Genomic DNA, 67,481 nt, shown 5'->3' on the forward strand with positions numbered 1-67,481 from the left:
GACATGTGATGTGATATGGCCAAAGTTGTGATGTTGCATGTATGATGTATGAGATGATCATGTTATTGTAATAGGTTTCACGACTTGCATGTCGATGAGTATGACAACCGGCAGGAGCCATAGGAGTTGTCTTAATTTATTGTATGAGATGCAACGCCATGTGCTTACTACTTTTACTTCATTGCTAACGATTAGCCATAGTAGTAGTGATAGTAGTAGTTGGCGTGGCGACTTCACGGAGACACGATGATGGAGATCATGGTGTCACGCCGGTGACGATGATGATCATGCGATGCCTGAAGATGGAGATCGAAAGAGCAAAGATGATAATGGCCATATCATGTCACTATATGATTGCATTGTGATGTTTATCATGTTTTACATCTTATTGCTTAAAACGACGGTAGCATAATAAGATGATCCCTCTTAAAATTTCGAGAACGTATTCCCCTAAGTGTGCACCGTTGCGAAGGTTCGTTGTCTCGAAGCACCACGTGATGATCGGGTGTGATAGATTCTAACGTTCGCATACAACGGGTGTAAGCCAGATTTACACACACGAAACACTTAGGTTGACTCGACGAGCTTAGCATGTACAGACATGACCTCGAATACAAGAGACCGAAAGGTCGAACATGAGTCGTATGGTTGAATACGATCAGCATGAAGTTGCTCACCATGGTGACTAGTCCGTCTCACGTGATGATCGGACACGGGTTAGTCAACATGGATCATGTTTCACTTAGATGACTAGAGGGATGTCGATTTAAGTGGGAGTTCATACTTAATTTGATTAAATGAACTTAATTGTCATGAACTTAGTCTAAAAGTTGTCTTTACAAATATTGTAGATGTCCAACGTCAACCTCAACTTCAACGCATTCCTAGAGAAAAAGAAGCTGAAAGATGATGGTAGCAACTATGCGGACTGGGTTCGCAACCTGAAGCTCATCCTTCAAGCAGCCAAAAAGGCTTATGTCCTTAAGGCGCCGCTAGGTGACCCTCCCGCTCCCGCAGCAGCCCAGGACATTCTAAACGTCTGGCAAGCGCGGAGTGATGACTACTCTCTGGTCAGGTGTGGCATGTTATACAGTTTAGAAACGGGGCTCCAAAGACGTTTTGAGCAACACGGGGCATATGAGATGTTCCAAGAGCTGAAGCTAGTTTTTAAAGCTCATGCCCGTGTCGAGAGATATGAAGTCTCCGACAAGTTCTTCAGCTGTAAGATGGAGGAGAACAGTTCTGTCAGTGAGCACATACTCAAAATGTCTGGGTTACACGGTCGTCTGACTTCACTTGGAGTCGAACTTCCGGATGATGCTATCATTGACAGAATCCTCCAGTCTCTCCCACCAAGCTACAAAGGCTTTATGCTTAACTACAACATGCAAGGGATGGAGAAAACCATTCCCGAATTGTACTCGATGCTCAAGTCTGCAGAAGTAGAAATCAAGAAGGAGCATCAAGTGTTGATGGTCAACAAGACCACTAGTTTCAAGAAAGGCAGGGGTAAGAAGAACTTCAAGAAAGACAGCAAAGCTGTTGCCGCGCCCGGTAAGCCAGATGCCGGGAAGAAGAAAAAGAACGGACCCAAGCCTGAGACTGAGTGCTTCTACTGCAAGGGAAAAGGTCACTGGAAGCGGAACTGCCCCAAATACTTAGCGGACAAGAAGGCCGGCAACGTTAAAGGTATATGTGATATACATGTTATTGATGTGTACCTTACCAGCGCTCGTAGTAGCTCCTGGGTATTTGATACCGGTGTTGTTGCTCACATTTGCAACTCAAAGCAGGAACTGCGAAATAAGCGGAGACTGGCCAAGGACGAGGTGACGATGCGCGTCGGGAATGGTTCAAAGGTCGATGTGATCGCCGTGGGCACGCTACCTCTACAAATACCGTCGGGATTAGTTTTAAACCTTAATAATTGTTATTTAGTACCAGCTTTAAGCATGAACATTGTATCAGAGTCTTGCTTAATGCGAGACGGCTACTCATTTAAGTCAGAGAATAATGGTTGTTCTATTTATATGAGTGATATGTTTTATGGTCATGCTCCGCTGGTAAATGGTTTATTCTTGATGAATCTCGATCGTGATGTTACACATATTCATAGTGTGAGTACCAAAAGATGCAAAGTTGATAATGATAGTCCCACATACTTGTGGCACTGCCGCCTTGGTCATATCGGCGTTAAGCGCATGAAGAAGCTCCATACTGATGGGCTATTAGAGTCTCTTGACTTTGAATCATTTGACACATGCGAACCGTGCCTCATGGGCAAGATCACTAAGACTCCATTCTCAGGAATAATGGAGAGAGCAACCGACTTATTGGAAATAATACATACTGATGTGTGTGGTCCAATGAACGTTGAAGCTCGCGGTGGTTATCGTTATGTTCTCACTCTCACCGATGATTTGAGTAGGTATGGGTATATCTACTTGATGAAGCACAAATCTGAGACGTTTGAAAAGTTCAAGGAATTTCAGAGTGAGGTTGAGAATCAACGTGACAGAAAAATTAAATGTCTACGATCTGATCGTGGAGGAGAATATTTGAGTCACGAGTTTGGCACACACCTAAGGAAGTGTGGAATCGTTTCACAACTGACACCGCCTGGCACACCGCAGCGCAACGGAGTGTCTGAACGTCGTAATCACACTTTATTAGATATGGTACGATCTATGATGTCTCTCACCGACTTACCACTATCATTTTGGGGATACGCATTAGAAACTGCAGCATTCACTTTAAATAGGGCACCGTCTAAATCCGTTGAGATGACACCGTATGAACTGTGGTTTGGCAAGAAACCTAAGTTGTCGTTTCTTAAAGTTTGGGGCTGCGATGCTTATGTGAAGAAACTTCAACCAGAAAAGCTCGAACCCAAAGTGGAGAAATGCGTATTCATAGGATACCCTAAGGAAACTATTGGGTATACCTTCTATCTTAGATCTGAAGGTAAATCCTTTGTTGCCAAGAACGGATCCTTTCTATAGAAAGAGTTTCTCTCGAAAGAAGTAAGTGGGAGGAAGGTAGAACTTGATGAGGTAATTACACCCCCTCTCGAACAGGAAAGTAGCGCAGCGCAAGAAGTTGTTCCTATGGTGCCTACACCGACTGAAGAGGAAGTTAATGATGATGATCATGAAGCTTCGGATCAAGTTACTACTGAACCGCGAAGGTCCACAAGGGTACGCTCCTCACCAGAGTGGTACGGCAACCCTGTGATGGAAATCATGTTGTTAGACAAAGGTGAACCTTCGAACTATGAAGAAGCGATGGCGGGCCCGGATTCCAACAAATGGCTTGAGGCTATGAAATCCGAGATAGGATCCATGTATGAGAACAAAGTATGGACTTTGGTGGACTTGCCCGATGACCGGCGAGCCATAGAAAATAAATGGATCTTCAAGAAGAAGACTGATGCAAACGGTAATGTAACCGTTTACAAAGCTCAACTTGTCGCAAAGGGTTTTCGACAAATTCAAGGAGTTGACTACGAAGAGACTTTCTCTCCCGTAGCGAAGCTGAAATCAGTCCGAATCATGTTAGCAATTGCCGCCTTTTATGATTATGAAATTTGGCAAATGGACGTCAAAACAGCGTTCCTTAACGGGAACCTTAAGGAAGAGTTGTATATGATGCACCCAGAAGGTTTTGTCGACCCTAAGGGTGCTAACAAAGTGTGCAAGCTCCAGCGCTCCATCTATGGGCTGGTTCAAGCATCTCGGAGTTGGAACATTCGCTTTAATGAGGTGATTAAAGCGTTTGGGTTCATACAGGTTTACGGAGAAGCCTGTCTGTACAAGAAAGTGAGTGGGAGCTCTGTAGCTTTCCTCGTACTATATGTGGATGACATATTATTGATGGGGAATGATATAGAGATGTTGGAGAGCATAAAGGCCTATTTGAACAAGAGTTTTTCAATGAAGGACCTTGGAGAAGCTGCATACATATTAGGCATCAAGATCTATAGAGATAGATCGAGACGCCTCATAGGTCTTTCGCAAAGTACATACCTTGACAAGATATTGAAGAAGTTCAATATGGAAAACTCAAAGAAAGGGTTCTTGCCAGTTTTGCAAGGTATGAGATTGAGTAAGACTCAGTCGCCGACCACGGCAGCAGATAGAGAGAAGATGGGTTTTGTCCCCTACGCTTCAGCCGTGGGCTCTCTAATGTATGCCATGCTGTGTACCAGACCTGATATAAACCTTGCGATAAGCTTGGTAGGGAGGTACCAAAGTAATCCCGGTGCAGAACACTGGACAGCGGTCAAGAATATCCTTAGGTACCTGAAAAGGACTAAGGAAATGTTTCTCGTTTATGGAGGTGACGAAGAGCTCGTCGTAAAGGGTTACGTCGATGCTAGCTTCGACACAGATCCGGATGACTCTAAGTCACAAACCGGATACGTATATGTGTTGAATGGTGGGGCAGTGAGCTGGTGCAGCAGCAAGCAAGAAGTCGTGGCAGCATCTACATGTGAAGCGGAGTACATAGCTGCTTCTGAAGAGGCTCATGAAGGAATTTGGATGAAGGAGCTCATCACCGACCTTGGAGTGGTTCCAAGCGCGTCGGGTCCTATGACACTCTTCTGTGATAACACTCGAGCCATTGCCATAGCCAAGGAGCCCAGGTTTCACCGGAAGACGAAGCACATCAAGCGCCGCTACAACTCCATCCAGGACCATGTCCAGAGTGGAGTGATAGATATTTGTAAAGTACACACGGATCTGAATATTGCAGACCCGTTGACTAAACCTCTTCCACGAGCAAAACATGATCAACACCATAATGCTATGGGTGTTCGATACATCACAATGTAACTAGATTATTGACTCTAGTGCAAGTGGGAGACTGTTGGAAATATGCCCTAGAGGCAATAATAAAATGGTTATTATCATATTTCCCTGTTCATGATAATCGTCTATTGTTCATGCTATAATTTTATTAACAGGAAACAATAATACATGTGTGAATGAATAGATCACAATGTGTCCCTAGCAAGCCTCTAGTTGGCTAGCTCGTTAGTCAATAGATGATCATGGTTTCCTGATCATGGGCATTAGATGTCGTTGATAACGGGATCACATCATTGGGAGAATGATGTGATGGAGAAGACCCAATCCTAAGCCTAGCACTAGATCGTATTGTTCGTATGCTAATGCTTTTCTAATGTCAAGTATCTTTTCCTTCGACCGTGAGATTGTGCAACTCCCGGATACCGTAGGAGTGCTTTGGGTGTATCAAACGTCACAACGTAACTGAGTGACTATAAAGGTGCACTACGGGTACCTCCGAAAGTGTCTGTTGGGTTGGCACGAATCGAGATCGGGATTTGTTACTCCGTTTGACGGAGAGGTATCTCTGGGCCCACTCGGTAGAACATCTTCATGAGCTCAATGTGACTAAGGAGTTAGTCACACGATGACGTGCTACGGAACGAGTAAAGAGACTTACCGGTAACGAGATTGAACAAGGTATAGGTATACCGACGATCGAATCTCGGGCAAGTTCTATACCGACAGACAAAGGGAATCGTATACGGGATTGATTGAATGCTTGACATCGTGGTTCATTCGATGAGATCATCGTGGAGCTAGTGGGAGCCACCATGGGTATCCAGACCCCGCTGATGGTTATTGTCCAGAGAGGTGTCTCGGTCATGTCTGCCTGTCTCCCGAACCCGTAGGGTCTACACACTTAAGGTTCGATGACGCTAGGGTTATAGGGAATTGTTGTACGAGGTACCGAAAGTTGTTCGGAGTCCCGGATGAGATCCCGGACGTCATGAGGAGCTCCGGAATGGTCCGAAGGTAAAGATTGATATATAGGACGGATGGTTTTGGATACCGGAAGTGTTTCGGGCGTCACCGGTAATGTACCGGGACCACCGGGACCACCGGAGGTGGCCCCGGGGGACCATCGAAGGGGGGCAACGACCCAGGGAGGCTAGATGGGCTAAGTGGGGAAGGGAACCAGCCCCTAGGTGGGCTGGTGCCCCCCCACCCAGCCCATGCGCACCAGAGAAGGGGGGAGGGGAAACCCTAGGCGCAGATGAGGCCCAAGGCCCACCTAGGGCGCGCCCCCCCCCTCTTTCCCTGCCCTGGCCGCCGCCCCCCACCCATCTGGTGGCTGCCACACTCCCTAGGGGGGGAACCCTAGGGGTGGCGCACCCCCTCCCCCTCCTCCTATAAATATAGAGGGGTTTTGGCCTTTGGAGAACACACTTTTCCCTCTCCCTCGACGCAGCCCTGCTCTTCTTCCTCCTCCTCTCCGCCGGTGCTTGGCGAAGCCCTGCCGGGAGACCTCGTCTCTCCACCGACACCACGCCGTCGTGTTGCTGGACTTCTTCCCCAACCTCTCCCTCCTCCTTGCTGGATCAAGGTGCGGGAGACGTCACCGGGCTGCACGTGTGTTGAACGCGGAGGTGCCGTTGTTCGACACTAGATCGGAATCGCCGCGAGTACGACTCCATCAACCCGTTCTAGCAACGCTTCCGCTTAGCGATCTTCAAAGGTATGAAGATGCTCTTACCCTCTCTCGTTGCTGGTCTCTCCATAGGAAGATCTGAACATGCGTAGGAAAAAATTTGAATTTATGCTACGTTACCCAACAGTTTCTGCTGAATCTAACTGGATGAACTTCAAAAATTGTGCAATTCTGAAGGTGTTGAAAGGAGAAGTTTCTGCTTCTGATCTGATTATTCAACTGAATGGGATCTTCTGCAAAGGTAAGGAATGGCCATGGCAAATCAGGGAGTTGGAAGAGAAGAAGTTTTTGCTGAGATTTCCTCCTTGGAAAAAAGTTGAGGATTTAATTGAATTTCCAGCATTTGATCTCCCAATTGATGGAGTTTCTATGAATATCTGTGAATGGGCTGGGATGATTGAATCTTATGGAGAACTAAAAGAGGCCTGGATTCAAGTGGAAGGGATACCTCCTAAATGGTGTGCTTGGAAAGTATTTGCTCAAGTTGCTTCATGTTTTGGAATACTGGTGGATGTGGATTGGAATGGGATATTTAAGAGTTTCTATGAAAAGATTAGAATTAAGGTGGCTTGTAGAGATCCCACCAAAATTCCATTTGAAAGGCTGGTGGAGATGAAAAAGAAGATGTATATTCTGGCCTTTACTGTGGAGGGTTTTGATCAGATTGGTGATGATCTTGATGAGGATGGTGATGACCCAGATCTAGACATTGAGGATGATGACAAACCTGAGGATGATATTGATGTGAACAAAGATTTCCTAGATGGAGATTGTGAACCTATTGATGAGTTAGATGAGGCTAATTTCTCTAAAACTCAGAAATCTGGATCTGGAAATGGGAAAGATGAAACATCTGTTTCTGCAACTATGTTTCATCCCAGGCTGCTGGTGGATGAGGTGCATGAACAGTTTATCAGAGAAGCTGGAATTAATAAGTCCTATGTCCAGATAGAGGAAACAAAAGATGGAATGATCCCACACAAAGATGATTTTGACATCCAATCTCATATGGAATATTGCTCTGCTCAACTTAAGAACTTTGAGATGGATGTTGATGGAGAGGAAGAGGAGATGGACCTGCCTGAAATGGTGTGCCTACCTTTGGAGGTGGCTACAAAGATTGGCTCTGTTAAGAGATCTCTGATTGAAACAATGGAAGAAGCTGAAAAAAGCAATGTTAAGAAGGGAGATCCTACCTTGAACAAGAAATGGGGTCCTGTGCTAGCTACTAGACCAGGTACAAGACAGCATGGGAATGTGAAGATCATGGAAAAAGCTACTGCCTACCTGAAAAAGAAGAACCTGGAGATTCCTGCTTCTTTCCAAGGTAAATCTTTTGTTAGCATTGATACTGATCTGCTTGCTGCACAAGTTTCCAGTATTGATATTATCATAGGAGATAATTGTGATGAACAGGAAGATATAGTCCAAGATTTAATACTGAGAGAAAACATTAGATGTTTAGATTTTGCTGATTCCAACCCAGAAACTGTTTTACCAGAAAATTTAGATACTCCTCCGCATGGGATTGAGAATGTGTGCTCTGATTTTGGTGCTAGAGTTAATCTCAAACTAGGTGACGGTGCTAGTTTGGATAATTCTTGCCCAGACATTAAGCAAACCAAGAGGCTTTGTAGCCTGTCTCACCCCTTTAAAATATCATGATAGGTTCCTTTTGGAACATTCGGGGGCTTGGTCAACCTGGAAAGATTCAGCGTGTGCAGGAATTTATTAGAGATAACGCAGTGGATTTTGTTGGTGTCTTTGAAACCAAGAAAGAAGCTATAGATGAGAATAGTTTAAAAAGAATTGCGGGTAATAGAAATATGATGTGGCATCACTTACCTGCGCATGGCTCACCTGGTGGTGTCCTTGTGGGCATTGATGGTGATATATTTGAGATTATTGGTTTTATTGATAAAGAATTTTGTGTGCTGACTACTATTAGGAACAAAACTGATAACTGTGTGTGGCAATTTGTTGTTGTGTATGGGACTGCCTATAATGATAGGAAAACTGCATTTATTGATGAACTTCATGAAGTTCTTGGCATCATTTCTTATCCTGTTATTGTGGGAGGAGATTTTAATCTCATCAGATTTGCTGCTGATAAGAGCAGTGGCAATATTAACCAATCTATTGCTTTTCTTTTCAATGATTGGGTCAATAAATGGAGTCTGATGGAGATTAGTATTGCTAATAGGAAATTTACCTGGAGCAACAACCAGGAGGATCCCATTTATGCTGCTATTGATAAAGTCTTTGTGTCCCCTTCCTGGGATGCTCTTTTTCCTTTATCGACTTTGAAAACTCTTCCGAGAATTGGTAGTGACCACACTCCCCTTCTGATTGATACACTGGCGAGGAGAATTACATCTCCAAAATTATTCAGAATTGAGAAGTGGTGGTTGGATCAACCTGATTTTAAGAACATAGTTGAGAATTCGTGGAGATCCCCAGTTTTTGTGAGAGGTGCTATAGATGTTTGGATGTGTAAATCTAAATGTCTTAGAAAAAAGATTAAAGGTTGGAGTGTCAATATCGATTCTGCCATTAAGAGAACAAAGAAAGACCTGATTCAAGAGTTTGACATCTTAGATGTGTTTAATGAGAATGATCGCACTTCCGCGGAGGACAAGAATAGGATGAAAGAAATCAAGTTGGAATTAGAAAGTATTATGAGGAAAGAGGAGACTGCCTTGTGGCAGAGATCTAGAGATCGTAGAATTAAAGATGGGGACAAGAGTAATGTGTATTTCCATGCTCTAGCTAATCATAGACATCGTAAGAATCACCTAACGGAGTTAGTTGGAGAACGTGGGGCTGTGCACACCACGGGGGAGATGTTAGACGTGGCAACTTCTTTTTATAAAGATTTATTTAGCCACGAAGAAAGACATGACATTCGTCTGGGACCTTCCTTTTGGAGGGAGGAGGAGTTGATTTCTGAAGAAGAAAATGAGAATCTTCAGAAAAACATCTCAGAGATGGAAGTAAAAGAGGCCATTTTTGGCTCTTATAGTAATGGTGCTCCTCGTCCTGATGGGTATTCCTTTCTATTTTATCAAACTTTTTGGGAACTTTTAAAAAATGACTTTATGGCTATGGTTAAAGAGTTTGAGGAGGGTAGGTTATATATTCATAGACTCAATTTTGCGTTGATTGTTTTGATTCCTAAAGAGCCTGGAGCCAATACTATGAAGAAATTTAGACCAATCAGCTTGAGTAACTGTGCGGTTAAAATTTTCTCTAAGATTCTTACCAACAGATTGTCCCCCATTGGTGATAGGTTAATCTCTCCTAATCAAACTACTTTTATTAAAGGGAGATATATCCTTGAAAGTGTGGTGTTAGCTCATGAAGTGATTCACGAGGTTAAAAAATCTAAGATGCCTGGGCTTGTGCTCAAATTGGATTATGAGAAAGCTTATGATAGAGTTAACTGGGAATTTCTGTTTGAGATGCTGGAATCCCGTGGTTTTGGGGCTAAGTGGATCTCTTGGATTAAATGCTTGCTATTACAGAGCACCTTTAGTGTGCGGATCAATGATACTACTGGTCCTTACTTTGTTGGCAGTAAAGGGCTTAAACAAGGTGACCCTTTCTCCCCTATACTATTCAATCTGGTTGCTGATGTATTTCCTAAAATGCTCATTAAAGCTTCCTCGTGTGGATTGATCTCGGGCCTATTAGATAATATCATTCCTGGGGGAGTTGTTAGTCTCCAATATGCAGATGATACTCTCCTCTTTTTAGAGGATTCATATGATAAAGCTAGGAATTTTAAATGGATCTTATCCTGTTTTGAAAATTTGTCGGGGATGAAAATCAATTTTCATAAAAGTGATCTTATTACTATTAACGTGGCTGAGGATAGAGCTAGGGTTTTTGCCCAGATATTCTGTTGCAATTTGGGATCTTTTCCTATTAAATACTTGGGAGTCCCTTTACATTATGATAAATTGAGAAGAGGACCTCCAACCTTTGATTGACAGAATCATTAAAGGTATATCTGGCTAGTTAGGTAGATACTTAACATAGAGAGGCAAGATTGTCCTGTTGTGTGCTTGTATTGTGAGTATTCCAGCCTACCTAATGGCTATCATGAAATTTCAAAAATGGGCTATTAAAGCTATTAACTCCCAGATGTCCCACTTCCTATGGGGGAACATGGGGGAACAACATAAATATCACCTAGCCCATTGGGGCCTGGTTTCTAGGAAGAATGAGTTTGGTGGGTTGGGGATACCCAACATTAGGGAATTTAATATGGCTTTGTTAGCTTCATGGGGGAAGAGATTTTTTAGTGATGTGGACAGTGACTGGAAGAAGATTCTGAGATATAAATACAATGTGTCTAACCCAAACATTATGTGGTCTAGACAGCAAGGAGGATCTCCCTTTTGGAAGAGTGTAACCTGGGCTTTGAATGCCACTAGAACCTTATATAGATGGAAGATTGGCAATGGTGATCATATTAGTTTTTGGCATGACATCTGGGCTGGAGATTGTTCTTTGAAAATAAGATTTTGGAACCTATTTGACATATGTAATCAACAAGATTGTACAGTGTCTCAGGTTTGGGATGGGACATCTCTTAGATTGTCTTTTAGAAGGTGTGTCGACAATATTGTATGGAGGAATGGAATAATCTCATTGACTTTATTAAAAGCTTTTGCATAACTGATGTACATGATACACCAATTTGGGAGCTGGAATCCAATGGGATCTACTCTGTATGTTCTTTCTACAGGTTTATAAACTTTGGTGGTGTGGTTTCTCCTTTTGGAGATAGCTTGTGGAAAACTATGTGCCCTCAAAATATTCATGTCTTCCTTTGGCTATGTTTGTATAATAAAATATTAACCAGAGACAATGTGGCTAAAAGGAAACATCTTGATGATCTGACATGTTTGTTTTGCAATGAACCAGAATCCATACAACATCTTTTCTTTGAGTGCGTTAATGTGGGTGTTATTTGGACAACTATCTCTGATTTTTTTTCAGTGCAATAGGATGCTTTGTTTTCATGATGTAGCTTCCCTTTGGAAACTGAATAAGAAGGAAAAATTGCTCAATATGATTATTGCTGTCTCCTTGTGGAGTGTTTGGACATTAAGAAATGAATTTTGCTTCCAGGGGCGCACTTGGAGAGGACTGGGCTGCGCCCTTGTCAAGTTAAGAGGGATTTTGCAACAATGGTCGGCTCTCTGCGACGTTGCTCAACTGGTTATCCTGAAGAATTTCCTCGCTGTGCTGGACAGACGTCGGGGAGAGCTTCTGAGGATCGCCTGGAATAGGGATCGGAACTAGTTTTTCTCTTATCTTTTGGTTGTAATATATAAGAGTTGTTCGATGGCTTAAAGTTGTAGCCGGGTGATGAGTACTTGTCTCCTTTTTAGATAAAAGGTGATAGGAGGATGATTTTCAGGCTTGGAGGACGTATCGTTTAGATGCAGTGTTTGTTTTGCTGTGCTCTGCTTCAAATAAAATGGGGCAGGGGGAACCCCTTTCTTTAAAAAAAAAAACTAAACTATTGCTAACATCTCATCTCCACGGTGCAGTGCACACACAATCGTTTTGTCGAGCAGAATGATTCTCCAAGCTTTCCCCGTGCCCATACCCAGCCCCAAATCCCCAAACACATTACCAATGCACCAATGCACCATCTTCCCATCACAATCCTCATCCCATCATTTCCTCCAAAACAATAGAGAGGCCGTTGCAGGAGCAAAGGAGTAGCCATATCGTCCATGGCCATCGTGCAGAGGGCATGCGCAAAGCTCAAATCCGCCTTAGGAGATGAAGCAGTCCTGCGTCTGAACTTTAGGGCTGAACTGCAGGAAATGTTTGTTGGTTTCTGATTCGTAGATCAAAACACCAATCTACCCGTATGTAGGTACTAGCAAGCTAGCTACCTTTGTAAGCTAACAAGCAGGCATGTGGATGGATTTCCACTGTACGCGCGCGCAGCCTCCCCGCACGTATTCGACGACGGTCGACGGAACTCGCGAACTAAACCGATGAATAGACTTTTCGTTGATTGCCGCAGGGGCGTGTCGCTCCTCAGCTTTTTTATTGCTTTGCTCGTTTCTTGATACAAAGACTACACAGGGGTATACGTATATATATTGCTAAGCTAGGTCTACTATAAACCGACTCGGTTTGCAATACTACTATTAATCCTACTCGGTTTGCAATACTAACCAAATTAGGATACACGTGTACGTTTAGACTACAACTAGGTTAATTACTACATTCACCTCCTTAACCTTGTTGATGTGTCTTCATTGCTTGCACTCCGACTTTCTTCCTCATCTCGATGAACTTCTGTCGACCGAGGGACTTGGTGAAAATATCGGCAAGCTGGTCCTTTGTATTCACGTGCAGAACTTCTATCATCCCTTCCTCAACGCACTCCCGGATGTGGTGGAACCGGGTATCTATGTGCTTGCTCCTTTCGTGATGAACCGGATTTTTGCACAATGAGATTGCAGCTTGGTTGTCGATCTTCAATGACACCTTCTGCACCTCCCGCTTTGCAAGAATAGCTAGGAGTCTTCTCCGCCAAACTGCTTGACAAGCCGCCGTGCTTGCCGCTATGTATTCTGCCTCGCATGAAGACAGTGCCACCACCTTTTGCTTCTGAGAATTCCAGCTAATCGGATTCGGGCCAAGGTAGAAAACCATGCCCGTTGTGCTCTTTCGGTCATCAACATCACCTGCCATGTCGCTATCTGAATATCCACGAAGGATCAATCCTTCCTTTCCCTTTTTGTACGTGCAACCAAGATTAATGGTGCCTTTCACATAGCGTAGAATTTGATTGACCGCGCTCATGTGTTCGGTTGTCGGATTCTCCATGAAACGACTCATGATCCCGACTGAATACGCCAAGTCAGGTCGGGTATGCACCAAATATCTCAGGCTGCCCACAACGCTTCGATACATTATGGTGTCCACCGGCGGATTTGAGCTACGCTTGCTCAACTTGTGACGTTGGTCCATTGGAACTTGTGTCGTGTAGCAATCTGACATGCCACACTTGTCCAATAACTTGACTGCGTAAGCCGATTGACATAGGGAAATCTCTCCGGAGCTTTGCTTCACTTCGATGCCCAAGTAATAGCTGAGTAATCTCAGATCACTCATGCTAAACTTGTTCTTCATTTGCGCCTTTAAACGTTCAATTTCTTGTACGCTATCTCCGGTGATAATCAGATCGTCGACATAAACTCCAACTAGCAGGTTTGAGCCTTTGGAGTTCTTTGTATAGACTGCGTGCTCGAGGGGACATCTCTTGAACCCGAGCGAGACCAGACTTCGGTCTAACTTTGAGTTCCAAGCTCTTGGCGCTTGCTTCAACCCATAAAGTGTCTTCTTGAGCTTGTAAACTTTCCCTTCTTCGCCTTTCTTCTCGTAGTCGAGGGGTTGTTCCACGTACACTTCTTCTGTGAGATCGCCATTGAGGAAAGCGGATTTAACATCCATATGATGAACCTTCCAATCCTCTTGTGCTGCCAAAGCTAGGAGCACTCTCACCGTCTCAATTCGAGCAACCGGTGCAAACACCTCATCATAGTCAACTCCTTGACGTTGAACGTAGCCCTTTGCAACGAGTCTTGCCTTGTACTTCACAATGGCACCCTGTGTGTCCTTCTTTAACTTGTAAACCCACTTCAAACCTATTGTCTTTTGGTTTGGAGGTCGGGTTACCAAAGTCCACGTGCCATTGCTCTCAATTGCCTTCATCTCCTCATCCATGGCGTGCGTCCAGCTAGGACTTTTGCTCGCCTCTACGAAGTTCGCCGGCTCCTCAACTCCGAACAGACATAGTCCGAAGTACTCGAGCGTAACTGGCTTTGTGTACTTGTAGACTTTCTTGAGGGTCTTGTAGCGACGAGGCCCTGAGGAGTCCGTTGTGGCTTGCGAAGGAGGCGACACAAACTGTGTCGGTGTTGATGCACTTGAGGAAGACGGCTGAGACCCTGGTGTGTCATCGACGTCCGTGTCGTCGGCGTAGTCGTCGTGACCGTGACCATCATCTTGATTGTCGTCGTCACTATGCGCCTCGTTGTCGATGTTGTCGTCGAGATCTCCGCCTGTGTCGTGCGCGGCGTTGTTGCTATCTCCTTGCGACCTATGCGCGTCGTCGTCGGTGTCGGCACCATGATGATCACTACCATTGTGGTCACCTTGGTTGGGCGTCTTGCCAACCACCTGGACATCCTCCCCTACATCATCATCAGTTGGAAATTCAACTGCAAATATGTTACTGTTTGGAGCATCGTCGGCTGCGGTGCTCCAATTCCACGCTTGGTTTTCTTCAAACACGACGTCGCATGAAATCCGTAGACGCTTGGTTTGTGGATCGTAGAAACGGTATGCCTTGGTGCCAGAACTGCTCTCGTATCCGATGAACATCATCTTGGTGCTACGATCGGCAAGCTTTGAGAGGTGCGGCTCCGCCGTCTTCACATGTGCCACTCACCCGAATGTCCGTAGATGAGACACATTCGGCTTACGTCCGTAAATAGCTTCATACGGAGTCTTGCCGATCACCGCCTTCGTTGGAGCCCGGTTGAGAAGATAGACCACCGTCGAGACAGCTTCTCCCCAAAAATTCCCCGGCAGGTTCTTGCTCTTGAGTAAACTCCTTGCCATGTCAACGACGGTTCGATTGCGTCTTTCAACGACCCCATTCTGCTGCGGCGTGTAAGGTGCCGTGAGGAACCTCTTTATGCCAATCTTCTTGCAGTAGTCGTTGAACTCATTCGACGTAAACTCTCCGCCGCGATCTGTCCGTAGAGCGGGAACCTTCAGCTTGTGTTCCATCTCTGTTGCAGCCTTCAGCTTCTTGAATGCTTCAAACGCCTCATCTTTAGACCGTAGGAGAACGACCCACATATATCTCGAGTAGTCGTCTACCACAAGGAAGAAGTACTTCTTTCCAGCGTGAATTGCCGGGGTGATAGGGCCACATAGATCACCATGGAGCAGCTCGAGTGCATCACTTGCACGATAGGTAGACTGAGTAGGGAATGGCCCGCGGTGCTGTTTTCCAACCAAGCACCCGTCACATACTCGATCAACATGGTCGATAACTGGCATCCCGGATACCATCTCCATCTTTGACATCTTCTTCAAGGCGTAGAAGTTAACGTGTCCAAATCTAGCATGGCATAACCACGAATCATCATCACTCTTGGCGAGCCAACACTCCGGTTGAGATTGATCAAGGTTGAGGATATATAGCCTATTCTGTGTGCGATTAACACGAGCTAGCACGTTTCGGAGGTTGTCGAAGATCGTCATCACTCCGCTCTCGATATTCACCTTGCATCCATTCTCGTCAAGCTTCCCAATAGAGATGATGTTGTTGCGTAGCCGTGGGATGTAGTACACTCCGGTGAGTATGCGATGTTCGCCTGTGAGACCCTCAAAGAGGACAGATCCTTGCCCGCAAATCTCCACAGCTGAACCATCACCGAACTTGACCGAGCCTTCAACATCGTATTCCAGCTCGAGGAATTTCTCCTTGCACCCCGTCATGTGTTTACTGGCACCCGTGTCGAGATACAACGACACGTTCTGATCACCGGATAACTTTGGTGTCACTTTTTCCTCATGAAGTAGCACCTTCCGGCTTGGTTTCACAACCACCGTTTCAGCGAGATCACAAACTTCGGCCATCAGAAGACCTAGACCTTCGTCTTCCTGCTTTGCCAAATTTGCCTTGATCTCCCGCTTGTTAGGCTTTGGACAATCCTTCGCAAAGTGACCCATCTTATTGCAGTTATAGCACTTGACCTCGGACAAGTCCAAGTTCCGTGGTTTCTGTTCTTTAGATTTGCCCGCCTTACCACGACCTTGTGGTTTGCCTTTTCCTTTGCCTTTTCCGGTTTGTCCATCGCCCTTCGTGTTGCTTGAGCCTTCGCCACCGTCACGCCTTCCTTTGCTACTTGGGGCCTCCCAATCTGCGCGCGAGTACATGAGTTGGTCACTACCTCCTCCTTTGCCTTTCCGACAGCCACGAGCATTCTCTTCCCATGTTCGAAATCGTCCGATCGCCTCCGTTATGGTCATGTCGTCGATGTCGTAAAGCTGCTCGAGTGTGCCGATGATGTATGTGAATTTATCAGTGACTGAACTGAAAAACTTCTCCACGATCTCGGTCTCATCGAGCTTTGCACCAAGCGCGCGGATCTCTCCCACCAAAGTAGTAAGACGCATGGCGTAGTCATTCACCAATTCAGTTTCCTCCATCTGCAACTTGTGAAATTGGCGCTTCAGCACTTGTGCCCTTGCCTTGGTGACGCGATCTTCTCCGATCCTCATCTCCTTGAGTGCGTTCCACGCCTCTCTTGCCGTCTCGAACTCCGCCAATGTCATCAGCACGGAATCCGGCACAGACTGGGCTATGGCGGCCATGGCACCTTCGTCGCGCTCCTCGTCGACGTCGTCGTCCGTGATGGCCTCCCACACTCGAAGGGATCGAAGAATAATCTTCATCTTCACCGCTCACACGCCGTAATTAGCGTCGGTGAGCATCGGGTACTGGATGGGGATGTTGCGATGCGCCTGGACGTTGGCGCCGCTCGTTCCTCCACCACTGGTTGCTGACTTGACGCCCTTCTTCACCTTGTCGCCGTTCTTGTTCGCCTTGGCACCGCCGCTGCCGGACTCGACCGACTCAGCGTCGCTGTCCGTCATCGTAGATCGTAGATCGTCGAGGCTCTAATACCAATTGTTGGTTTCTGATTCGTAGATCAAAACACCGAGCTACCCTTATGTAGGTACGTGCAAGCTAGCTAACTTTGTAAGCTAACAAGCAGACATGTGGATGGATTTCCACTGTACGCGCGCGCAGCCTCCCCGCACGTATTGGGCGACGGTCGACGGAACTCGCGAACTAAACCGATGGATAGACTTTTCGTTGATTGCCGCAGGGGCGTGTCGCTCCTCAGCTTTTTTATTGCTTTGCTCGTTTCTTGATAAAAAGATTACGCAGGGGTATACGTATATATATTGCTAAGCTAGGCCTACTGTAAACCGACTCGGTTTGCAATACTAGTACTAATCCTACTCGGTTTGCAATACTAATCAAATTAGGACACACGTGTACGTTTAGACTATAACTAGATTAATTACTACAATGTTTGATGCGCTAGAGGACATCCAGCCGGTGCTGGAGAAAGCCGATATGGGGGTGTTGAGGGATTTTCAGTTATCAGGGTGGCTTTGGTATGTGAGGGAAGCCGCCTACAAGGCCATGGATATGGTGGACGAGTTGCAAGCTACCAGGACAACGGTATTTTCTACTGCAACCACCCGACCTTCTTCTACTTCCTCGTTCCCGTGAAGCAAGTGCTGTACTAGTCTAGTTTTTTCCAACTACGAGTATTTAGGTATAGAGGGAGTACTATTCGTTGGTTAGCTGATGTCTTCTTTTCTTTTGCGGGACGTGAGTTTTGTTAGCGTATAATTCATTTGTCGATGTTTTAGCTGTGGTGTTGTTAAAACTTCCATATTTTGATTGCAGTATGATTTGATGTTTTCTCTAAAATAGGCAATGATCCATATATGCAGATGACAACGACGATACTGCCCTGTCTTACCATCACGAAGAATGCCATGGCCATTGAGGTGGAGGAGACGAAAAAACGTGTGATGAAAATACGTGAGAGGCTTCGTTGTACACCCGATTCTATGGGAGTGGATATCATATACCGACAAATTATTGAAGAGCGAAAAACCGAATCAGCTTATGAGGATGCATTGGTTTTTGGAAGGGGATCGGATAAACAGAGGATAGTGGATGTGCTGCTATCTGCGTCGTGCAACATCACACAACAACCCATCCTTATTCTTCCCATCTTTGGGCTTGCAGGCAGCGGCAAGACAACCTTGGCACAAATGGTTTTCAACGATACTCACTCCTTCAGAGACTATGATATTCGGGTTTGGGTCCATGTCTCGCCAGAGTTTGACCTGCACAGAATAGGCGAGTCCATAATTTCGCAGGTATTTCAAGGAGGACAGAAACAAGAAGATTCTCATTTGGATGTTGTGGGGATGGGTAATATAATGGAGCGCCTTCGCAAACTACTTATTTGTCAGAAGGTGCTCCTTGTTTTGGATGACCTGTGGGAGGAAGACCCCATTCGGTTGGAGCTATTGAAGTCGATGTTAACATTCTTGAGTCACAAGATGGATGTGATAGTAACCACATGCAATCAAGCCATCGCCAGGACGATCTGTACCATTGAGCCATACAAGCTAAATCCATTGAGTGATGCGATATGCTGGAAAATAATCAAGGAAATGATACAATCCCAAAAGGTGTTAGGTATAATCTTGAGTTTGTAGTCACTAGTGCATGTACAGGTTGTGCTAGGACGTGTAGTTCATGGTCTTGGGCTAAGTACGTGTCTAGTTTAGATAGTTCTAGGAGTCCTGAGTCATGTACGGGTACTAGTCCTTGCAGAAACAGGTTAGTAGGTGTCCGAGGTTAGTTTGGCTAGTTAGAGTCCGAATAGGACTTGTGTCATGTTGGTCAAGGCTGCGTGCATATATATACACGTGAAGGTATGTGGATTTTGGAGTACCGAGTTGAGAGAAAAAGGAGAAATAAAAAGAGGAAAAATTAGGGCACGGCAAGGGCCCTTGTCCATAAGATTTTGTGTGTGCGTGTTCATCTTGATTTGATGTGATCGATCCATGGGCGAGTTCCAACAATTGGTATCTAGAGCAAGGTCGAGGTGAAGCTATGCTTGCCCCGGGGAGGTGACCCGACTAGCGCCTCGGGGCGGGCTATATGGTCGCTGGGTGGTGCAGCGACGAGGAGCGGCGGGCAATGGTCGTTCGTGGAGCGACGGATGAAGAGGTTCAGGAGATCGTCGTTCGGCGAAGCGGCAAGGAGGGACAGTGGGCGGTCGTCGGCAAGGCGGTGGAAGAAAATCGTTGATGGGAGCGATGGTGCCGAGGTGCGGTGCCGAGAAGCCATCAAGGTCATCGTCCAAGGGAATAGGAGTCAAGGAGTCGTGCGGGTTGGGACATCTCGGTCGTTGTGTCAGTGAGTCGTCGGCGTCGTCATGTCCAAGTGCTCGTCTTGGTGATGATTCGTTGGAGTTGAAGCGGTGTGCACGGTGTTCCATGAGTCATATCCATGTCCTCGTGGAGCGTCCTGGTTGCGGCCAGTATGAATTCGGTGTGATGCCGAAGGCGGACGATGGTAGGCGAAGCCATCGTAAAGCGAGGAGGTGTGCGAGTAGTGGAGAGTGGATCTACTACAAGCAAGTACAAAGAGTATGGTGTGGACCGAGTGCAAGGCAGCGGCCAAGCAATGGCGGTGGCACAACATTGTAGAGCAAGGAGGTTCTACATGTTTCCAGACGGGTCATACTCAATGTACGGATATGACGGTTTAGTCGATGTGTCGACAAGTCACGAGTCAACAACGAGTCAAGACAAGACGGAACACTAAGAAGATGGCATGTCAAGATTAGGAAGAGATTGTTAGGTATAATCTTGAGTTTGTAGTCACTAGTGCATGTACAGGTTGTGCTAGGACGTGTAGTTCATGGTCTTGGGCTAAGTACGTGTCTAGTTTAGATAGTTCTAGGAGTCCTGAGTCATGTACGGGTACTAGTCCTTGCAGGAACAGGTTAGTAGGTGTCCGAGGTTAGTTTGGCTAGTTAGAGTCCGAATAGGACTTGTGTCATGTTGGTCAAGGCTGCGTGCATATATATACACGTGAAGGTATGTGGATTTTGGAGTACCGAGTTGAGAAAAAAAAGAGAAATAAAAAGAGGAAAAATTAGGGCACGGCAAGGGCCCTTGTCCATAAGATTTTGTGTGTGCGTGTTCGTCTTGATTTGATGCGATCGATCCATGGGCGAGTTCCAACAAAAGGAAGATAAAGAAGAAGAGTTGGAGAAGATAGGATTGGGGGTGGCAAGAAAGTGTCGGGGTGTACCGTCAGCAGCTCGAGCATATGCGAGCATGCTAGGTTCTTCCCGAGATGTTATGGAATGGACAAAAATTATGGAAAGAAATATCTGGCTCAACATTTTCATCACAGATTCACCATTTTATTTACCGTTTTGAACCTTTGAGTTAAGCTACATGAGTATGCCACCGAATTTGAGGCTATGCTTTGCTTATTATTGTGAAATCTTCCCAAACGGCCACTGCATGGCCAAAGATGACCTGGTTCATCAATGGATCGCTCTCCACCTCGTTGAACCATCTGAAATGTTGTCTGCCACACAAATAGCTGAGGAGTATATTACTAGGCTCTTGGACATATCATTCCTTCAAACTCCAAAGTTGGACTATGTGAGTAATTGCCTAATAACCTCTACTTTACAATGCCATGTGTTCGAGGCACGAAAGTGAAGTGAAATTTCATTGAATTGCACCATACTTGTCTCTCACTAGATAGATTACTACTATATGGACCGAGGTGTGTGATAGGGGGGAAATAGTAGCACACAACCGGGGAAGAAATGACTTACACAGGGGAAAATACCAGGCAACTTACAAATAGAGGATCCTTTTTAAGTAAACTTGAAATATACCCAAGTTTCACATTTTTTTCTCGAAATATACCCAAGTTCCACATGTCAACTTATATTTCTTTTTTTACATAGGTTGCAGAATCCTGTTTACACTTTCTCAAGATAATTTGGTGTGATTCATCTTACTATTATATGGTTATGCACTTAATTTTGTTGCAGGCCAATGGAATGGATAATAAGGGTGCAATCTTGTTCACTATGCACGATCTGGCACATGACTTGGCAAGAAGGACGGAAGATCGATTACGTTATCGTCTGGCCAGCAATCATCATAAGAAATTTGATGGCACGCATGATAAGGATCTAAGGGCGCTACATTGCGTCGATTGTAGCAAAGTGGGGTTAAACGATGACTCAGTGTCACGTAAGAAGCGCATGCGCGTCCTGGAACTAAAGAAGAGCGCCGTGCAGAAGCTACCGGACTCCATCTGCCAATTGAGGAACCTCGGGTATCTTAAGATACCAGAATTCTCTGGACTGGTATCTCTTCCCAAGTCATTTGCTCCATATCGACTTATCAGGCTGTTCCGGGCTACTACACCTACCGGAGGCGTTTGGGAAGCTAATCCGCTTAGTGCATGTCAACCTGTCAGGCTGCTCTGGGCTTGCAACTCTACCTGAATCATTTCAGAATCTCATTAACTTGTCCCATGTCAATCTATCACGTTGCCATGGTCTGGCAGAGATTCCCGGACCACTCCGGAAGCTCTACAAGCTGGTACACCTGGATTTATCATTCTGGTCTTGTTTTGAAGGGATTGTGAAATGCCTTGGTGGATTGACCAATCTTCAACATCTCGACTTGTCGCACCCTTGCTGTTACCTTCCACGACACCGTTCCCATCTGCAAGGGCTAAAAGATGGTCTATGCAAGCTCACCAAACTCCGGTATCTGAATATGTCAATGTGCCTGAATCCTATCTTTCACTACCACCAGTCGAAAGAGGACAGGCTCCAATACATCGGAGAGTGTATCAAAGGTCTTTCCGCTCTAGAGCATCTGGACCTGTCTCATAACATATTTCTCTCCGGTCTGCCTGAAAGTCTTAGCGATGATCTCAACAAGCTGCAAACACTGAACCTCTCAGGCTGCATCAGACTCAAGAAGGTAGGCGAACTGGAGTCTGTTAAGTGTATAACCCTGAGGAACTGCCGGGGTCTGGAAAGTTGCAGCTTTGTGGTTTGTGTCGATGATCTTGCGCCATATATCAGCAGCAACATTGTTCAGCTGGAGGGTGTAAACTGCCAAGAGCTCCAGATAAGCCGCCTCGAAAATGTCCGGTCCAAAGAGGAAGTGCGCAGAATCAAATTGGTAGAGAAAGAGAAGCTGGAAAAATTGAAGCTTGGCTGGACTTTGGGGTCTCTCAGATCAGTGGAGGACAGTGCTTTGTTGGAGGAATTAGTGCCAACAAATACAGGGCAGTGCCTTGAGATACATGGTTACAACGGCATATGCCTCCCAGAGTACTTAACTGGCCTCACTTCTCTGCGGGAACTGAAGATCGTCTGCTGATCGCAGCTCGATTCGTTGCCCGACGGCATGCAGAAACTCACCAGCCTCAAGGATCTGCGTGTATTTGATTGTCCAGAACTGAAGAAGTGGTGTCCACTAGTGGAGAACCAGAAAATTCTGGCGCACATCCCAAACAAATATTATGAGTACGTACAATCATAGTGCTCTCTGTTTTACTCTTCTCTGTTTTGCTGCTCAAAGTTGCTTACTTAGGAAAATGGGGTAAGCCAGAGTTGCGTTGCAAATCGAAATGCTGACCTTGTTCGATTTGCAGAGAGCGGGCTAGTACTAGCAGGCTGGAGATCGAGGAGGATTGCAGGTCGACCGACGAAGTAGAGACGGCAGCGATGGACTGATTCTTGTGACCAAATGTTTTCGTAGCAGAGTGCCATCTGATGGTCAGCTATCTTTCTTGCAACATATGTTGCTCTGTTGCTCGGAGGACACTTTCCGTCAGCAAGACGTGAAGATTTCGAACAGCTTACTTTGTCATTCATGTAGGACTACATTCTAATCCTTGAATCTGGATTCAAGTGCGTCCTATTGCCGTGTAATTATCTTCTATCCTCAATCTTGCAAACAATTCTCACCAATTGTATTCATACTTAGCATGCTACTGAATTTTGGTTTGGTAATGTTTTACTGGTTCACAAGGTAGAGGTTCAGGTAAGAATAACATCTTTCTATGACTGATGGTCACAAAAGTTAAAGAGAAAAAAAGAGTTGTAAGTTACAAAAGTTTGCCAATACGAGGAAAACAAACACCATGAGGAATTACTCTGACTGGAGTACTACTATGTTCTCTCCACACACACAAAAATCATTTTATGCAATTTGGATAAATAGATCCCTGAAATGGTTTAGGATTTCTAAATAGCCAACTTAATTCCAAAAACGCACCAAAAATATGTTATGCATAAGAATGACATGTTAACATCCTAATTTGAAACTTTTGGGATGTGACACACCATGGACAAGAATTCTCTGCATCTTCACTACAACATGTTGAACAATTTGTAACCTCTGGCATCATATGTCTAGAGATGAGTACAAATAAATACATGGCAATTGTCTTGAAATTGAAATAAATTTACAACAACATTTGCATCAAAGAAAATTACAAGATCTTGTTAACTGATGATCAAACTGCAGCGCGCGGACACACACATACACGACGAATAGAACGTTCAACACAACTTTCATACAACGTGCCTGGATGAAGAATCGCCATCCTTCTTTTCACAGTATCACCCTTCTTCGAGTGATTAAGGCAGCAGTAGCGTGAAAATATCTCAGTTCTCAGAACGGGCAAGAATGCAATGATTTTAAACCTACAGGCTTGCAAAGAACCATGGTTCGGCTCTCACTTTGGATCAGTCATTGATTGAGGATTATCTTGGGCGCCTTGCCATCGGTCTTCCTCTTCACTGCGCTCTCCACCTCCCGCTGCACCTCTTTCGTCATATGTTCACCTTCTTTGTCCTCCAATGTCAGATGCACCACCTTGAGTCCTGCAAGGTTTTCCACGCCATAAAGCCCCTCCAGCATGCTGAACCGCAGCTCTAGCCTTTCCAGCTCTGGCATGGCATTCTCAGAAATGATCAGTACTGGCAAAAGAGGAGCGAAGAAGCGAACAAACTTAAGGCTCTTAAAACCAGCATTTGGGATTGTGATCTCCCCATCAGAGGACAGCTTGTTTTCTGCCAGAATGGTCAGAGTTTCTGAATCCTGCTTTTCTGCCCTGAATGAGAATGTGAGGGAGAACAGTGCATCTAGATTGCTAAGGAGCAGCAAGTTATCTGTCCGGAGAGCGGTTACTGAAAGGGTTAGCTTGGTGAGAGCACTGAGTTGCGTGATCCAGCCGGGGAGCTGAACCATCTTGCCAGATAACTCTAGGGCAACAAGAAATTTTGGTGGCGATGACAGATCATCCAGTGAATTGATAAACTTGGATGACTCGTCGTCGATTATGAGAGTGTGCAGAGAGTAGCCCCCAAGGTACTCGATCGAGGAGCTTAAATCTTTGAAACTGGGATCGTCGCTTATGGCGCTGAGCTTGTAGATAGCTAGCTTCCTCAGCTCAGTCAGATGATGAAGGTCTGCCAATCCGCCAACAATCTCAATCCCTGACAGTATGCGCAAGGCCTTCATTTTCTTCTTCTTATTCAACTCTTCAGGAAGCTTCAATGCCCTTCTTGTTCTTTTATTCCCACCAAGTATGTTTACCAGCCGTTCAAGCAGGCATACAGTTTTAGGCAACTCAACAACATTTGTCTCTCTAATGTCCAGAGTCTCGAGGTTCTCAAGCTTTCCAATCGCTTTTGGAAGCTGTTTAGTGTCAGTTCTTCGGAGGCTGAGATACTTGAGAAGAAGCATTTTGCATATCTCCTCTGTATGATGTCCTTTGAAACCCATGCAGCCTTCAAGATCCAGGACTTGTACAATTCCAAACTTAAATGAATGGGAAGGCAGTTGGTTCAAACTCCCAAACATGGTCAGTGACCGGACATGAGACAGGTTCATCTTCTCTGTATCATTTGCACGTTTGGAGTCGCTTTCCTGGAGGGACAGCCGGCGGACCTTGCTGCTAGGTAGCTGCATAAGCCAGTTACCACCAATCACAGTGATGAAATTCTCTTCACTTGCCTTGGCTACAATGTGTTCAAGAACCATGTCGTGCACTATGCATTTCTTCACCTTCCCATTGCTGCTGTGCTCCACTGGTCGGATGATCTTCCTTCTTATGAGATGATTGAAATATGTCTCTGCAACGTCTTCTACACTCAGGCCCTGCTTCTCAGCAACGAAAGCTTCAGCTATCCACCGCCTTGTCAAACGCTTCCTGCTGATTTTCTGTCCCTTCGGAAATATGCTCAAATACAGAGAGCAGGTCTTGATGTCAGCGGGCATGTCATTGTAGCAATGACTAACAATCCTACCAACTTCCTCCTGGGTAAGGTCTCTCCCACCATCTTTTCCAGGATCCTTCCCTGACTCTGGAAATAGAGATTTACAGACCTTTGACCATTCGGTTCCTGATTTGTTCGGGTTGCAGGCCACGTGACCAGCCATGATAACTATGGCCAACGGCAGCCCCCCGCACATCTTCCAGACGTCCTTTGGAACCTTATCAATCTCACTACCTTTGGATTCAAAGAAGGCCTGCTTAAATAGCCTCTCAGATTCTTCAACGCCAAGAGGGGAAACTTTACGAGTATGATCACCTTCCTCCCCTCTACGTCTTGTAGCAACAGCTTGAAACCGTGTAGTAACTATTATTCTGGTGCGCTTACTACTTGTAGGAAGTGACTTTCTGATCTGTTCCCACGTTGCTGCAGACCAAACATCATCAACCAAGACCAAGTAACTGCAAGAAAAGAAACCAAAAGTGGGAGCAGAGATTGAGTTTTCAAGAAAACTGAGCAGAGTGACCGACCAGCAATAACCAACTCCTCCATCTGAACTAACTGGTTGCAAAATTCATCATGTCTAAAAGACAGTACTACTTCCCTATTTCTTTATCAGAATCAAATGATGTGGGCAGAGGAGCAGAATAAAACTGCAAAGAAACAAATTGCATAGGCGGGGATTCCGGCCAAGTGATCATCAATTTCATCAGCTAAAACAAGAAGTTATGCAGCCATGGTACTGTAAGCCAAAAAATGACATGTTTTCCTATCAAGCAATGAATGAAATGTAACTGTATATCCAGAACTAATCCCTGTCCCTAATTGATATATAAAAATGCTTGCTATATCATGAGTACTAAAAGACCAATTAGGTACATCATGTTATCTTGATCAGTTCGTAATTCATATTACACATAATCAGGATTGTACTCCACTCAATAAGCATTAATCAGAGAAAGAAATAAGGAATTCGATGTGTCAAAGATACCTGCTGTCTTTAAAGTGATCTGTGAGGACTTCCTTGAGCTTATCCAGCTTCGTCTCGCCACGCGTTTCCTCTGAGGCGCCGGCGTTGCAGCACTTGGCCGCAAATGCCGAGGTGCCTTGCTTGAGCCGGCCAAGTACGCCTCCGGCGCCTTGCTGCGTTTGACCGCTAGACTGCGGCATGACTTGATTCTTGATGTTGGTCAGGACAGCGTTGATGTCGGAGCTCTGAGACACATTGACCATGGCGCGGTGGTCGAATTGGTCCCCAAATTTCCGGTACAGGGCGGTGGCAATGGTGGTCTTCCCCACCCCGCCGAACCCGACAACGTACAGCACGCCGGAGTTGTTCTTTTCATTAGTCAGCCACTCCTCCAGCTCTTTCATGTGGTCCTCCACCCCCACCGGATCCTTCATGGCGACGAGCTCAAGGCTCGCCTCCTGGTTGTCGGCGGCGTCGAACCCGGCAGCGGTGCCGTTTCCGGCATGAGGACCCTCAGGTCCACCGGCGGCCTCCGGGTTGTTGACCCCGTACCTCTCCCGCCGCTCCCCGATCTGCTGCGCCCGCATCTTGAGAACGGAGATCTTGGCGGCGACGTCGCGGCGAGGCCACCATGTGAGGACCTCGTAGACGCTGTTGGCGAAGTAGTAGCAGCACATGTCGGAGCGCAGGCCGTGGAGGCGGTGGGCCGAGTCGTCGATGCAGTCCTCGATGTCGTAGGTGATGTCGCGGATCTGCTTCATCCAGTCCTTCATCCGGTGGCCGTGGGTCTGGGCTCGGCCGGCGCCGACGGCGGTGAGGTCCCGGAGGAAGGACTGCATGCTGGCCAGCTCGTCGTTGATGTACTGGAGGTCGCCGTTGACTCCCCGAATCAGGGTGTACTCCTGGGCGAGGAGGCCGCCCAGCTTGCCCATGACGGACTTCATCGTCGCCTCCGAAGCTCCCACCACCAGCTCCATGGCTGCCGGCCTTGCTGTTCCGCTGCCGATTGAGGAGAGCTCTGCGCAGATTTGGGTGGAAAACAGAGGATGATTAAGTTGGAATGGATTAGGAGAAGCGGAGATTTTGAGCGAAGCTTGAGTATGTCAGCTCACCAATCGGATCTTGGAGACTTGAATAACAAGAAGAGTGCCTGTGGCGTGGTTTCTTCCCTGACCCCAATCCGCAGTCTCCGGTGGCCCGGACAGCTTCGTTGTCCACCCCTGCAAGCTATTCCACGGTTTGTCTCAAGGTACAAATGAATAATCATTTTCGTGATTAGGCTGGTGAATCCACGTTCCCCACCCACAGGGACGACTAGGGTTCCGCCCTCCCCCTCCCGTCGTCGTCGGCTGCCGGTCCGGCTCCCCCGCCCCCGTCCCCCTCCTCCCCCCTCCCGGATCCGCACTCGCGTCGCCTCCCCGGGAGGTGGCCGGGGATTAGGAGAAGCGGAGATTTTGAGCGAAGCTTGAGTATGTTACCTCACCAATCGGATCTCGGAGACTTGAATAACAAGAAGAGTGCCTCTGGCGTCCTTTCTTCCCCGACCCCAATCCGCCCCGTAGCCGGTCAGTTTCGTTGTCCACGTCCGCAAACAGTTCCACAACTTCCCTCAAAGTATAAATGGACAATCATTTTCGTGATCGGGCTGGTGACCATACCTGGCCAAACGGGCCGGCCCGGCCCGCCGTAAACGTGCCAGGCACGGCACGGCCCGCCTGGGCCCGATTAATATACGGGTCGTGCCGTGCCGGCCCGCGTGCCTAGGGTTCCGCCCACCCCCTCCCACCATCATCGCCCCACCCCCTCACCGCCCCTCCCCCGTCGTCATCAGCCGCCAGTCCGGCTCCCCCGCCCCCTCCTCCCCCTCCCGGATCTGCCCTCATGTCGCCTCCCGGAAGGTGGATGGGGCGGCGCTCGAGTTCCTCCTCGTCGTCGTGTAGGTCTCTCCTTACAGTGCCGTGGTGAGACGACGCAGGGGCCACAAGACCGTGTTGGTGCAGGGTCTGGGTCGGTTTGGTGGCAGGCTCCGGAGCGTCCGAGATGCAGGTTGGGATCGAGGGAAACCCCTGACGGTCCGGCCGACACTGACGCAGTGACACATGTGGGTGTCGCCGAACCTCCCCGGAGGGCGTCAGGGTTACCCTTCCTCACGCCTCGTCGCATATCGAGAGAAACCCTTGCCAGCAGTGTCGTCATCGTCGCATTCCTTCTTGGAGGTGTTCATGTGTACCGACGCTTTGGAGTCCTGGAGCTTGGTGGGAGACTCTTGGTGGGCGCAGCAGTCGCGAGTCTTTTGCTTTTTTGTCGATCCGTCGGTGTCGACATTTGTTTCTTTTGTATTTTCTTTTTCATTTCTTTTGGGCGTGACTGTGTTGTTCCCGCACCAGCACCTATCGTCGAATTTAATGGCTTGTTGCTTTGTAATACAAAGTGGGGGAAATCCTTTTTCGTCAAGGTACAAATGGACTGCACCGACGAGTTCTTTTTTCATAATGTTCTGTGCGACTCTGATGATTCCTCGTCCGACGATGAGGAGATGCTGCTTGCCGTGTTGGTCCATGACCACATTAATACGCAACGGTCATTGTTCCGGGGCTCGATTCCGGGGCATGTTCTAGTGTTGAATCGCAACCGAGAGAGCGGTCATTTCCTTCTATGGAAGGACTACTTTGACACAAGCAATCCGTTGTTCAAACATTAGAAATTCCAGTGACATTTCCGTATGGCTACGCATGTTTTCAACCGGATTTGAGAGGGGGTGGTCGGATACGATGACTACTTTGTGTGCAAAGAAGATGCCATTGGAAATATTGGCTTCTCATCTTATCAGAAATGCACTATAGCCATCCGGATGCTTGTTTTTGGAGTATCCGGTGATCTTATCGATGAGTATGTCCGTATGAGTGAGTCTACGTGCCTAGAGTCGTTTTATAGATTCTGCAAGGGTGTGATTGCAGTGTTTGGACCTGAGTATTTGAGAGAGCCTACTGTTGCAGACAAAACCCGCTTGTTGGGGACCAATGCCAGTCGGGGCTTCCTAGGGATGCTTGGCACAATAGACTGCATGCACTGGGTATGGAAGAACTGTCCTTCTGCTTGGCAAGGCCAATACAAGGCCCATGTCAAGGCTTGCACTGTCATACTTGAGGCCGTGGCCTCTCAAGATTTGTGGATCTGGCATTCTTTCTTTGGCATGGTCGGATCGCACAATGATATCAACGTGCTTCAACGATCGCCGGTGTTTGCAAGGCTTGCCGAAGGCAACAGCCCGCCCGTCAATGTTAACATCAACGGTCATAACTACAACAAAGGATACTATCTAGATGATGGAATCTATCCATAGTGAACCACTATTGTGAAGACAATCTCCAACCCTGTCGGAGAGAAGATGAAAAGATTTGCCCAAGAGCAAGAGAGTGCTAGGAAGGATGTCGAGTGTGCCACTGGTGTTCTGCAATCTCGATGGGGCATATTTTGGTATCCTGCTAAAACTTGGAGCACCAAGAAGTGTGTGGGAAGTGATGACTACTTGTGTGATCATGCTCAATATGATCGTAGAGGATGAGCGCACAGAACGTCTCCATGATCAAGGGTTTGAGTTTCAGGCTGACAATGTGGTGCCTCAACATGGCGGGAGAAGCGGCATTGTTTTCACAGTTCACCCAATTTCATCATGAAATACGTGTTTTAAAAACTCATATTCAGTTGCAAGATGATTGGGTTGAGCATATATGGGATCATGTTGGCAATCAATAGGTGTATCTCGTAAACAATTTAATTTTTATTGAGCTTGTAAAACTTTTCTATATTTTATTTTCGATTGTGAAACTATGCTATATCATTTGCTTTTGCAAAAATGCAAAATATTTATATTTATTGAAAACCGGCGGCTAGCCGGCCACGCGGACAAATATGGGTCGGCGCGTTGGGCGCGCTGCCGACCCAAATCATAACCCGGATGGACACAGAGCCGGCGGACGACCAAAATGGACGAAAAACGGATGAATTCGTCGTCCGTTTGGGTCGGCCGGTTAGAGTTACTCTGACTAAGGACAACTCCAATGCAGGATCCCAAACCGCCCACCCGCATATGTTTGAGGGTAACCCGACATTAACTGTGGCCCTATGCGTGGGAGTAAACGGACAAATGCCCGTTTTTTATGTGCTTTCAATCCATTCCCATCTCAAGTTCTCATCGTATTTGCGGCCAAACGGACAACACGCGGACGGATAGGACACGGTCCTCCCCTGGCCCGCCTGTTAGGGACACAACCGTTCCACTTTCCCTCCATTTGGTCCAAACCTTCCCGTGCGTCCCCTCCCCTCCCTCCTTCATGGACAGCGACCTGACGAACCCCAGCGATACACCTGCGGTCATGCATCCCGCAGCGAAGGAGAAGGGTCCCAAGGGTCCCAGGAAGCCACGATCCGAGTGCACACCACAGGAGATCGACTTCCTCGAAGCCGAAGCGGTGAAGAGAAAGAGCTGACGGGCAAAAGCGAAGGATATTTAAGCCGAGTGCGTTATTTTTTTAAATATTTTTCTTAAATGTTGTTTCTTCATTTTGTTCTGAACAAATACATAATTACAAGTTATATTTTGTTTACCATAGTTTATGTGGTAGAAAGAAGATTGAGGTCTATTTTAAATCTTAAAATCACAGAGTTCGTTGGAATCAAACCCTCGTCTGAATCCCTGAAATCGACACCTTAAACTCTCACAACCCGATCAAATCAATCCTACATCCACACTAGACCTGTTTGTGACAATGAAAACAGGTAATCCCGACCGGGATTACTAGGTTCTCTCACTGACTCGGCGGCCCTACACGGCCTAATCCATCTTCTTCCGTGTTACTGTTGCGTCGAGTTGGCCGAGCGATGATGCTCGCTTCGTTTGTGAGCACCTGCAACAAGCGACAGTGCGGTGTGTGGTCAAGTCCACGGCACGCCCCCAACATCTCTGATGTGTGTTGTGCCGGCACAGATCGATCAAGCTTGATGAATCGCTCAACCTCCCTTTCTACGTGCAGGAGCATCGTCCTTGTTTTGAAGGCAGCGGCGTCATTTTTTTATCTCTTCACATTGAGAATCTTTCGTCTATGCTCCGTTGGATGGATCCAACAGCGCGTGACTGCGCGTAAGCATCGTGTCCTGCTTCGTGAAGGCATTATCGATCGTGCGCGCTGAAGAGTCGTGCTTTCTGCGCAGGGCCGTCTTCAGGATTTCGGGGCCCGGGTGCGAAAAGCAAAATGGCCCCTAACATTTAAAAACATACAATAACGCAAGCCTAATCAACTAATTATATAATGAAAATTTATGTTATTTCATACAATGTTTAGAAAATTCTTAAGTATCAATACAAAATACTAAAATCAATAAACTGACCTCATGCTCCATGCTCTATTGAAAAGTGTCATCCGTCTTGTGTTTCTTGAAACAAAATCTTTAATTATATCTTTATAGTTAATCTTTTTCATGACATCATTTTCACGTGCTATTGTTTTACTAGAATGCATGATTATTTCTGAACTTCGTTGACTAGAATAAAAAACATTCCAAAACATATTAGTAAAATATTAACACGACTTTGTAATTTGTATCAAAATTAGAGGAAATGATAACAGCGTAGTGAGGGAACCACATTGCTTCTCTTCCTGTTGGGCGGCACTGCGGCAGTGACGATCAGCTGGCGGCATGGCAGCGGTCAGCGTCCGCTTCTGCTTGTCGCCTTCATGTGCCTCAACGTGCAAAGCGATCGCCGCCGCCGATTTAGTCCAAAGAGAATAGGAAGCGGAGGTTAAGGAACGTAGTGCGCTGGGGCTTTCCTTTAGTATGTACAATAGCTAGGTCGATCCACTTTTTTTAGCAACGCTAGATCGATCCACGCTAGTACGTTGGGCAAAGCGAAAGCCTCAAGTGGACCAGGTCACCAGGCCCAAGAAGGCCGAACCAGTTTTCAGCATCGTTCAAGCTTTAGGCAAAACTGATATATTAGTTTGGGCTAAAATTGATTTTTTTTCCAGATATACATATACATATGGACCCTAGTTGGGCCCCTAGGATTTCAACGGCCCTGTTTCTGCGTCGCCATTGTTTAGGCCCTTTCTTTGTTTTCGTTTATTACCGTTGTGGTGTCTCGTTTCTGCGTAGCTATTGTGTAGGCCTCGATTCTGGCATATGTCTCGAGCCTCGAATATAATTTGGCTGTGTGCATCGGGACCGGAGCAATGATCTGTCTTTCACATGTAGAAAATTGTTGTCTGGCAAGAATATAATTTTCTTTTGCCGGTGCATCTTCCGATAGATAGACGGGATCCAGCTGGTTGCTTTTTCCTCCATCTACCTACCTACCAACCCATCCCCATCCTCATCCTCCCCATCCCATCGTTGACCACAAGCAAAGAGAGCTCGTTGTAGTAGCAAAAGGAGCAGCCATGGCCCAAGCCCTCGTCCAGAGGGCATGCGAGAAGCTCAGATCCGCCATAGGAGATGAAGCCGTGGCGCGTTCCAACTTCACCGGTGACCTGCGGGAAATGCTGGAGGCGCTGGAACACATCCAGCCGCTGCTGGACAGAGCCGAGATGCACCTGTGGAGGGATTTCTTTCCGTCGCGTTGGCTGCAGCTTGCTTTGGCCGCCGCCTACAAGACCATGGACATGGTGGACGAGCTGCAGGGATCGAGACCACAGGCTGCTGCAACGGTATTCACTGCAACTGGTCGTTTATTTTTTCCCTTTCTTATTCCGGCGAAGCAAATACTTCTATGATCTATCCATTACTTCTGAGATTGGTTAGAGGATATTCATTGGTCGATGTTTTAGCTGCGGGTTTTGTTAAAACTCCTGAGATTTTGATTTCAACAATGTTTGATGTTTTCTGTAAGAAAGATAATGGTTCATATGTGCAGATGACAAGAAGGATGCTACCCCGCCTTGCCATCAAGAAGAATGCCATGGCCATCCAGGTGCAGGAGACCAAAATACTAATGATGTTCGTACAGGGGCACTCAGGTTTGTTATCAGAAGAGCTGGCACAAAGCACCATATTGCTCGAGAAAATTAACAAGGAACGAGAAATTGTACCAGCTTTTGAGGAAGCAATGGTTTTGGGTAGAGGGTCAGATAAAGAGAGGATAATTACCGCTTTACCATCTACTCAGCCCAACATCATGCAAGAGCACATCACCATTCTTCCCATCTTTGGGCTTGCAGGCAGCGGCAAGACAACCTTGGCACAAATGGTGTTCAACGATAACCACTCCCTCCAAGTCTACGATTTTCGTGTATGGGTTCATGTGTCTCCCCAGTTCGACTTTCATGCAATAGGCAAGTCCATTATTTCTCAAGTCTCAGCAAGGGGACAAGAAGAGACCAATCATTCTTCTTCAGACATGGAGGGGATGCAGAATATAATGAAGCGCCTTCACGAGCTACTTAATGGTAAGAAGGTGCTCCTTGTGTTGGATGATCTGTGGGAGGAGGATCCCATTCGGTTACAGCTGTTGAAGTCCATGTTAACTTTCCTGGGAGACAGGATGGACGTAATAGTAACCACATGCAACCAAGCAATCGCCAGGAAGATCTGCACCATTGAGCCGTACAGGCTAAATCCGCTAAGTGATGAAGCATGCTGGGAAATAATCAAGAAATTGATCCGTTTTGAGGGAGGAGAAGAAGAGTTGGAGAAGATTGGACGGGAGATCGCAAGCAAGTGCTCTGGTGTTCCATCAGCAGCTCGAGAATATGCAGCCATGCTACGTTCTTCCCGAGATGCTATGACATGGAAAAATAAAATGAAAGAGGATATCTTGTTTTATGCCCTTCCAGCTTTCAAGCTAAGCTACATGAGAATGCCACCAGAATTGAGGCTATGCTTTGCTTATTGTTGTCAAATCTTCCCAAGCGGGCACATTATAGTCAAAGATGACCTGGTTCATCACTGGATTGCCCTCCATCTCATTGAGCCATCTGAAATATTGTCTGCCGCACAGATAGCTGAGGAGCATATTACCAGGCTTCAGGACATGTCATTCCTTCAAACTGCACAGTTGAACCACGTGAGTAATTGCCTACTACTCTGTTGTACAAAATTTACTGAATTTTAGAGTCACAAAACTGAAGAAAAATTTGAGTGAATTGTATCATACATGTTCCTACTGTATGGATTATTACTTTGTGGTACTAGTATAGGTATATATCGGCCGTGTTGGTCAAGCCCCCCCTCCAAGTCGTTGGCTCCCTTCGACATTACCATTCCTACACCAAGGGCCTCTTTGATTAAAAAGAAAACTAAAATAAATTTGGAGAATTCTAATTCTTAGGATTACAATTCAATAGGAATTTTTCTTATGATTCATTTGTGCTTTTCATAGGAAAAGTTTCATTCACTACAACCTCATGTGACGATCCTACATTTTTCCTGCACACAATCAAATGCTCATACAACTGCTGTAGTATATATTGAAAATGACATGCCATTATGTTTTCCTTACTATAAGTTTTACAAAACATGTGCCGCAAAAAGGCCCTGTTTTATTTCCTTCCTGAACCACCCCCACCTTCACCTCTCTCTGTGAAGCCGTCGCCATCCGTTGTGTTCTCCTCCATCCACCCATCCCCGTACCGGCTACTGTTGCCGAAGACGAGCTCGCACACATATAATGTTGCTGCAAGAGAGAGGGGTGCCCATGTTGGCGGAGAGGAGCTCACACCCATGCTGCGAGCGGGGAATGGGTGATGCTATGATGCGGCGGCGGCAATGCTACGCCATGGCGATGACTTAGATGTGAGGCGATGACGATATGTGTGCTAAGAGCGGCGGCAATGCAATGGGTGATGCATCTTATAATTAGGTGTATATGCTTTCAATTTGCTGCAGGGCAGGGGAAAAGACGGAAAGGGTGCAATCTTGTTCACTATACATGATCTGGCACACATATTCATGAGATTGTTAGGTGAAAATTTAAGCTACCGTCTAGCCACCAATCATCATGGAAAACTTGATCATGTGGATAATATGTATCTAAGGTCACTACGTTGTGTCGGTTGTAGCAAAGTGGAGTTTAGAGATGACTCATTTTCATGCAAGAAGTATCTACGTGTTCTGGAACTAAAGGAGAGCTCTGTGCAGAAGCTACCGGACTCCATCTGTCAACTGAGGCACCTGGGCTATCTTAAGATATCAGAATTCACTGGCCTAGTTACTCTGCCAGAGTCTTTTGGGCTTCTGAAAAATCTGTTCCATATTGACTTATCAGGCTGCTCCAGGCTTGCATCTCTTCCGGAATCATTTGGAGATCTCATATACTTGTCCCATGTCAATCTGTCACGCTGCCATGGACTGGCAGAGCTTCCCGAACCGCTCCAGAAGCTCGGCAAACTGGTACACCTGGATTTATCATTCTGGTCTTGTTTTGAAGGGATGGGGAAAGGCCTTGGTGGCCTCACGAATCTGGAGCATTTGAACTTGTCAAGCCCTTGCTGTAATCTTGCTCAACACCCCTCTCATCTCCAAGGGCTAAAAGATGGTTTGCGCAAGCTCATCAACCTCCGGTATCTGAACTTTTCAGCGTGCTTGAATCCTATCTTTTACTACCAGCACTTGCAAGAGGACCATCTCAAATGCCTCGAGGAGTGTGTGAGCGGTCTTTCCAGCTTAGAACATTTGGACCTGTCTCATCACACATTTCTTTTTGGTTTGCCTGCGAGTCTAGGTGAGTTGAACAAGCTAAAAACACTGAATCTCACAGGCTGTATCAGACTCAAGAAGGTTGGTGAAATGAAGTCTGTCAAGTTTATAAATCTGAGGAAGTGCCGGGGCCTAGAGAGTTGCCAAATTGTGGTTCACATTGTCGATGATGATGATGTGTATAGCAGCAGCAACATTGTTCAGCTGGAGGAGGTAAATTGTCAAGAGCTCCAAATAAGCTGCCTAGAAAAGGTCAAGTCTAAAGAGGAATCAGAAAGAATCAAATTGGTGGAGAAACAGAAGCTTCAAAAGTTGAAGCTTTCTTGGACTTTGGACTCTGTCGGACGAGTGGAGGACAGTGCTTTGTTGCGGGAATTAGTGCCAACACCTAATCTGCAGTACCTTGAGGTTAATGGCTACACCGGCACGTGTCTCCCGGAGTACTTGAGTGAACTGACCTCTCTCCAGGAGCTCAAGCTCGTCCGCTGCAAGCAGCTCAACTCGTTGCCGGATGTTTTACAGAAACTCACCAGCCTCAAAGATCTGTGTATTTTTTACTGTCCGGAATTGGAGAAGTGGTGTCAGGTTGATGAGAACAAGAAAATGCTGGCGCACATCCCCAACAAAAATTATGAGTACGTACCATCATATTGCTCTCGTTGTTTTACTGTTATTTTACATTTTTATTCTTATGTTGGTTCGTGTATCGCTGCTCAAAGTAGTTTATGTACCACAATGAAGTAGCCATCGCTGATATCAACTTGATTTAGTTGTACGAGTTGGTGACCTTGTACATTTTGTAGGGAACCTGCTAGTACTAGCAGGCAGGATATTGTGGAGGATGAGACATCGGGCAACGAGGTGGAGGCGGTGTAGGAAGATGCCGCGGCAACGCATTGTGTTTGTTGTGATGAAAAAAATTTGCAGCAGAATGGAATGCCATCTGATTACCAGCCATTCTTGCAACGTGTGTTGGCCTGCAGACTCTTTCAGGCAGCAAAACATGATTATTTGATTTCAGACAACTTACTTTCGGTATTCTGTACAATTTAATCCTTTAATCTGAGATATTGAGCGTGCTTTATATGTTGTTTAATGCTCAGCCGAACCCTTGTATCTTGCCATATTTGTCACTCAATGTAAGTAAGTTCATACTACTGGGCCGAACCATGCATGTTAAATTCGGTTTGGTAATAATATTTCAGTTCAGGTAGGAACGATTCTTTCCATGGCCGATCTAGAAGCTGGTTTCCATGTTAAATGTTGGCTTTCCCGTTATACACCAGCTATAGGCGCGATATTCGAGAAGGCTACCGAAGGACTTGTTATTGGGAACTGTCGAAAGACCGTGATGGTCGCAACTCAACAACTAAATAAGCTTTGATGTACGTGTATGAAGACGCTGTGTTTTGGGATGCTTCTGAGAGGCAATAGAAATTCATACTCTAGCCCATCATCATACTGAGGGCCACCACAGCTTGATATACCCCCTGCACACACCCATGAACCCAGAGACTTGGATGTGTTAAATTCTGGGTAAATGGTTTTGGGACAACGGCTTGACGATTTTTCTTCATGCATATTGAGGGGTGGTGAACAGCTACCTCCCGCCTTCCTTCCGGTGGGTTCCTTACTGCTTGGGACCACCTGAGTGTTTCTTCGACTGTTGGAATTTTGTATTTGTTTCTTGGATCTGCTTCTTGGATACTTGTTTACTCACATGGGATGATTAATTGGCCACGAACTTCACGGTTTTGCTTTGACATTCAGCTTGAACTTATTGGTGACTCTTCTTCCGGGATCTCTTGGGGACCCACCTTGGGAACTTGGAAAGCAACTGTTCACCTCTGTGTACTAGGAATAAACCCTCTAGCACTTTATCTGGAGCTTCTGGAGGCGCCCCTGGGTTGTCATGTGACTACGCACCAAACCAACTTGTGTTGGGTCAGGCAGTCCTCCATGATCTTTTCTTATAGTCTTACCTGGGGTGCGAGCCCTTGTGAACACGAGGCATGCCGGGAAACATGAAGAGCGCGGGGTCTCAATACTCAGAAGTGCCCAAGTAATCGTTTCTGCTGACTCTGGAAGCATACACCTGGTACGTGTCGTGCATTGTGGGTGTAGGAGCCGCTTCACCTACAACTGGACACATTGTGCCACCCTCCGAGAAGTCCTAGGGTAGCCAAAACATTTATCAACAATGTAGTAGGATAGGGGAAAGCCATTTTTTTGTTTATGTTGGACTTAGTCCGTGAAAATTGGGGAAAACTAAATATATCCACAAAATGCAAAGGAATGCATCATGGATCCGATAGCCCACAGGAAGAGTTTCCCCAATGAAAATCCGAAAGGCAATAAAAGAGGGAAAATGTTAAGAAAAGAATTTTGGAGGAACCTTCCATTGATTGGGGGCATAGGTTGAACTCCCTAGGAATCGACGAGCTGATATGCTCCCATCGTAGACTTGCTCGATGACGTATGGTCCTTCCCACTTTGGCTCGAACTTACCTTTCGTCTTGTGCGTCACAACGATGGGTCTCCTGAGCATGAGGACCATCTCGCCTTTTCGGAAGACGCGTTGCTTGACGAGCTTGTCGTAGGCCCTCACCATGTTCTGGCAGTAAAGCTCCAAGTTCTGTAGGGCATGAAGTCGCCCCTCTTCAAGGGCGTCGAGCTCCTGAAACCGCAATTGTACCTGTTCATCTTGGGCGATCTCATCTTGGATAGCCACCCGCAAAGAGGGTAACTGGACTTCTAATGGCAGGACCGCTTCACTCCCATAAATGAGAGAAAACAGAGTAGCCAGCGTTGGGGTACGAACCGTAACACGGTACGTCCAAAGGAACTCAAAAAGACGGTCATGCCAATCTCTCTTGTTCCTTGTCACCGTCTTCTTGAGTATTTTGCCAAGTATCTTGTTGAAGGCCTCTATTCACCGTTGGCTTGAGGGTAGTAGCCGGTGGAGTAATTCCACTTGATCTTGTACTTCTCCATGAACCTGTACATCTTGTTGGACTTGAAGGCCTTGCCGTTGTCGGAGGTGATGCGATGACGTATCCCAAAGCGATATATGATGTTTCTCTCTAGGAAGTTGATGACATTGTCACTTTTCGCCTCCTGCAGCGAAACGGCTTCCGCCCACTTCGAGAAGTAGTCCGTTGCGGCGAGGATGAAGCGATGCCCCCTGGAAGATGGGGGATCAATAGGGCCGATGACGTCGATTCCCCAGGCATCGAATGGCCAAGAGGTAATGGTAGGGTGAAGAGGGACCGGTGGCTGGTGCTTGAAATGACCATGGATTTGGCAATTGTGGCATGACTTAGCCACCCTAAGGCAGTCCGCCATGATGCCGGGCCAGTAGTATCCTGCTAAACGTATGCTATGATACATCTTAGCCCCTCCTTGGTGCCCACCGCAGACTCCATGGTGCATCTCTTGCAGGATCTTGTCGGCTTCACTTCGGTTGACACATCGAAGTAGGACCCCCTGTCCATGAGAACGCCTATATAGGACACCTGCTTCAAAAAGATAGAAAGGGAGTTGTCGTTGTAGTTGGCGCCTTGCGACGGGGTCGTCGGGGAGGCTTCCGTGCTTGAAGTAGTCAAGGAAGGGTTGCAACCACTCTCCCTCCTCCACGACATTCGTCATGACGGTGTTGACCTCATACTCATCCGGGATGAGATCCAAGACGGCCGGGAGTAACCACCTTTCTTCCACATTTACCTGTATGGTTTTATTATTTGGAAGCACCAATGTCGCTGCCAGTTTTGCCAAGGCATCAGCTGATGCATTCCTACTTCGTGGGACGTGGAGCACTTCAACGTGTTGAAATTTTTCCATGAGATTCCGGGCCGCGGTATAGTACGGCACAAGCTCAGGCTTGCGCACCTCATAGATATCATTGACTTGACGGACGATGAGTTGAGAGTCACCATACGCCCGTAAAGAACGGTCCTCCACTGAGAGCGCCAAGAGGAGGCCGAAGATGAGCGCCTCGTACTCCGCTTCAGTGTTGGTGCATTCTTCCTTGAGAAGGGAGAACGAGTGACACATCACCCCTCCTTGCGGCGTCTTGAACACCAAACCTGCATCGGCTCTTCGTCTTGGGGAGCCGTCTGGATCGCGTCCATGCGGGAGGCCCCAAGGTGCGTCAAGGTTGATGTTGAAAACCTACTCGTCAAGAAGGTCTGTGACAAGAGGGGAGTCATCTGGAATCGGGTGTGCCGCGAGAAATTCTGCCAAGGCTTGACCCTTGATTGCCTTTTGAGGCACAAAGGTGATGTCAAACTCCATCATGATAAGTGCCCATTTTCCAAGTTGCCCCATGAGCGCGGGCTGACTTAGCACGTACCTCACAGGATCTGCTCTTGCAACGAGCCGGACTTCATGCTCTTGTTCGACAGTAATTCGTTCACCCTCCGTCTACTTGCTTTCATGAGAGAAGCCACTAGTGAACACTACGGCCTCCGGGTCTATTCACAACTATCGTCTCCACTTTTACTTTTACTTTGCTTTGTTTACTTTTTGCTTTCAGTTTTCACTTTGCAAACAATCCATAAGGGATTGACAACCCCTTCATAGCGTTGGGTGCAAGCTCTTTGTGTTTGTGCAGGTACTTGTGACTTGACGCGATCCTCCTACTGGATCGATACCTTGGTTCTCAAACTGAGGGAAATACTTACTGCCGCAGTGCTACATCGCCCTTTCCTCTTCAAGGGAACACCAACGCAAGGCTCCAAGGCCGCAGGGGGAATCCTTTGCATATTTGTCAAGGAAGTCCCTGTAGGCGTAGCTAGCAACAGAAGGATTCCTGGCGTCGTTGTCGGGGAAGGTCTTTTGTTGCCGTAGCAACCCGTCACCCTCGCTGCCATGGCCTCGTCCACCTTGGGCCATGGCGCTGCCAACCCCGCAGGCCTTCGTCATCCTCGGCCTGAAATGCGGCACAAATGAACTAATATGGTACAAAAAAGTGGCATAAACGAACAAATATTTGATGAAAAAAACACAAGTGAAGATTTAGTCTACCGTAGGACTGGGCACTTTGCCATCCACAAGGCTGGGATAGGGAGGCTAAGAGTGTTAAAAACCTTTGCTGTCAGATGACCTGAATGGCAGATGGCAAAACCCTTTTCCGTCCGTCGTTTTAAAACAGACGACAAAGCTGCTTTGCCGTTGAGATCTTTGTCGATTTGTTTATTGCTGTCAACAAGCGGACGGCAAAGCCTTTGCCGTCCGCTTTTGTTCCCCTTGTCGTTCACTTTGGCTGACGGCAAACCTCCTGTTTCTTGTAGTGAATGGTATCTCCTCATAGATGTGGTTTTGGTGGTGGGAGGGTTTGCGCACGGGAACTACTTTTGCAGCGGGGATGATCATGTGTGATTTTCTTTTTTTGTAAATATGCAACAATTATTTTCTGTATTCACGATGAGCATTTTTTGCATGCATGATGAAATATATTTTGATACACGAGCAACATTTTTCTTAATACATGATGAAAATGCTTTTAATATAGAGTGAAAATGTCCAAATACATGATAAGCATTTAAAAAAATTACATAGTCAACATTTTTCAAATACGTGATGAACATTTTAAAATAGTATTGACAATTTTTTAGATAAACTTGAACATTTAACGAAACACATATTGAAAAGTTTCTAATTACAAGATGAATATTTTTTAGATAACGTTGAGCATTTTTCTAAATACACGATTTCCTTTTTGAAGAGTTTAAAGGAATTTAATAATCCAAAAAAATTTCAAAATATTATATATATATATATATATATATATATAGGGCATGGATTTGCTATCAACACTAGCTGGGGTGGTTCCTATCTGAACCGTTTGTTTGCATCGAGATTCACATTTTCTTGTAGATAAGGTTCTCTCTCTCACATGCACACACATGCGCGTATCCCAACATATAACGTGCGGCACAGATTGCTTACGCTCCAGCGTAACTTTATATCTTTGCTTTTCTGACACTCTATTAGGCACCCACGGTGAAGAATAACTTATTCCTTACCCTAGCCATTTCACCGAGCCACATTTATTCACACATACACAACCCAAAATTTTAACATGCATGATGTAAAATTACCTCACTTCTAATATAAAACTAATAGAATGCCCGTGCATTGTCAAGGGCTCTTACAAATGTAATGCATGCTATTTTTATATGTAGAGACTATAAAATTAGCAAAATTACTTAATAAATAAAAGTTCACCTTACTTACAATGAAAAGTCATAACAAAAAAAAAAACAAATTGACGACATGTCCATGGAACAAATTGAGCGATGGTCAAACTAAATCCATTACAAATTATTAGGATCTACTTGATGCCCTTAACAAATTCTCACACAATATCAGAAAGATTGTCTCTAGCTTCATTCCCACGATGTTTTAGCAAGTATAATAAAAAATGTTTCCTCAACTTATACCCATCCTGCAAAATAAATACGTGTAGTGAGCACAAAAAATTCACGTTGAATGTCTTCAAACATGTAATGGACAATACTCACCGTGCAAATCGGCTTGATAAGTTATTTACCGTTCCACAAGGGCATAAAATGGAAAACAAAATAGTCAGACGCGTCCCTGCAATTTCCTAAATCAATACTAAATAAAATAAAGTGATAACATAATTAAATATTTATATTATGAAGTCATTACCCGTCTGTGGTTGTTGGAATACCAGATGGCAATAAAAGTTGCCATTTAGATATATCGGAATTCCAACCGGGTTGCTTTATTTCGAGTGCATCTTTGAATTCCTTCGCAAAACTTTTTAACTTCACTACATGCCTCAAATTTTTATTCTCTGACGACTGTGATCTATGAATAGGGTCCATAATGCATACACGACGTGCCTCTTTGTCGATGACGTACAAGATGTATAGGCCGATGTATGCATACGGAAGATAAATCTACAGGTGGTAGAAAGTAGGAGCAACAATAAGCCATGACAATAATAGACAAAATACAATACTTACCAAGTTGCACGATGACACGTTGTTGTCAATCCCAGGCCAGCCATCAAACAATGATCCCAACGTCTGAATAGTTTTCTTCTCGCAAAAATTTTGACCTCGTGTTGACTCCAGCATCATGGACTGGGTACAAAGTTAATTATTATTTCACCGTGTTGATACTAATGGAAATGAACAAATAATTATGACAACTTACGCAAAAGCGCATATCCATGTAGTGTATAGGAGGATCTGTAAACAATACTCCCTCATCACATGCAAGTATACGTACGGCAATGTTGAAGCAATCATTGTCCATACTTTGCTCCATGTTAAGTATGCCTTGATTTTTTTTAGAGTTAAGGACATTGGATCAGGTGTCGAGGTTCGGACCCATTCCTTCCTGCAAAATGGATGGTACGAAGAATAATAAAATATATTTTTATATTATATAATACTAAATATATATGATTCTTACTCCAAAGATTGAGCATCATCGATCGACATGATGTAGTTGCATAGCCCGTCAAGTAAATCACGTTGATCACTGGGCATGACGAGGATTGGGGTAGGACGTTTGTCTTCGATTCCGTCTGGTGGATTATCAAGGATCTCAATATCGGAATTAGGCAAGACAACTTCATTGTCAGATTGGCTGTATAACAGGCATCCTTTTAGCTTATTCAGTTCTGAATCAAGCAAAACAACAACTAATTTTTGTCGAAAGTGTTTCATATCCTCCTGGAAATATTAGAAAAAATCATTTTCGATTTGATATATTGAAATTTTTTAATGGGATAATGTATGAAAATGAATACCTGGGTGAACTCATCAGATAGTCCATCTTTTGTCCAATATTCCATATAATTTAACATGAATAGTCCACATGACGCGCTATAATATTATAAAATAATGCTTTAGAATATCACCGAGAAGAATCAAATAATCTTGTATCAAGTAATACATACAATATGTTATTTTACTATAAATATTATCCATTCAATGATATCTTTGTGTTCATGAGTACAAACAATAATAATTATAAGTATGTGATGAACACTTACCCATCCGTTTGTGTTGCCTCCTGGAACTGTTCTACAACCTTCCATTTTGTAACATTTAGATCTAGCCATTTATGATCTCCAAGTTTGAGACGCTTTTCAAGTCACAGTAACTGTTTTATATGTGTAAATAAAAATTAGGAATTAATACAAACAAAACTTATGTCAAAAGGATCAAGAATAATAGATAGTTACCGTAGTGCCAAGTTCTATCTGTTTTTCCTTAGCACCAAGTGAGTCCACTACTTGAATTTCATGTCTTTTGGCATTGATAATTGCTAGATACCAATGGTACCTTGGGATGTTAATAGGAATGAATAGCTGGTGTAAACATCGTATAAGTTACATGCAAAATTAGATATAAATTATAATATAAATGGATTCATTTGAACTTAAACATTTAACGAAACACATATTGAAAAGTTTCTCTCTCTCACTTTCTTGTAGATAAGGTTCTCTCTTTCACATGCACACACACATGCGCGTATCCCAACATATAACGTGCGGCACAGATTGATTACGCTCCAGCGTAACTTTATATCTTTGCTTTTCTGACACTCTATTAGGCACGCCCACGGAGAAGAATAACTTATTCCTCACCCTAGCCATTTCACCAAGCCACATTTATTCTCACATGCACAACGTAAATTTTTAACATGCATGATGTAAAATTACCTCACTTCTAATATAAAATTACCGAACAACTTTTAGTGTTATATCATCGCACCATATTTTTCCACACATGCAGAACGTGACTTTACATCATGCATGTTGTAAAATTACCGCACATATTTTCATACGGTGAAAGAGAAACTTCCTTCCTCAAGAGTGTAATATTACCTCAAGTCTAATTTCTTCTTACGTTTTCAAGTCACGGTTGTAGAATTGGACAGGGGTGAGTAATAAGAATTCCTCACCCAGGGTGACGAATAGCGCCACCCTGGGTCGCGCTATTCGTCATCCTGGGTGGTGAATAGTTATTCTTCACTCCCTTTATTTTATCAATAATGCACCATATTTTTTACATCCCGTATTTTTTTTCTTACTTCTTACTTGAAAAGAGAACGTAAGGAAATATTAAATCACCATACAAAATATTTTACCCTATATAAAGTTACAAATATAAAAACATAGTTTACAATGCAAAATGCACTTTTTCTGGTCTTCTCACATATATTTTTGATTTCTTATGCCAAATTTTACATAATAGGTCAATATGCATGTAGCTATTTGTGTATATATATATGGATTGACTATTCGCCACCCTGGTTGCCCTTTATTTTCACATCAATACACCGTATTTTTCTCTTTTATTTTATTTTTCTTATTTTATATGTAAAAAGAGAATGTAAGAAAACATATAGTCACCATAAAAAATATTTTATGTCACGTAAAATTAAAAACATAAAAACATAATGTAAAATATACATGAAATGCGATATTTCTGATCTTATGACCTATATTTTTAATTTTTTACATCAAATTTTACGTCATGTATCAATATTAATGTAACTATTGGTATTTCAAATGTAATTTATTTATGAAACGGTCGTAAGATTACTTGGGTGAAGAATAACTTATTTTGCACCCTGGGTTACCTGGATGAAATAACTTGGGGATTGACTATTCGTCACCCTGGATGAGGAGTAGTTATTCTTCACCCCACTCTATTTTTATACCAATGCCTCATATTTAATTATGTTATACGTAAAAAAGAAACCGTAATAAAATATATAATCACCGTAATTTTTTTTGATGTCATGTAAAAGTACAAACACAAAAACATAGTGTAAAATATACCTAAAATACGATTTTTGTGGTCTTATGATCAATATTTTTGTTTTCTTATGTCCAACTTTACATAATAAATTAATATAAATGTAACTATTTGCATTTAAAATGTAATTTATTTATGAAATGACCGTAGGATTACCTCAGGTGAAAAATAATTTATTCTGCATCCAGGGTGATGAATAGTCTTAAAGTGGGAAAGCGGAAATAAGAAAGTGAAAAAATAAAAAAGAAACTACATCAAAGTAACTTAGAAATGTCCGGGTTCATCTCTATATGATCACAGATACCGGCTACAGAGTTGATGTTGGACCACGAGATTGAGATTGAGGTGGTTCCGTGACGGCTGCCCTGTCCCTGTCCCTCTGCCCTTCAGCAAGCCGGTCAACCGGCGTATAGATGAGCACCCATCGTCGGTCAAGCTTAAGGAGGAATGCTTCCTCCATTTCTCCGGGGAGAGCGTAAAGAAGCTCGAAGCCAAGGCGAACGCTGACATGTGTAGCACCGGCACCACCACCACCATCTCCTCGGTGCAGGCCGGCCCTACTCACCCACCTGTGGATCACAGTGTGCCGAGCGAGGAGGCTGGCTCGTCCGATGCCGGACGCCGATGGCCTGCCCACGGCCTATGCCGGCAACGCCACGGCGCGCGCCGATGGCCTGTCCACGGCCTATGCCGGCAACGCCGCGGCGCGCGCCGAGGCGGAGTCGACGGCCGCTGAGATCCTAGAAGGTGGGATCGGCCGGGTAGCATGGCTCCTCAACAGAGCACTCGCGTCCTTCGATGTGGCGAAGGAGACGGACATGCACGCATCTTGCCCCCACATACCGCTTTGCGCATGTGCCGATGCGCGTCACGGCCACGACAATGGTGGTGATGAATGGCTTGCCGTGGTTCGACGTGTACGGGAACGACTTCGGATGGGGCCCACCAATCGGGGTGCGGACTTGCTCAAGCAGGATGGACGGGGTAACCACGGTGTACGAGGGCAGAGGTGGTGGAGGGAGCTTGGCTTTGCACGTGTGCCTCGCCCCGGAGGTGCTCGCGAGGCTCGTCGCCGATGAGGAACTCATGAGTGTGGTAAGCACGGCCACAGTGTGATCGATCGAAAAGGCTGCTTTCTACTGTACTTCTTAGTGTCCGCGAGTATTTTTTTTCTTCTTCTACTAGGTGGTTTCGTTAGTATTTTGTTCCTGCAATAATAATGGCTTGGAGGAACAGCCTTGTATAAGCTGATGTATATGGATGTGGTTTCATCTATGCAATGGAGCCGGGGAGCTCTCCCTGTTTGTGTAATTTTTTTGCCATATTTTTAAATTCGCTGGTAGTGTGTTTATTAACCACTAGAACATATGCCATGCCTTGCAATGAGAGATCAAAAAATAGTACACACCTCCAGGGTGATTAGCTTGCTCAAGATCCTACATCGACTTAGTCTATGTTAACATGTAGAAAAATGTATCGATTGAGGGTAGGGTTTTTCAGGATGCCCATTCATAGCTTATACAAGGTGAAGAATAACTTATTCTGCATCTTTGGTGATGAATAGACTTAAAGTGGGAAAGCGGAAATAAGAAAGTGAAAAAATAAAAAAAACTACATCAAAATAACTTAGAAATGTCCGGTTGATCTCTATATGATCACAGATGCCGGCTACAGAGTTGATGTTGGACCACCAGATTGAGATTGAGAAGGAATATATTACTCCCGCAGTATATCATTGTATAGTTGATCACGATTCTGTAACTGTTGTAGTACAGTACACGATTTGATCAGATCAGATTTCCTTTTTCTAACATATATGAAATCTGATATGATCCAACTTGTATGGCGCACAAGTTGACCCTCATCTTCTGTTTCTAAATAGTTATAATAAATTAGTTTTTTTTAAATATGCAAGTATTCCACACAAGCAAATTATGCATATAAGTTATAAATTACATTGTTTTTTCATCACTCTATGTATGCAAGCATCACATTATTAATTCCTGCATGTTACTCTTAAGTTATTATTTTTTGCATTAGTTTTTGTATTAATAATATATGTGTTGGTCGCATGTACCATATATACGTAGTTCACATTTATATTTTTATTAAAAATGACATTCTTCTTAGGGAAATACTGTCGTCCAATTGGCCGATCTTTTCGCTCGCCTCGATCGCCTTCATTGTCGTCGGATTTTTCAACTGAGCAGCTATTTTAAAACGCAGATAGCAACAAAAGATCTGTTGCAAGAAAAAATTACAACAAGACCTTCCTTAAAAGTATTTTCCTAACAAGACAAAAGTAGTGTTTTTCTGTAATGCGATAGTTATTTCTGTAACGCGATTGTTTTTTCAGAAATTATTCTTACATCACAGCCGTTGTTTCTGCAACGCGGCCGTTGTTTCTGCAACATGGCCGTTGTTGCAAACCGTCGAACGCAACACAAAGCTTGTTGCAAAACTCATTGAAAGAAGACCAGACAGTTAACGATCTTAGGATCCTACGGCTATGAAGGTGGTTGATGTTTTCTAAACATTACCCGGTGGATGCGTAGCACCCCCTTCTTTTTGCTATATTTTTTTTCTTTTTTATACTCTTTATATTTTAATTTTTTTATAAGCTTACATTCTTTTTTATAAGTTATAGATATTTGTACGCAACTTTTATGATATTTTTAGCAAGTTTTCCATAACAACGCGTGGGAGCATCATCTACTATAAACAAGAGGAGGAGACCTAGAGGCTAACCACGGCAAATCATCTTCTGAGCCAGAACCAATACTCCCGCAAGCCTCAACTGTAATAGAGCGCGTCCCGTGGCAAGAGAAGTGAGAACCAAGATGAACCATGTCCAGATCATGTCGCGGCGAATGGTCCGGCCGGAGCCAGTCACTTCACTATCACCGGAGCCAGAGACGACCATCCACCTCACACCATGGGACCTTCGGATGATCACTTCACTATCACGTGAGTAATTGCCTACTACTCTGTTGTACAAAATTTGTTGAATTTTAGAGACACAAAACTGAAGTAATTTTTTTTATTAAAAATGACATGCCATTATAATTTTTTATTATAAGTCTTACAAAACATGTACGGCAAAGAGGCCTTGTTTTATTTCCTTCCTCACCCCCACCTCCACCTCTCTCTGTGAAGCCGTCGCCATCCTTTGTGTTCTCCTCCATCCACCCATCCCCGTACCGGCCACTGTTGCCGGAGACGAGCTCACACACATATAATGTTGCTGCAAGAGAGAGGGGTGCCCATGTTACCGGAGAGGAGCTCACACATATAATCTACAGCACAGATGCTGCGAGTGGGGAATGGGCGATGCTATGATGCGGCGGCGGCAATGCTACGCCATGGAGACGACAAAGATGTGAGGCGACGACGATATGTATGCTACGAGCGGCGGCAATGCTACGCCATGGCGACGACTTAGATGTGAGGCGACGAAGATATGTGTGCTAATTGCTATTGCGACTGCGAGCAGCAATGACTGTTCTACGAGGGGTGACTGGTAGAGTTGCAAGCGGCAATGGTTGGTTGGCGGCCGTCGATGGATAGCGTTGCTGCAACCTGCAACTGTCTACAGCACCGACGCCTAGATATTTGCACGAAATGCAGGTGCATGAGCATGTTGGGAAGATGGTGTAGCATTGAGGAAGCATGCCCAGAAGCTAATTTTTTGGGAAACCCAGATCTGACAGCAATGTAGGACCACATCTGACGGCTAGCGAGGTGACCAATCGGGGCTTTCAATCGGTCGACCGATGCCTAGCATTCTCCTTTTTAGTAAATCTAAGCTCCACATGTCCAAGTTTCATCCTAGTAGTTACGCTTTCTTAAGAGAAATATTTGGTGATGCATCTTATAATTAGGTGTATATGCTTTCAATTTGCTGCAGGGCAGTGGAAAAGATGGAAAGGGTGCAACATTGATACAGTATTGATACAGTATTCTCACTGCTAACCACCCATCGACCATCACTCGGTTGGAATTCTAGGTCATATTTTCAGAGTAACTTTGCAAGGATTAATCTGTTTCATGGTGTCAAGTGTCAGGTAATCAAGAATTTATGGTTTATGTCTTTTCAATATTGGTGATGTCTTTTCTCCTTTTCTTTTCGAACATTTTTGAAGCAGGAGCTGGTTGCTGTACAAGTAAACATGGGCATTCCTCGGGCCGGGCCAGGTTTTTGTCCGGCTTTACAGAACCCAACTATAATTATATAAGCCTGATCCTGGCCCAGGGTAAAAGACAGAGGCCCGAAGCCCGGCCTGAAAGCCCAATGATCTTTCTTTGCTACCATGAAAAAAATATCTACAACAATGCACTGGAATATTCTAGTCCTAAATATGTAGCGACACTTACGTTGCCACAGAGGGAGTACATATTTATCAAAAGTATATATATTTCTCACCTTGCATACATGTTTATAAAAACTATTTATATTTCTAGTATATCTTGCACGCTTGTAGTCTTGTTTCTCTAGCGCACTTGTACCTTGAGTGCGCAACATATAGAAGATTTCTTTAATAAGCAAGCGATATTCTAAAACTACATAACTTTATTCCGGTAAATACATGAACACTTTTTTGAAGTACAAGACATGATTGTGAACGTATGAATACTTTTTTAAAACATGTGAATACTGTACAATGTGCTAAAAAATTCAAGGATAGAACACTTTTAAAACTTTCATGATTTTCAATTTCAAGAATATTTTAAAAATAAAGTACATAAGCTTCAACATTATAAGATTTTTTTTTCAAGTGAATGAATATATTTTTAATGCTTCAACATTTTTAAAAATACTGAACATAATTTGGAGTGTTATAATTAATTAATTATTCTTCTAAAATAGTCATGAGAATTTTAAAAAAATGTTCAAAAAATATTAATTATGTGAACACTCTGTAAAAGTTTCATGTACAAGTTTTAGTTTGTGTGAACACTCTGTAAAAGTTTTGTGTACAAACTTTAGTATATGTGAACACATAATTTGCATGTACACTTACTAAAATCGATTTTTTTAATTATATGAAAAATTAATACTTTAAGACTTTTAATTTATAAAATCTATATGAACATGTTTTAAAATAGCGTACACTTTAGAAAATAACATGCACATATTTTCAAATTACATGAATTTTTGAGAGGTCCAAAGATTTTTATATATGATGAACTTTTATTCGACACTTATTTTTACTTACTTTTGTATTATTTTAAAATATTTATATTTATTGTCAAAAATCTGAAAAATAGAAAACAACACTATACCGATGTTGCTAACAGGAAGCACCAACTACAGCTTGTTATCCCCTAAAAGAAACTACAGCCTGCTATAGGCCACTGACCATATTGCACAAGTAAAGAAGTGCATAGCAACCCTGTAACCATGGCAAATGTTTATGTATCAGTTGTTGTGAGCGATATAGAGCATACGTGTTGCTTTCCGGTAAAAGAGAGTAGAGATGCGATCAGAGTGGGAGTTAATATTATCATGGCATCACACTCATGCACAACACAATAAGGGATGAGGGTACGACTAAATGAACGACACAACATAAGTTGTTGGTTTTTTACTCTGTCATATAGACAGTGGCTGACTACCATATATGGCCCCAAATAGAAAGCACATGTGCGGTGGCGCCGCTGCATAGTTCCCTTCATTTTTTTGACGATCACAAAAAATCACCCTGACTTCTCCTCTATAGAGTTGGAGTTGCGACTCCCCCAAATAGACGGTACAACACCGAGCCATAGCCGGACAGGGATCCATAGTCACTTTGTTGGCCTCGCGTTAATAAGTAGATGGGAGTGATTAATTGGAAAAGAAATCACTGAGCACGACGTAGGCTTGTGCCGGTCAGTGTAGATTGATAGTCAAAACTCCTGTTCCACAATGCATTTTGTTGAGATCTTGTCTGTCAATAGTATCTCCTCATAGATGTGGTCTTGGTGACGGGAGGGTTTGCGCATCGGAGTGGGGATGATCATCTGTGATTTTATTTTTTGTAAATACACAACAATTATTTTCTGTATTCACGATGAGCAGTTTTTTCATGCATGATGAAATATATTTAGATATACGGGGAACATTTTTCTAAATACACGATGAAAATGCTTTTAATATAGAGTGAAAATGTCCAAATACATGATAAACATTTAAAAAAATCATAGTCAACATTTTTCAAATACATCATGAACATTTTAAAATAGTATGGAACATTTTTGAAATAAACTTGAACATATAACCAAACACATATTGAAAATTTTCTAAGTACAAGATGAATATTTTTTAGATGACATTGAGCATTTTTCTAAATGCACGAAGGCCTTTTTTAAGAATATAAAGTAATTTAATAATCCAAAATATTTTCAAAATATATTTTCCAAAATACCATGGAATATATATATAATTAAAGTGGGAAAGTGGAAACAAGAAAGTGAATAAATTAAAACATGTAATAAAATAACTTTGAAATGCTGAAAAATAGGAAAACACCGGCATGTTATCCACCTGTCCGGTTGGTCTATATATGATCACAGATGCCGGCTACAGAGTTGATGTTGGACCATTTTGGCTGCAGCCCATGGAGCTGATGTTGGGGAACGTCGCATGGGAAACAAAATTTTTCCTACGCGCACAAAGACCTATCATGGTGATGTCTATCTACGAGAGGGGATGTTCGATCTAGGTACCCTTGTAGACCGCACAGCAGAAGCGTTAGTGAACGCGGTTGATGTAGTGGAACGTCCTCACGTCCCTCGATCCGCCCCGCGAACCGTCCCGCGATCAGTCCCACGATCTAGTGCCGAACGGACGGCGCCTCCGCGTTCAGCACACGTACAGCTCGACGATGATCTCGGCCTTCTTGATCCAGCAAGAGAGACGGAGAGGTAGATGAGTTCTCCAGCAGCGTGACGGCGCTCCGGAGGTTTGTGGTGATCTTATCTCAGCAGGGCTCCGCCCGAGCTCCGCAGAAACGCGATCTAGAGGAAAAACCGTGGAGGTATGTGGTCGGGCTGCCGTGGCAAAAGTTGTCTCAAATCAGCCCTAATACCTCAGTATATATAGGAGGGAGGGGGAGGGAAGAGGCAGCCTCAAACCCTCAAGGTTTGGCCGAAATTGGAGGTGGAGGAGTCCTACTCCAATCCTACTTGGAGTAGGATTCCACCTTCCCACTTGGAAACTCTTTCCACCTTGTGTTTTTTCCTTCTCAAACCTTATGGGCCTTAGTGGGAACTTATTCCAGCCCACTAGGGGCTGGTTTATCTCTTCCCATAGCCCATGAGACCCCTTGGGGCGTGACACCCCTCCCGATGGTCCCCGGCACCCCTCCCGGCACTCCCGGTACACTACCGATGAGCCCGAAACTTTTCCGGTAATGCCCGGAAACTTTCCGGTAACCAAATAAGGTCATCCTATATATCAATCTTCGTCGCCGGACCATTCCGGAAACCCTCGTGACGTCCGTGATCCCATCCGGGAATCCGAACAACATTCGGTAACCAACCATATAACTCAAATACGCATAAAACATCGTCGAACCTTAAGTGTGCAGACCCTGCGGGTTCGAGAACTATGTAGACATGACCCGAGTGACTCCTCGGTCAATATCCAATAGCGGGACCTGGATGCCCATATTGGATCCTACATATTCTACGAAGATCTTATCGTTTGAACCTCAGTGCCAAGGATTCATATAATCCCGTATGTCATTCCCTTTGTCCTTCGGTATGTTACTTGCCCGAGATTCGATCGTCAGTATCCTCATACCTATTTCATTCTCGTTTACCGGCAAGTCTCTTTACTCGTTCCGTAATACAAGATCCCGCAACTTACACTAAGTCACATTGCTTGCAAGGCTTGTGTGTGATGTTGTATTACCGAGTGGGCCCCGAGATACCTCTCCGTCACACGGAGTGACAAATCCCAGTCTCGATCCATACTAACTCAACTAACACCTTCGGAGATACCTGTAGAGCATCTTTATAGTCACCCAGTTACGTTGCGACGTTTGATACACACAAAGCATTCCTCCGGTGTCAGTGAGTTGTATGATCTCATGGTCATAGGAACAAATACTTGACACGCAGAAAACAGTAGCAACAAAATGACACGATCAACATGCTACGTCTATTAGTTTGGGTCTAGTCCATCACATGATTCTCCTAATGATGTGATCCCGTTATCAAGTAACAACACTTGCCTATGGCCAGGAAACCTTGACCATCTTTGATCAACGAGCTAGTCAACTAGAGGCTTACTAGAGACAGTGTTTTGTCTATGTATCCACACAAGTATTGTGTTTCCAATCAATACAATTATAGCATGGATAATAAACGATTATCATGAACAAAGAAATATAATAATAACTAATTTATTATTGCCTCTAGGGCATATTTCCAACAGTCTCCCACTTGCACTAGAGTCAATAATCTAGTTCACATCACCATGTGATTCCAACGAATCCAACACCCATATAGTTATGGGGTCTGATCACGTCTTGCTCATGAGAGAGGTTTTAGTCAACGGTTCTGAAATTTTCAGATCCGTGTGTTCTTTACAAATCTTTATGTCATCTTATAGATGCTGCTACTATGTGCTATTCAGAAATACTCCAAATATCTACTCTACTATACGAATCCGTTTCACTACTCATAGTTATTCGGATCAGTGTCAAAGCTTACATCGACATAACCCTTTACGACGAACTCTTTAACCACCTCCATAATCGAGAAAAATTCCTTAGTCCATCAGTTACTAAGGATAAATTTTGACCGCTGCTAGTGATTCAATCATGGATCACTCTGTGTACCTCTCAACAGACTTTGAGTCAAGGCACACATCAGGTGCGGTACTCAGCATGGCATACTTTAGAGTCTACGGCTAAGGCATAGAAGACGACCTTCGTCTATTCTCTTTATTCTGCCGTGGTCGGGTTTTGAGTCTTACTCAAATTCACACCTTACAACGCAACTAAGAACTCCTTCTTTGCTGATCTATTTTGAACTCCTTCAAAACTTGTCAAGGCATGCATCTTGTTGAAACTTCCATTAAGCGCTTTCGATCTATCTCCATAGATCTTTGATGCTCAACGTTCAAGTAGCTCAATCTAGGTATTCCTTTGAAAACTCCTTTCAAACAACCTTGTATGCTTTACAGAAATTCTACATTACTTCTGATCCACAATATGTCAACCACATATACTTATCAGAAATTCTATAGTGCTCCCACTCACTTCTTTGGAAATACAAGTTTCTCATAAACCTTGTACAAACCCAAAATCCTTGATCATCTCATCAAAGTGTATATTCCAACTCCGAGATGCTTGCACCAGTCCATTTAAGGATCGCTGGAGCTTGCATACTTGCTAGTATCTTTAGGATCGACAAAACCTCATGGTTGTATCTCATACAATGTTTGCTCAAGGAAACCGTCGAGGAAACAATGTTTTGACATCCTACATGCAATATTTCATAAATAATGCAGCAACTTCTAACATAATTCTAACAGACTTTTAGCATCGCTACGAGTGAGAAAGTCTCATCATAGTCAACTGTTTGATCTTGTCGGAAACATCTTTGCGACAAGTCGAGCTTTTCTTAATAGTGACTTATCACTATCATCGTCTGTCTTCCTTTTAAAGATCCATCTTTACTCAATAGTCCTATGACCATCAAGTAGTTCTTCCAAAGTCTACACTTTGTTTTCATACATGGATCCTCTCTCGGATTTCATGGCTTCCAGCCATTTGTCAGAATCTGGGCCCACCATTGCTTTCTCCATAACTCGTAGGTTCACTGTTGCTCAACAACATGACCTCCAAGACAGGGTTACCGTACCACTCTGTAGTAGTACGCGACCTTGTCAACCTACGAGGCTTGTAGTAACTTGATCCGATGCTCGATGATCACCATCATCAGCTTTCACTTCAATTGGTGTAGGCGCCACAGGAACAACTTCCCGCGCCCTGCTACACACTGGTCGAAGTGATGGTTCAATAACCTCATCAAGTTCTACCACCCTCCCACTCAATTCTTTCGAGAGAAACCTTTCCTCGAGAAAGGATCCATTTCTAGAAACAAACACTTTGCTTTCGGATCTGAGATAGGAGATGTACCCAACTGTTTTGGATATCCTATGAAGATGCATTTATCCGCTTTGGGTTCGAGCTTATCAGACTGAAACTTTTTCACATAAGTGTCGAAACCCCAAACTTTCAAGAAACGACAGTTTAGATTTCTCGAAACCTCAGTCTATATTGTGTCATCTCAACGGAAATACGTGGTGCCCTATTTAAAGTGAATGCGGTTGTCTCTAATGCTTAACCCATAAACGATAGTGGTAATTCGAGAAGAGACATCATAGCATGCACCATACCAAATAGTGTGTGGCTATGACATTCAGATACATCATCACACTATGATGTTCTAGGTGGCATGAACCGCGAAACAATTTCCACAGTGTCTTAACTGCGTACCAAAACTCGTAACTCAGATATTCATTTCTATGATCATATCGTAGACAGTTTATCCTCTTGTTACGACGAACTTCACTCCGAAACAGAATTGAACTTTTCAATATTTCAGACTTGTGATTCATTAAGCAAATACTCTAGTATCTACTCAAATAGTCATTGAATTAAGAACATAATGATATCCACTATGTGCCTCAACACCCATTGGACTGCATACATCAAAATGTATCACTTCCAACAAGTTACTATCTTATTTCATCTCAATGAAAACAAGGCCTTGCTCATGTGTTATGATTTGCATGTCACTAGTGATTCAAAATCAAGTGAGTATAAAGATCCATCAGCATGGAGCCTCTTCATGCAATTTATACCAACATGACTCAAGCGGCAGTGCCACAAGTAAGTGGTACTATCATCATTACCTCGTATCTTTTGGCACCAATATCATGAACATGTGTAACACTACGATCGAGATTCAATAATCCATTGAAGGTGATTATTCAAGAAAATAGAGTAACCATTATTCTTTAAATGAATAATCGTATTGCAATAAACACGATCCAATCATGTTCATGCTTAACGCAAGCACCAAATAACAATTATTTAAGTTTAACACCAATCCCGATGGTAGAGGGAGTGTGCGACGTTTGATCATATCAACCTTGGAAACACTTCCAACACGTATCGTCACCTCGCCTTTAGCTAGTCTCCGTTTATGCCATAGCTTTCATTTCGTGTTACTAATCACTTAGCAACCGAACCGGTATCCAATACCCTCGTGCTACTAGGAGTACTAGTAAAGTACACATCAACATCATGTATATCAAATATACTTCTTTCGACTTTTGCCAGCCTTCTTATCTACCAAGTATCTAGAGTTGCTCCGCCTCAGTGACTGTTCCCCTCATTACAGAAGCACTTAGTATCGGGTTTGGGTTTAATCTTGGGTCTCTTCATTAGTGCATCAACTGTTTCGCCGTTTCACGAAGTATCCCTTCTAGCCCTTGCCTTTCTTGAAACTTAGTGGTTTTACAAACCATCAACTATTGATGCTCCTTCTTGATTTCTACTTTCGAAGTGTCAAACATCGTGAATCGCTCAAGGATCATTGTATCTATCCTTGATATGTTATAGTTTATCACGAAGCTCTCACAGCTTGGTGGCAGTGACTTTGGAGAACCATCACTATCTCATCTGGAAGATTAACTCCCACTTGATTCAAGTGATTGTCGTACTCAGACAATCTGAGCACACGCTCAACGATTGAGCTTTTCTCCTTTACTTTATGGACAAAGAATCTTGTCGGAGGTCTCGTACCTCTCAACAAGGGCACGAGCATGAAATCACAATTTCATCTCTTTAGAACATCACTTATGTTCCGTGACGTTTCAAAACGTCTTCGGTGCCTTGCTTCTAAGCCATTAAGTATTTTGTACTGAACTATCGTGTAGTCATCAGAAACGTGTATGTCGGATGTTCACAGCATCCACAGACAACGCTCGAGGTGCAGCACACCGAGTGGCGCATTAAGGACATAAGCCTTCTGCGCAGCAACGAGGACAATCCTCTTCAAAGTTTGCTACTATCAACTTTCAACTAAATTTTCTCTAGGAACATATAAAAATAGTAGAGCTATAACGCAAGCTACATCGTAATTCGCAAAGACCATTAGACTATGTTCATGACAATTAGTTCAATTAATCATATTACTTAAGAACTCCCACTCAAAAAGTACATCTCTCTAGTCATTTGAGTGGTACATGATCCAAATCCACTATCTCAAGTCCGATCATCACGTGAGTCGAGAATAGTTTTAGTGGTAAGCATCTCTATGCTAATCATATCAACTATACGATTCATGCTCGACCTTTCGGTCTCATGTGTTCCGAGGCCATGTCTGCACATGCTAGGCTCGTCAAGCTTAACCCGAGTGTTCTGCGTGTGCAACTTTTTTGCACCCGTTGTATGTGAACGTTGAGTCTATCACACCCGATCATCACGTGGTGTCTCAAAACGAAGAACTGTCGCAACGGTGCACAGTCGGGGAGAACACAATTTCATCTTGAAATTTTAGTGAGAGATCACCTCATAATGCTACCATCGTTCTAAGCAAGATAAGGTGCAAAAAGGATTAACATCACATGCAATTCATAAGTGACATGATATGGCCATCATCATGCGCTTCTTGATCTCCATCACCAAAGCACCGGCACGATCTTCTTGTCACCGGCGTCACACCATGATCTCCATCATCATGATCTCCATCAACATGTCGCCATCGGGGTTGTCGTGCTACTCATGCTATTACTACTAAAGCTACGTCCTAGCAATATAGTAAACGCATCTGCAAGCACAAATGTTAGTTTAAAGGCAACCCTATGGCTCCTGCCGGTTGCCGTACCATCGACGTGCAAGTCGATATTAACTACTACAACATGATCATCTCATACATCCAATATATCACATCACATCGTTGGCCATATCACATCACAAGCATACCCTGCAAAAACAAGTTAGACGTCCTCTAATTTTGTTGTTGCATGTTTTATGTGGTGACCATGGGTATCTAGTAGGATCGCATCTTACTTACGTAAACACCACAACGGAGATATATGAATTGCTATTTCACCTCATCCAAGGACCTCCTCGGTCAATTCCGATTCAACTAAAGTTGGAGAAACTGACACCCGCCAGTCATCTTTGAGCAACAGAGTTACTCGTAGCGATGAAACCAGTCTCTCGTAAGCGTACGAGTAATGTCGGTCCGAGCCGCTTCGATCCAACAATACCGCGGAATCAAGAAAAGACTAAGGAGGGCAGCATAACGCACATCATCGCCCACAAAAACTTTTGTGTTCTACTCGAGAAGACATCTACGCATGAACCTAGCTCATGATGCCACTATTGGGGAACGTCGCATGGGAAACAAAAAATTTCCTACGCGCACGAAGACCTATCATGGTGATGTCCATCTACGAGAGGGGATGTTCGATCTACGTACCCTTGTAGACCGCACAGCAGAAGCGTTAGTGAACGCGGTTGATGTAGTGGAACGTCCTCACGTCCCTCGATCTGCCCCGCGAACCGTCCCGCGATCAGTCCAATGATCTAGTGCCGAACGGACGGCGCCTCCGCGTTCAGCACACGTACAGCTCGACGATGATCTCGGCCTTCTTGATCCAGCAAGAGAGACGGAGAGGTAGATGAGTTCTCCGGCAGCGTGACGGCGCTCCGGAGGTTTGTGGTGATCTTATCTCAGCAGGGCTCCGCCCGAGCTCCGCAGAAACGCGATCTAGAGGAAAAACCGTGGAGGTATGTGGTCGGGCTGCCGTGGCAAAAGTTGTCTCAAATCAGCCCTAATACCTCAGTATATATAGGAGGGAGGGGGAGGGAAGAGGCAGCCTCAAACCCTCAAGGTTTGGCCGAAATTGGAGGTGGAGGAGTCCTACTCCAATCCTACTTGGAGTAGGATTCCACCTTCCCACTTGGAAACTCTTTCCACCTTGTGTTTTTTCCTTCTCAAACCTTATGGGCCTTAGTGGGAACTTATTCCAGCCCACTAGGGGCTGGTTTATCTCTTCCCATAGCCCATGAGACCCCTTGGGGCGTGACACCCCTCCCGATGGTCCCCGGCACCCCTCCCGGCACTCCCGGTACACTACCGATGAGCCCGAAACTTTTCCGGTAATGCCCGGAAACTTTCCGGTAACCAAATGAGGTCATCCTATATATCAATCTTCATCGCTGGACCATTCCGGAAACCCTCGTGACGTCCGTGATCCCATCCGGGACTCCGAACAACATTCGGTAACCAACCATATAACTCAAATACGCATAAAACATCGTCGAACCTTAAGTGTGCAGACCCTGCGGGTTCGAGAACTATGTAGACATGACCCGAGTGACTCCTCGGTCAATATCCAATAGCGGGACCTGGATGCCCATATTGGATCCTACATATTCTACGAAGATCTTATCGTTTGAACCTCAGTGCCAAGGATTCATATAATCCCGTATGTCATTCCCTTTGTCCTTCGGTATGTTACTTGCCCGAGATTCGATCGTCAGTATCCTCATACCTATTTCATTCTCGTTTATCGGCAAGTCTCTTTACTCGTTCCGTAATACAAGATCCCGCAACTTACACTAAGTCACATTGCTTGCAAGGCTTGTGTGTGATGTTGTATTACCGAGTGGGCCCCGAGATATCTCTCCGTCACACGGAGTGACAAATCCCAGTCTCGATCCATACTAACTCAACTAACACCTTCGAAGATACCTGTAGAGCATCTTTATAGTCACCCAGTTACGTTGCGACGTTTGATACACACAAAGCATTCCTCCGGTGTCAGTGAGTTATATGATCTCATGGTCATAGGAACAAATACTTGACACGCAGAAAACAGTAGCAACAAAATGACACGATCAACATGCTACGTCTATTAGTTTGGGTCTAGTCCATCACATGATTCTCCTAATGATGTGATCCCATTATCAAGTAACAACACTTGCCTATGGCCAGGAAACCTTGGCCATCTTTGATCAACGAGCTAGTCAACTAGAGGCTTACTAGAGACAGTGTTTTGTCTATGTAGCTGCTGGTAGTACTATGAATATCAATCATGATAACAAAGAATGACGGGTAAAAATAGAGGTGTGAATGTTCATTGCTTACGTCAAATCTGTGATCCTTGTGCTCAGAGGTAAACGTGCGAATGGTCTCGCAAACATAGTATCCGCATAGATGCGATCCCCGTGGCTGTTGGTCGCACTTTACGAGAATAGAATATATATAATCAAAATAATAATCTAGCATCATAAATGTATTGAAAATTAATAGAAGTATATCATACTACTACTTACATGAGCCGCTCTAAAGGTCAGCTTCTCAGGAAATTTACCGGGAGTCACGCACTTGAACAACTTCCAAACCCTGCCCGACAAGGATAATGATTTGCTAAGTTTTTCATTAATTGATATATCAGAAAATCATCGAAAGAGACCGATAGAGTGCAAGAATGATTGAAATTACACTTGGAGCATGTCCTGCAGGCTTTGGAACTGTTTCAAGGGTCTCGATAATGGGTCGAAGGCATCAATTCTTTCCTTATCAATTTGAATGTCCAACAGAATCCAATGAAAGCTGCACGTGTATGTATATATATATATATATATATATATATGTGTGTGTGTGTGTGTGTGTGTGTGTGTGTGTGTGTGAGTAATTTATCAATTACACTTATAAGTGAATGGACACAACAGAGTAAAGACCCTCACCTGAAGTTGTATGGAAACAGTATGTGGTCACAGAAATTTTGATCTGTTAGAAACCTTAGAAGGTTTTCCTCCGTCTCCTTGGGATAATCAGTTAGCGTCTCTATATGTATTTTATCTGGGTCAATAAAACCAATATTTAGGATGTTCTTACTTTTACAATCCAGAATCTTCATTCTGCATAATAGAATACAAGTTATATATAGACAATGAATTGAAATAACTAAACAAGTTATATGTAGACAACGAATTGAAAAACTTACAAACAATAGCAACTCATAAGCGATTTATCGAGGGCGTCGCCATTGTACATCTGGAAGAGTTCATCAAAATCGATATGGATTTCTTCGGGGCGGCCGTAGTACTCCCGTGAGACACTCAGCACGATCATCGTTCTCCCATTCTTTGATTCACTTAAGTACCATTGATGCAAGTAACGCATATTTGTTGGGAGATCATCTTTGCTGACCAAAGGCTCACCCATGACAAACTGTGACTTAGGGGCTACCACAGCCTTGGGTATCCTGTCGTCTTGGGAAGCCAGCAAATCTTCAATCGAGACACCACATTCAGCCGCATACTCCTTTGCTATTTCAAAAGCTAGCCCCTGCACCGGAGGGGGAACATTCTCGGTTAACACCTTGAGGGGTGGGATCGACTGTTTGGCCTGTTGTCCAAGCTGAGGAACATCTGATTTTTTCTTGCTTTTAGTTGAACTTGATTTGCTCCCACTTGCACTTGCACGTGATCTGCTCTTTTTCACTTCCTTCTGCAATGTGCGTGTATAGTCATCAGGCTTGTGGTGTAAGTCATATTGTGATGGAAGGATCGTGAAGTATTTTGCAAATGCTATTTGCTTCTCGGTGTATTCCGGGCGGGGCTCGGGTTCCTTCTTTTTCATCTGCGCATCATGATGTTCCTTTGCTATCCTGGCGTTTTCCTCGGGGCTACGATCATAAGGTCTGATAGGAAGATTAGCATGACGTACCTTTGGGAGGGGCGACCGTTTGCGCTTTGGGGGCTCCGTGGCTTAGGAATCGTCGACGGAGCGTTCTTGGTGGCACGCTCCCGCTTAGTATCCGGAGCGGGCGGCGGCGGAGACGGACGACCCAAGTCTGGCGGCGGTGATCGAGATGGACTCGTGTTGTGCTGGCCGACGTCATGTGGAGGGCTTGGAGGTGATCTGCTCTTTTTCACTTCCTTCTGCAATGTGCGTGTATAGTCATCAGGCTTATGGTGTAAGTCATACTATGATGGAAGGGTCGTGAAGTATTTTGCAAATGCTATTTGCTTCTCGGTGTATTCCGGGCGGGGCTCGGGTTCCTTCTTTTTCATCTGCGCATCATGATGTTCCTTTGCTATCCTAGCGTTTTCCTCGGGGGTACGATCATAAGGTATGATAGGAAGATTAGCATGACGTACCTTTGGGAGGGGCGACCGTTTGCGCTTTGGGGGGCTCCGTGGCTTAGGAATCGTCGGCGGAGCGTTCTTGGTGGCACGCTCCCGCTTAGTATCCGGAGCGGGCTGCAGGGGGAGACGGACGACTCAAGTCCGGCGGCCGTGATCGAGATGGACTCGTGTTGTGCTGGCCGACGTCATGTGGAGGGCTTGGAGGTGATCTGCTCTTTTTCACTTCCTTCTGCAATGTGCGTGTATAGTCATCAGGCTTATGGTGTAAGTCATACTGTGATGGAAGGGTCGTGAAGTATTTTGCAAATGCTATTTACTTCTCGGTGTATTCCGGGCGGGGCTCGGGTTCCTTCTTTTTCTTCTGCGCATCATGATGTTCCTTTTCTATCCTGGCGTTTTCCTCGGGGGTACGATCATAAGGTATGATAGGAAGATTAGCATGACGTACCTTTGGGAGGGGTGACCGTTTGCGCTTTGGGGGGCTCCGTGGCTTAGGAATCGTCGGCGGAGCATTCTTGGTGGCACGCTCCCGCTTAGTATCCGGAGCGGGCTGCAGGGGGAGACGGACGACCCAAGTCTGGCGGCGGTGATCGAGATGGACTCGTGTTGTGCTGGCCGACGTCATGTGGAGGGCTTGGAGGTGATCTGCTCTTTTTCACTTCCTTCTGCAATGTGCGTGTATAGTCATCAGGCTTATGGTGTAAGTCATACTGTGATGGAAGGGTCATGAAGTATTTTGCAAAGGCTATTTGCTTCTCGGTGTATTCTGGGCGGGGCTCGGGTTCCTTCTTTTTCATCTGCGCATCATGATGTTCCTTTGCTATCCTAGCGTTTTCCTTGGGGGTACGATCATAAGGTCTGATAGGAAGATTAGCATGACGTACCTTTGTGAGGGGCGACCGTTTGCGCTTTGGGGGGCTCCGTGGCTTAGGAATCGTCGGCGGAGCGTTCTTGGTGGCACGCTCCCGCTTAGTATCCGGAGCGGGCTGCAGGGGGAGACGGACGACTCAAGTCCGGCGGCCGTGATCGAGATGGACTCGTGTTGTGCTGGCCGACGTCATGTGGAGGGCTTGGAGGTGATCTGCTCTTTTTCACTTCCTTCTGCAATGTGCGTGTATAGTCATCAGGCTTATGGTGTAAGTCATACTGTGATGGAAGGGTCGTGAAGTATTTTGCAAATGCTATTTACTTCTCGGTGTATTCCGGGCGGGGCTCGGGTTCCTTCTTTTTCTTCTGCGCATCATGATGTTCCTTTTCTATCCTGGCGTTTTCCTCGGGGGTACGATCATAAGGTATGATAGGAAGATTAGCATGACGTACCTTTGGGAGGGGCGACCGTTTGCGCTTTGGGGGGCTCCGTGGCTTAGGAATCGTCGGCGGAGCGTTCTTGGTGGCACGCTCCCGCTTAGTATCCGGAGCGGGCTGCAGGGGGAGACGGACGACCCAAGTCTGGCGGCGGTGATCGAGATGGACTCGTGTTGTGCTGGCCGACGTCATGTGGAGGGCTTGGAGGTGATCTGCTCTTTTTCACTTCCTTCTGCAATGTGCGTGTATAGTCATCAGGCTTATGGTGTAAGTCATACTGTGATGGAAGGGTCGTGAAGTATTTTGCAAAGGCTATTTGCTTCTCGGTGTATTCTGGGCGGGGCTCGGGTTCCTTCTTTTTCATCTGCGCATCATGATGTTCCTTTGCTATCCTAGCGTTTTCCTTGGGGGTACGATCATAAGGTCTGATAGGAAGATTAGCATGACGTACCTTTGTGAGGGGCGACCGTTTGCGCTTTGGGGGGCTCCGTGGCTTAGGAATCGTCGGCGGAGCGTTCTTGGTGGCACACTCCCGCTTAGTATCCGGAGCGGGCGGCGGCGGAGACGGACGACCCAAGTCCGGCGGCGGTGATCGAGATGGACTCGTGTTGTGCTGGCCGACGTCATGTGGAGGGCTTGGAGGTAATGGAGGTGTAGGTGACCTGCGACGACTCGGATGCGGTGTTGTCCTTGGGGCCAAGCCTGGAAGCTTGATGTAGTTCTTGTCCCATAGGATGACTCCACCGAGTACTTCTCCGAGTGTCCTCTCATCTTCGGGTCCAGCTATGTCGTGCTCCGTATCATGAAACCCCGTCAGGATTTCATCCACCCCGACTTTAGCAAAGCCAGCTAGAATCTCACGGCCATGCCAGCGTGCATCAGGGCCAGAAGGTAAACCTTGTCCGACGGCCACCTTCATGGATATGTTCTTGAATTTCTGATGGAGTTCACATGATGTTGACTCCTTGATTCCATCCATGGGGTAGCCGAGACCGCCCTCTATCATTCTTCGTGCATCGTCGGGCGGGGCCTTAGATTCAGCCACGCTGCTTTTCCACTTAGATGGGGCGCCGGTAATATCAAGTGCAGGATCTTCCTGGCGCGCTACTCCTCTAAGCTCATCAATCTGCTTCTGTTGCTCGTTAATCCTGGCAAGCAACTGGTTGAACTTGTCATTCTCCTCATCCTGCTGCCGCTTCTTTGCTCTCTCTCGGCTTCTGTAAGTGTCTTGGTCTCGGGCAAACCCAAGCCACCACGGGTAAGAAGGACCGAAGCCTCGCGTTCGTCCTCCATGTTCGTCATTGCCGAGGACCAGTGTGAGCAAATCTTTCTCTCTATCTGCAGTGAACTTTCTTTTTCCCTCCTTAATTTCTTTCACTATCCTTTTCCAATTCTCCCTGGGTATCCTAAGACCGTCACTGCAGACGAGGTCCCCTGTTTTTTCGTCGTACGACCCACCATGCGCAAGGAACCAATTTCTTGCTCTCAATTCCCACTCATCACGGAGTGGTTCAGGTACGATGCCTTTATCTAGCAGATCTTGCTCTTTCTTATCCCACTTTAGGATGGCAGTCTCATAGCCCCCTGGCCCCAGCTTGTGGTGATATTTCTTCTTGTCGGCATTTATCTTGTTCTTTTCCGATAATGCCTGGGCATCTTCTGACTCCTTGTACTCTTGAAATGTCTTCCAGTGATTCGCCTGCTTGGCTAGATACCCCTCGAATACTGGCACTTTCTTTGTTTTCTGATAGTTTTTCCATAGCTTCTTCTTCCAGCTACGGAACAGTTCGGCCATCTTCTTTAGAGTCTAGTGCTTGACTTTGGCCCTCAGTTTGTCTGCGGCGTCTTCATTCTCACATTCTGGCAGGTTGAAATGTGACATGAGATCATTCCAAAGATTATCTTTGTACCTTTCGGTGACATAGTCACTATCGGCTTCCCCTTTGCGCTTGTTCCACTCCCGAACGCTGATCGGGACGTGATCCCTAACGAGAACTCCACATTGCTTCTTGAATGTGTCAGCAACATTCTTAGGAAGCTTGGGTTCGCCCGTAGGCAATATCACCTCAAAGGTGTAATGCGTCCGTGCATCCAACTTTCTAGTCGGGCCTCGTTTCGTAGCTTTGCTCGATGTGGAGGCCTAAGAGGGAGAAACATTCATCAAATTAATGTATATGTATACAATATAGAGCTATCTCCAATATTTTTCACATATTACAAGTGATTGTCGAACTTCATATGTATACCTCGCCGAACTTTATTATTTCTTCAACGGCTTCTCCACCGGCTTCTCCATCAGTGTAGCTATCACCTTCTCCGTCATTGGACCTATCTCTTGCCCCATCGGCTTCATCTTCGTGTCGCTCGACCTCCATTCCATATCCGGAGGCGTTTAGATATGACAACGGAGATTCAACTGGTTCAACGTCGGGGTCGTCTTTGATTATATCTTCGAGAAGTTCTTCCTCTTCGAGGTTCTTGATATGTGGATCCATAGTTCTGCAAAAAATGGACATTTGATTAACTAGTAAACTAACAAACTATATAAGAGGGGTTGGAAACTTCGAAGTGTCGTTTTATATAGGAGGACCTTTAGTCCCGGGTCTTGGCTAGAACCTAAACTCTAAAATACCAGCCGGGCGGAGCCCAGTCCCGGACACTTAAGCATAAACAATAGCAAAATTAAACTAGTTCTATTAATTTTCTTGCTAAAAATAAACTATTAACACTTAAGCATATACAATAGCAAAATCAAACTATTAACACTTAAGCATATACAATAGCAAAATTAAGCAATAATCTAAGAAACACTATTAACACTTAAGCATATACACTATACAATAGCAAAATTAAATGACAAAAAATATATTTCTTCTTCTTATAACCCTAAACTAATTTTTCCTCTTCTTCTATTTCTCCTCTTCTTCTACTTCTTCTTCTACTTATTCTTCTCCTCTTCTTCTACTACTTCTCCTCTTCTCTTCTTCTACTTCTCCTCTCCCCCTCTTCTAATTTTTTCTCTTCTTCTACT

General features: G+C 44.8%; 4 protein-coding genes and 1 pseudogene across 4 annotated transcripts; 4 read left to right on the forward strand and 1 right to left on the reverse strand.

The window, feature by feature from the left end:
* The first annotated feature begins 21,132 nt into the window (after window positions 1–21,132).
* On the forward strand, window positions 21,133–22,763 carry LOC123424441. The gene has a single exon (XM_045108060.1). It carries the CDS (start codon window positions 21,982–21,984, stop codon window positions 22,594–22,596), a length of 615 nt encoding a protein of 204 aa, XP_044963995.1. The 5' UTR covers window positions 21,133–21,981; the 3' UTR covers window positions 22,597–22,763.
* Window positions 22,764–23,581: 818 nt separating this feature from the next.
* On the reverse strand, window positions 23,582–27,718 carry LOC123424440 (disease resistance protein Pik-2-like). Its single transcript, XM_045108059.1, has 3 exons — window positions 27,585–27,718; window positions 26,494–27,490; window positions 23,582–25,963 (listed from the first exon to the last, which is right to left on the reverse strand). Exons 2-3 carry the CDS (start codon window positions 27,447–27,449, stop codon window positions 23,974–23,976), a joined length of 2,946 nt encoding a protein of 981 aa, XP_044963994.1. The 5' UTR covers window positions 27,450–27,490; window positions 27,585–27,718; the 3' UTR covers window positions 23,582–23,973.
* Window positions 27,719–32,909: 5,191 nt separating this feature from the next.
* LOC123424938 (putative disease resistance protein RGA1) lies at window positions 32,910–34,579 on the forward strand. Its single transcript, XM_045108622.1, has 2 exons — window positions 32,910–33,176; window positions 33,383–34,579. Exons 1-2 carry the CDS (start codon window positions 32,910–32,912, stop codon window positions 34,577–34,579), a joined length of 1,464 nt encoding a protein of 487 aa, XP_044964557.1.
* A 911-nt stretch (window positions 34,580–35,490) lies between these two features.
* On the forward strand, window positions 35,491–37,325 carry LOC123424939 (disease resistance protein RUN1-like). Its single transcript, XM_045108623.1, has 2 exons — window positions 35,491–36,797; window positions 36,966–37,325. Exons 1-2 carry the CDS (start codon window positions 35,491–35,493, stop codon window positions 37,036–37,038), a joined length of 1,380 nt encoding a protein of 459 aa, XP_044964558.1. The 3' UTR covers window positions 37,039–37,325.
* Window positions 37,326–41,053: 3,728 nt separating this feature from the next.
* LOC123424941 lies at window positions 41,054–47,087 on the forward strand (annotated as a pseudogene).
* The last annotated feature ends 20,394 nt before the right edge of the window (window positions 47,088–67,481 follow it).

The sequence above is a fragment of the Hordeum vulgare genome, chromosome 2H (assembly GCF_904849725.1).
Source record: "Hordeum vulgare subsp. vulgare chromosome 2H, MorexV3_pseudomolecules_assembly, whole genome shotgun sequence".
Classification (NCBI taxonomy): domain Eukaryota; kingdom Viridiplantae; phylum Streptophyta; class Magnoliopsida; order Poales; family Poaceae; genus Hordeum; species Hordeum vulgare.

What these genes read in the sequence shown, in the direction of transcription:
- LOC123424441 (XM_045108060.1), top strand. Translation starts at nt 21,982, where the DNA reads ATGTCAATGTGCCTGAATCCTATCTTTCACTACCACCAGTCGAAAGAG.
- LOC123424440 (XM_045108059.1), bottom strand. Translation starts at nt 27,449, where the DNA reads ATGGAGCTGGTGGTGGGAGCTTCGGAGGCGACGATGAAGTCCGTCATG. An exon ending in GATCACTTTAAAGACAGCAG is followed by an intron (nt 25,964 to 26,493) that starts GTATCTTTGACA and finishes CTTTTCTTGCAG; the next exon opens with TTACTTGGTCTTGGTTGATG.
- LOC123424938 (XM_045108622.1), top strand. Translation starts at nt 32,910, where the DNA reads ATGGCCCAAGCCCTCGTCCAGAGGGCATGCGAGAAGCTCAGATCCGCC. An exon ending in GACCACAGGCTGCTGCAACG is followed by an intron (nt 33,177 to 33,382) that starts GTATTCACTGCA and finishes TCATATGTGCAG; the next exon opens with ATGACAAGAAGGATGCTACC.
- LOC123424939 (XM_045108623.1), top strand. Translation starts at nt 35,491, where the DNA reads ATGTATCTAAGGTCACTACGTTGTGTCGGTTGTAGCAAAGTGGAGTTT. An exon ending in ATCCCCAACAAAAATTATGA is followed by an intron (nt 36,798 to 36,965) that starts GTACGTACCATC and finishes TACATTTTGTAG; the next exon opens with GGAACCTGCTAGTACTAGCA.